The sequence below is a fragment of the Perognathus longimembris genome, chromosome 13 (genome assembly GCF_023159225.1).
Source record: "Perognathus longimembris pacificus isolate PPM17 chromosome 13, ASM2315922v1, whole genome shotgun sequence".
In the NCBI taxonomy this organism is placed as follows: domain Eukaryota; kingdom Metazoa; phylum Chordata; class Mammalia; order Rodentia; family Heteromyidae; genus Perognathus; species Perognathus longimembris.
Genome location: NC_063173.1, coordinates 50,949,792 through 51,021,880, shown reverse-complemented (window position 1 = coordinate 51,021,880; position 72,089 = coordinate 50,949,792). Strand labels below are relative to the sequence as shown.

At 36.0% G+C, this 72,089-nt stretch overlaps 3 protein-coding genes and 2 pseudogenes across 4 annotated transcripts; all 5 read left to right on the top strand.

Annotated features, from left to right (window-relative positions):
- The first annotated feature begins 10,981 nt into the window (after positions 1-10,981).
- Positions 10,982-14,086, top strand: LOC125361925 (olfactory receptor 10AG1-like). 2 transcript variants are annotated; one of them, XM_048360549.1, is made up of 2 exons: positions 10,982-10,990; positions 13,145-14,086. In XM_048360549.1, the coding sequence occupies exons 1-2, from the start codon at positions 10,982-10,984 to the stop codon at positions 14,084-14,086; spliced, it is 951 nt and encodes a 316-aa protein (XP_048216506.1). The 2 variants fall into 2 exon arrangements, with proteins under 2 accessions (XP_048216506.1, XP_048216505.1); XM_048360548.1 differs by lacking the exon at positions 10,982-10,990 and adding an exon at positions 11,364-11,379 and having other exon boundaries at positions 13,137-14,086.
- Positions 14,087-19,133: 5,047 nt separating this feature from the next.
- LOC125362178 lies at positions 19,134-22,583 on the top strand (annotated as a pseudogene).
- Positions 22,584-32,519: 9,936 nt separating this feature from the next.
- Positions 32,520-33,458, top strand: LOC125362372 (olfactory receptor 5AS1-like). The gene has a single exon (XM_048361215.1). The coding sequence runs from the start codon at positions 32,520-32,522 to the stop codon at positions 33,456-33,458; it is 939 nt and encodes a 312-aa protein (XP_048217172.1).
- Positions 33,459-39,105: 5,647 nt separating this feature from the next.
- On the top strand, positions 39,106-49,507 carry LOC125361594 (zinc finger protein 14-like). Its single transcript, XM_048360150.1, has 4 exons — positions 39,106-39,123; positions 45,700-45,826; positions 46,034-46,094; positions 46,932-49,507. The coding sequence occupies exons 1-4, from the start codon at positions 39,121-39,123 to the stop codon at positions 48,970-48,972; spliced, it is 2,232 nt and encodes a 743-aa protein (XP_048216107.1). The 5' UTR covers positions 39,106-39,120; the 3' UTR covers positions 48,973-49,507.
- A 5,607-nt stretch (positions 49,508-55,114) lies between these two features.
- On the top strand, positions 55,115-56,039 carry LOC125362536 (annotated as a pseudogene).
- The last annotated feature ends 16,050 nt before the right edge of the window (positions 56,040-72,089 follow it).

The window sequence follows — 72,089 nt, the reverse complement described above, 5'->3', positions numbered from 1 at the left end:
GGGACTTGAGCTCAAGGTCTGTGCACTCTTCCTTACCCTTATCCAGTAAGATTAGTATGGGAACACTTGAGTCATACCATCATTCTTGCCTGGGCTGTCTTGGAACTATGATCCTCAGACCTCAGCCTGCTGAGGAGCTAAGATTACAGGTGTGAGTCCTTTGTTCCCAGCAATTCAGCACATTTTCTATAGATAATTAGGGATTATTATAAAGGGAAAATTAGGGATTATTATTATTATAAAGATAATTCTTAGGGATTGAGTATGCTGCATGGAAAGAATGACTTTACCTTGTGGGAAGTCAAATGGACACAAAAGGTTTTTTTCATATGAGAAAATATGATTTATTTATTTTTTTCTTAGTATTGTTGAGATTTAGGGGCTTTAATTATTGGTATCAGTATTGTGAAGGTAATGTGCAGAGGGGTTACATTTATGTAAGCTAGGTAATAAATATATTTCTATTTGAATAATGTCACCCCTCTCTTTGCTCTTGCTCAGATTTTTCCTCCCATCCATACCCCCAAAAAGTATAGTTCATTTTTAACATAGTGTCTAGTGAATATTACTTTTACATTTCTTTTTTTTTTTTAATTTTTTTTGGTCAGTCCTGGGGCTTGGACTCAGGGCCTGAGCACTGTACCTGCCTTTTTGCTCAAGGCTAGCACTCTGCCACTTGAGCCACAGCGCTACTTCTGGCCATTTTCTGTATATGTGGTGCTGGGGAATCGAACCCAGGGCCTCATGTATATGAGGCCGGCACTCTTGCCACTAGGCCATATCCCCAGCCCCTACATTTCTTAATTTTTTGTTCCACCATTTCTTTGGCCACATTACCTCTTAAAGACAGATATATGAATAAACAAAAGGATAAGAATGAAGAAAAAGCAAAAAAGAAATTAAAAACCTCTTTCTTCCATTTCTTGGAGCTCATTTTGGTACATATTATTTTAATGATCATATTCACATAGCTATTGAGCCTTTTCTATCCTCTCACAAGAATATTTTCCTTTAGTCTCACTATGTGGGAATGCCTAGAGATGTCTATAATATCATTCCACAACATAATTTTTCCCCACCATCCACTGTACTTGCTTGTAGATTTACTGGCACATTCTAGTTACCACAAATGAGGGAAAGCATGCAACCTATATTTCTTTGGGTTTGACTTACTTCCTTTAATACAATTTTTTTCCAAGCCTTTCCATTTCTTTATGAATGGTACAATTTGTGATTGATTAGTAGAATTCCCTTGTGTATATATAGCATGTTTCATGATCATTGGTCCATTGAGTAGCATCTGGTTTTATTACATACCTTGGATATGGTAAACAATGCTGCAATGTACATGGTATTGCTCGTAGACTAATGGTCCTGGCAACATTGGCTATCCACAGGCAGAAAACTGAACCAAGATACATCCTTATGTATCACCCTCCACCAGAATCAATTCAAGAATGAATCAAAGTCCTCGGTGTAAGGCCTGACATTATGAAAGTACTAAGACATAGAAGCACAGCAAATCAAATGAAGACTAGATAAATGAGATTGCATGAGACTGAAGTGTTTCAGCATGGCAAAGAACATATCTAGCAAGGTAAACAATACCAAGGCAATGGGTAAAGATTTTATTCAGACAAGGGCCTCATACCTAAAATATACCTAAAACACACAAAAAAATTACCACTGCCAAATAAACTCTCAAAGAAATAACAAGCCAATTTTAATAAATGCGCTAAAGACTTAAAGAGAAACTTCTCAGCAGAAGAATGGCCAGTATACATATGAAGAAATGGCCATTACAAATGCAAATCAAAGCAACATTGAGATTTCACCTCATCTCAGTAAGACTGGCCACCATCAAAAAAACTAACAATAATGGATGCTGGATGTGATATGGCCAAAAGGGAATACCACAACCCTGTTCTTGGGAATGTAAACTTGTTCAACCACTCTGGAAAACAGTATAGATGATCCTCAAAAGACTAAATAAGGAGCTTCCCTGTGACACAGCAATTCTACTCTTGGGCATTTATCCAACACTCCACAAACAAAGATGTTATCTATAGGGCAAGCCTAAATAAAAAGCATTTATTGAGAATTTAACCAACTAGAAATAAGTAAAAGTTCAGAATTTAAAAAGTTGAAAAGGGCTTTTTGGTGGTTAATTGAAGAAAAGAGTCTCATAGACCTCCTTGCCTACTCTGGCTTTGAACCCAGCTCCTCAGAGCTCAGCCTCCAGAGTAGTCAGGATTGCAGGTATGAGCCACTGGGACCCTGTTTGAACTGTCTCCTAACATATATTACTAGAATTAAATAAAAATACATTTGGGTGAAAAAATAAGTTGGAAAGATAAACAACACACACATACACACACACACACTTCAGGACGTCCTGTCACTAACTTCAAGAGATTATATTCAATGGGATGACACGATTAGTACAAGCCTTTTGATTTTGAAAATAACAATGCACTCTGAACCTTCAGACTTGTCTGCTTTGAAGATGTTATGCTTTTGTTACAAACATAATTTCATAGATCTGGAAAAATTTAATTAAATGTCTAAAAACATAGTTTTAACTTCTAATTCATATTGTAATGTTTTGTGTTCATACCAGTATTTCTTTATGAATACAATGGTGTCTGCTCTATTAAGTTTTACCTTGGTTATGATACAGAATTCTTGTATAAGGTAACTGTGATACAGTATTCACAGACTCTCTATAATGTCTAAGAGAGCTTTCATGATTCTTTAAGGATTATTCCTAGAAACTGTTAATATATGATATGTTTATGGCACATACTTGGCAACCTATTTTAATGAGTCTTTTCTAAATTCCTCATTTGTAGTATCAAAGCCAATTCTTTCTCCTAACAGTCCACATAAAAAGTATAAATTGTTAAGTTTATTTCTGCATTTGACTGTTGAAAAAAAGACTACTTGTCTCAGGGTAACTTCATTGTAGAATTTAGCCCATACTGAGATCTAAGATCAGTGAAATCAACTCAAGTGAATGAAGGCTAATATGTTCTCATGGAAATGTTACTTGAAAAATAACTTCTTCTGAATGAGTTCTTAGTTACCATTTTCGTGGAAGAACATACATGCTTACACAAGTTTTAGAATTAACACTTGTTGTACTGCAGAGAATCAAAGGAATGTATGCAATTGACATAGTAATATTCATCATGATGAATGTATTAGTAAAGCTCACAGAATCTGGATTTAGACAAATTTATGTTCAAATCTAGACTCGATGCTAAGCCTTGTAGAAGCCACAGAACTTTTCTATGCGTACATTTCTTTGTTTAATTAACACAGAATGAAGTTTGTTGCAAGATATTATACCATCTTTCAATAATGTTATTATGTTGTAGATGCATATAGAGATAAAGTTTTTGCTCACAGAAATAAGTTGAAAAAATTGTCAATGATTTGTTTTGTAATTGTCATAAACAAGTCAAGTTTATTACAATACCCTTTTCAGTCCATGTGTTGTTGCCCATCCCACAGACATACACAAACTGAGAAAAATCAAGCGGCTTCATCTAAGACAGAGTATATGCAAAGTCAGTCCATCATCCTATAACATTCACAAATAGATATTACTTTTCATTCTTCAAAGAATTCCTCACTTACCTTAAGACCATCTAAAATTTGATTTACAGGTCTTATTTTGCACAATAGATTACCAACATTTCTCTCTGGGCTTTAGAAATGAGTTTTACAAGGGAGAAGTATTTATCTTCCAGTTCGTGACAAGTGGGACAATATCCCAAGACAATGCCCAACCCCAGTAGAACATTGTGTGTCAATTACTCTCTTTCCATTGGGGTGAGTTAGCTGATTTCTTTTAAATGAGAAAGATGAAGGATGATACCACAATTGACTTTAGAATGGAGAATAATAACCTAACATATAAAATCATCATTGGCAGGTATTTTACTGAGCAAATGAAATAACAGAAACATTTATCATCTCATGGAAGGAGGAAATAAACTCATATATTCTTGGATATTGTATAGTTTCCATACATTTCTTTTATGAAGAAAAGTAATTCAAGTGTTTTTGAACTACAGCATCACATGGGGGAGTTTCTAAAGCATAAGTCCAATCAATATTATTAAGAAGACTCCCTAGCAATCTCCTTTATGTTTATTTATCAAGTAAGTGACTAGACAGGAATATATCTTGAAAACTATATTGCAAAAGTCAGAGAAAAAGGTTCAAGCAATGTTACATGTCATAAGATTGGTTCGTAATCTATGTAAACTAACTTCTTTCAATGGTCAAATTGTGAATAACAGTGAAATACCACATCAGATTCTTGTGAATAGGATGATGTTTGTTTCATAATTCTTATAATTCTTTAACAATTACAGTGATATTTCTGAATGCCAAAAATGCAAATCACCTTTTAAATACTGTACATCATACTCTATGTACGTTAATATGTTTAAGGTGGACAAATAGAAGAATGTTCAATGAAGCAAACAATTAATTTCTGTTAAAGAACAATAAAATCAGTGTATTTAGAGACAAGAGTAACATAGCCTTACATGTAAAAATATTGTGTATGAGTAGGAATTAAAAGCTGCCCCAAAATAAAAATGGGTATAATTGTCCAATTCTCATTCTCGTGAATTTAATAAACCTGCAAATCCAGGAAAGGATAGCAGAGTAATTTGCAGCCGGCATTTGCAGATAACACAACTGTTTCAAAATAAGTCATGCTCTATTTTGAGTGTATGTTTTTGCCTCTAAGGCTTATGTTTAATTTTAAAGGTAATATGGTGTCTTATAAAGTTTAATGTTAAAAAGGAAAGCAGTAAACTTGCTCCACTGACCTAAGTAGAAATTGAGTATCCTGGTATAATTTAAGGCAGGAAGAAACAGTAGGCAAGAAAGAAGGAAATTAGATTATGAACTGGCAGGAACCAAAGGGAAGACATTGAAGTAGAATGTCTCACCAGTTTCCTTCACAAACAACAATACTGTTCTGAATAATCTCCTACTTTGTTTCCTTTCCTGAAGACTCAAAAGTCAAGAGTATTTGGTTAGGCATGATGTTCTTCACATGCTCTCCTCTGATTCAGGTGGCTCACAGAAAGATGTCAGAGAAGGTGGGGAGATCACACTCATGTAAAGCTCTATCTAGCCAAAGACTTCTCATTGGGAGTAACAGCAGCAGCAGCAGCAGCAGCACAATGCATCATAGCACACTGTCCAGCAGTGCTAGTACCTCATTTCTTTTCTTTTCTTTTCATCCCTAACTATGCCCCCTTTAAAGGGTGGTGTCTGGTCAAGGATGCCCTCACAGAGCTGTGTATGTGAACCCAGTCTCCAGGCAACACGCAGAGTTATCTAAGACAGTGCATGCGTTACTGGCTCAAGGTCACAAGGACATGCTGAACCAGCTGAACCTCAGTCCAAAGCCTTCCAGAAGGTTAGAACAAACAAAAACCCAAACAAACAAAACAAAACACCATCAACCACCGACCCTAATCGCTCATATTCAAGTCTTGTTTATCCAGACAGATGAAGGAATTGTTTAGTGTCTTGTTTCTAAATTTGTCACTTAGCCTACAGAGGAAAAATCACACTTTTTTTTAATATTAGGATCCACAGTAGGAAGCATAGTACTGAACCTGAAAACCTGGAAATACCCTAAGTGTAGATTCCTTGTGTCCATGACGAAGTCATGTTGAGGGATGCATGCTGGGCTACCCTTAACATCCAAGCACTTTTTTCTGTACCTTCATTTCCCTGCTACAGAGGAGATGAGGCTTCTTGGTGAGCTGAGTTTCATTTTTGAAAATATATTCATCTTCTATATGTAAACGTTTTAGCCATTTAGTATAGAAGCAATGAAGCATTCCATATATTTATAGACAATCTCCATGCTTCAGTCATACTGGTCCTGCTAGGATCCTGTATCCTTTATGGTGTAGTTGGATTATTAGAGGTACATTTTTTTTAACCCCCAAATTTAAAAGTGCTTGAACCTATAATGTAAGCGTTCATTTCTATTTTGCATAAAGTACAAGAAAATGATAGTTAATGTTTGCCTATATATTCACAAACAATTCTCATATGCTTCGGAAATATTCATTTCACTCTAGTTATTATTTCTACTACATTGATGACTGTAAATTTTGATATGTATTGTAGAATATGCCTGTTGATAATCAGTTATTGTTTTATTTCATTAAATATCCCCATAATTTGTTTGACCATTTGACAGCTTTTGAATACTTTTGTTAATGAATAATAGAAGCATAAGTGACACGTTTATAATTTGATATGTCACTCACTATAAATGTAATCTATACATACATACACACAAATATATACATACCAAGCTATATTAGGCGAATCAATAAAATCTTTATCAAAGGCTTGGTGGTGAAGCTGGCTACCCCAGCAAGAGACTGCCTCATATTCCCATCCTGAAAACATATTTGTCCCACCAAAAATTTAATATTACCTTTACTCCAGTCATGTGATATATTTTATATAATAGTAAAACATTTCTAATACTAATATTTGGTCTACATTAATGAATAATTCCCTCAAGTAATAGTAACAGTCCTTTTATTAAACCATAGAAATTAAAATGATCCTGCGTTTTCAGGTATGTGTACTTTTACTTTTAATAAAGTTATGCTTCCTTGGTTTTGTGTTATTTGAAAATCTAAGCAACTACTACCTGAGATCAATATTTGTGAAAAAAATAAATAAATACATATAAGTTCCCCAGACAAATTAGTGAAAAAAACCTTTGAATGTTAACAACTAAAAATCCTTTATAATTATTCACAATTATCTGCATAATTATTCACAATTTTGAGAGTAATTTTCCTTATCTTTATTTAAATTAAAAAAATAAAATATTCATAATTAAGTTTATTGTTCTTTGCTTAAATGTCTGCTCTGTTCATTTGCTCATAATTATTGAATTATTTGTCCTTTGGTGTTTAATTTTTGTTTCTTAGTTCTTTACATTTCTATATGCTTATTTCTTGTCAAATAAGTACCCTGCCTGACTTTCTCCCCCTCTACAGGCTATCCTTACACTGTAGTACTTGTTTCCTCTCCACAAGTTTTGCAATTTGTTGCAATTCCATTCATGAATCATTGCCCTTGTTTACTGACCTACTGTCTACAGGATTATTCAGAGTGATTTTCTATGCCTATACTGTGAAAATATTCCCCTAGAAATTCCATTAGTACTTTCAAAGTTTTATATCATGCATTGAGGACTTTGACACATTTTAAAAGTATTATTTATAAATATTGGTACAAAACAGTTTGTTTTACTTGATTTTTAATATCTTATTTTATTATAAAAGTGTTACAGTTACATAAATAACGACACAAGTACATTTATTTTTGAAGTGTTATTCCTCCCTCATTTCCTCCCATTTTCCTGTGATTCCAGCCCAAGTTGTAAATTCCATTTCCATCTTGGTGTCTAGTGAGTAGGTGACTGCTTACAAATTCTTGACTAGTTAGAGCACTGCCACTTCACTTTTCTTATATGAAAATTTCCAGTGTTAATTGTTGCCATGTTTTAAGACACATTAACCAAAATAAATACCCAGTGGGTCTCATTAACAATAATATTTGCTGCATTTTTAGGCTGAATTGAAAGAATGTTAGGGGCAATTACTAAGAAAAAGCATCACAAGCAATGATGATCCAGAGGGAGAAGACCAGTGAATACATGCCAAAGAAGCAGACACCTGCAGAAGTTTTGGTACTTATGGTAATTAATCCCTTTGAAAATTGTACTTACTATGTTTTGCATTGAGGGGAAGTGTTCAGTATGTGAATGTTTTCAACCTGTGTTATTTCATTTTGAGTCTATAGAGTAGTGAATTCCATGGTGGATATTTAATGAATCAAAACTTTTTCTTATTATTTTATGTAAAATAATCTTCACAAATGACCTTATAAATGAATTGTTTTAATTACATGCATTTGCCTTACTCATACACTAAAAGGCATCGTGGAGTGAATATTAACATACTTAATGTTAATTGCTACATAAGTAATGTGCACCAAAATAGTTGAAATAGTTGCAAAGAGATGAAGCAGGTCTAATCATTTCTAGAACTGACTTAAATATTTTAAAGCCTATTCTAAAGTTTAACCAAATGATTCCATTCATTTATTCATTTGATATTTACAAAAATTTCTTGAGTGCCTATAATCAATCAGGTCCATAATATCAAAGGTATGTACTTTAAAAAAAGTTCACTAGGAATATTTAATAAAACATGTAAACAAGAAAGTGAAAATGATTATTTTATATTGGATGCATTTTGTAAATATAATACATGTTTTAGTAACAATAAGCTTCCAATTATTTTTGAATTTCAAGTTTCTATTGATTTACCTAATTCATTTTGTGCAGAATGCAACAATTCCATGTAATGAATTTATGATCAACAAGACATGAATATCATCTGTAATGTGTAACAAATAATTCATTTTAATTAGTTTACACATATTTTTCTCTAGTCCCTCTATAGTAACTGAACAAATGACATAAAAATGTACATGTTATCTCCCACAGTGTGATTTCTCTTGCTTGGTACTCAGTGTTTTCCTATCAAGAGACTACAATGGTCAAAATAAGAGTCTCTGTGCCCACTCCATGAAAAGTAATGTGCATGTTTCTTCCTAATATGGATACACAGGAAAATCTGAACAAGGACATAAATAAACAATGAAAGTTTTCAAGGTCTTGTAAAGTTCTTTAGTGATATCTTTAAGCTAGAACAGTAAGATGTCTGTAATAAATTTGGCAGAAAGAAGGTCACAGACACTGATGCAGTTTTCAGTAAGGAAGGACATAAGGACCCACACAGCATAAACTACTGGGATCCCACCCTCCAGAGTGTAAACACCTGAATACATATTTCCCTCTTCTTTACTCTTAACTTTGAAATGATAAACATCTTAACTTTTGAAGTATTTATGTCCCTGTTAATACAATGGTGGCATTATAATAAAATAAGTTTCATCTATGTTCATAATTTCCTCAGTTTAGTAAGTGCTGTGGGCACTTTATCCTTATTGTAATAGATGATGTGTATTTCTACTGCCTGTATTGTCATTTGAACACACACTCATGGCATGACAGTAATATCAGTATTTTTGAATATTTTATTTTTCTTAAATAAGTGATTCCTAGCCAGATGCCAGTGGTTTATGCCTATAATTCTTCCTACTCAAGAGGCTGAGACCTAGTACATAGTAATTTGACACTATCCACAACAGAAATATTTTTGGGGATTCCATTTCCAATTAACCATCAAAGTGCTGGGCTGGGGGTGTGGTAGAACACCAGTGTAACCAAAATAGCTGAGCAAGAGAGTGAGACCCTGAGTTGAAGCACTAGTAATCCTCCCAAAAAGGAAAGAAGGAAGGAAGGAAGGAAGGAAGGAAGGAAGGAAGGAAGGAAGGAAGGAAGGAAGGAAGGAAGGAAGGAAGGAAGGAAGGCAAACAAAGCAGGAAAGAAAGAAGAAAGTTAAGAAATTTATTTCTTAAGGGTGAAGTGGCACACAATTATATGCCTAGCAATGAGGAGAAGAATACAAAAGAATTACAAAGTCCATGACAGCTAGGGCTACAGGGGAAGACAATATCTCAAAAATAAGGGCTGGGAATATGGCCTAGTGGCAAGATTGCTTGTCTTGAATACATGAAGCCCTGGGTTTGATTCCTCAGCACCACATATATATAGAAAACGGCCAGAAGTGGCGCTGTGGCTCAAGTGGTAGAGTGCTAGCCTTGAGCCAAAAGAAGCCAGGGACAATGCTCAGCCTTGAGTTCAAGGCCCAGGACTGGCCAAAAAATAAATAAATAAATAAATAAAAAATAGTAGTCAAAAGCAAGTATTTTAGGGCTGGGAATATGGCCTAGTGGGAAAGTTCTGGTCTCCTATACCTGAAGCCCTGGGTTTGATTCCTCAGCACCACATATATAGAAAAAGCCAGAAATGGTGCTGTGACTCAGGTGGTAGAGTGCTAGCCTTGAGCAAAAAGAAGCCAGAGACAGTGCTCAGGCCCTGAGTTCAAGCCCCAGGACTGGCAACAAAAACAAAAGCAAAAACATGGGCTGGGAATATGGCCTAGTGGTAAGAGTGCTCGCCTCATATACATGAAGTCCTGGGTTTGATTCCCCAGCACCACATATATAGAAAATGGCCAGAAGTGGCGCTGTGGCTCAAGTAGCAGAGTGCTAGCTTTGAGCAAAAAGAATCCAGGGACAGTGTTTAGGCCCTGAGTCCAAGGCCCAGGACTGGCAAAAATAAATAAATAAATAAATCTAGCACTTATTATAACTATCTAGGTTGAGCAAAAATACAGATGCCATAGATGTATAAAGCCAGAAAATTACAAAAATGTAGACACTTTCTCATCTCCTTATTTCCCCATGTTGATAAGGAAATGAAATTGAATATGTACTATGATATTATCTTCTTATTATGTTATATTATAGATTTGTAATTGTCATTATTGCTATTACTATTACTATAGACTTGTAGTCAAGAAAACAGACTTACTAGTGATTGTTAAATGGTAACTGAACCTTGCCATTGTTTCTATAGGATTAGGATTAGGATTCGATGACCAGGGTGAACTCAGATCTGGAATGGAGTCAAGGATTTTGTGGAGTCCTGGTAACTGCTACTATCCAGAATAGGAATCCTTAAAACCCCAGGGAAAACCAAAGATCTGTAGAGGAGACTGGTGTGGTTGGTGTTCACACACTGATGTCTTAGGCAGACTGGAAAGAATTCCTTGGACAGGTGCCTTTTAGATATTTCTAAGCGTTGAATGACCATTAGTATGTAAAATCAAATATAGATTTAATTCTATAAAGAGAGGCTGACGTACTTCTTGGAACTACTTGGGAAAAATTGAGATACTTTGTGAAATTGGGAAACGCGCTAAATTCAATGCATATGAGTCATGTATGAAAAGTTTATTAAAATTTTCAAGAAGAAATAGCAAAATTAACATAGGGCAGTGCAGACAACATACTGTATATAGGAATTGCAAAATGCATTGTACATAAGAAAAAAAGCCAGTAAAAATGACACATAATGATAGCAGAAATTTTGATTAATCTGTGTTTATCTTAGAAAAGTCATTAGAAGCATAAACATCCACTAAAAATTAAATTAGTACACAAGAGAAGATGTTCCCCAGGGTAGACAATAATATTCCTTCTTAAAGCAGTTGATGTATAAAAGGACCAAAACTTATAACAGATTTAATGGAACTACTTGAGAATAAAGAAAAGCCAATAGATATCTAAAAAACACACACTCTCATACTGTTTCAATGCAAATCAATAAAGGTAAGCTGTAAATGTGTTGTTCTACTATTTTTGAAGGATTGCCTTCATTTGGAAGATCGAGATTCAACCAATCAATCAGAAAAGCCTAAAATTAAGAGATATGTATCTGAAGGATACTTCTCAACTTAGTAAATCATAAAATTATAATTACTTAAAATGAATTATAAACTTAAATAAGATCAGGCACTTTTCAGATAATGGCAATGGCATTCCTGAAATTATTTCAGGTAGCATTGGAAATGAGTACAAAATAAATATGAGAATATCAAAGCATTTTAGGTTACTTTTCTTAATTTACTAATTCTAAAGCTCTGCCTTGTGGAACAAGATGAGGCTCATGTTAAACAATTTGAAAAGGTATGAAAATGCACAATTCTTTTGGGACGTGGGAGTACAGCATTAAAAGTGCTTGGTGAGACCTCTCAAGCCACATTGATTTCTTCAAAATAGATTATATTAAAATGAATAATTGATAAAGAGAACTTATTTTTACCTTGTGTTTAAATCATATTCATGTGTTCTAGTTATTGGCATGGGTATTTTAAGTCACAGCCCACTGGCTGTAGACAAAGGAGAACTTTAACAAAACATCATTATGAAATGGAAAACTGAGAAAAGGAATTAGGTTTCCTTGACAGAGAATTGTATGACAAAGGAGGAATTTCCATGGATAAGAGGAAAGATATGAGGAAAATAATGTAACTTAGTAGTATCAAAATATTACCTTGAATTAAATAGTATCCCAAGAGTAATATATTCAAATATTGCATAGTTAGTGCTACATATAAGTAAAGAAAAAATAATTTTCCTCACTAGGGAATTATTCTCAGAATTGACTCTCATCAGAGTATAAAACTGGGGGCAAAAATATATTTTGAATAAGAATTAAAAATGAAAATGCAGGGGAAATTTTTCTATTTGAAAATGTGGGAGAGAGATTCTAGTTGCTCAAGCCTATATTTCTAGGTAGCTAGCCAGCCTGAGATCCAAGGCTCATGATTTGCAACCAACTTGGGCAGGAAAACACATGACACTCATATTTTCAACTAGCCAGAAGAAAAACAAGGCCAGACTTATAGCTCAATTGTTAGAACACCATGTATGTTCAACAGTAATATGCACTAGACAATATGTTGGAAATGAACTTTACAACTTGGAGGGGAGGGGAGTGAGATGGGAAAAGTTGGAGAAAACGAGGGAGGGAGTAACACCATTCAAAAAGAAATGTACTCATTACCTTATGTACCCGTAACCCCTCTGTACATCACCTTTAAATAAAATTTAAACTTAAAACAAACCAAAAATATCCTGCTGAGAACATGAGTCTCATTGTTCAAGCTTCAGTATGAATGCAAAAAGTAAATTAATGAATCAATGTAAAGAAAGAATTATGAACATGCTTACCAAAACAGAGAGAAAAAAATAAGCTAGAACAAAACAATAGATAAGGTCTGTAACCAAATTCCACTACTAAGGATGACATAAGAAAACATGGTTTCTCCCTGATAGGTTTTCCCTTGAAGCTGGTAAATTTACAGCAAGTACAATAAAATTTTCTGAATTTTACTTCATGAATTCATTTTAATGGCCTATTTTTTTCACTTATGAAAGTTATCAAATTTCATCCTGTCAAAGTTAAATGAATGGAAGCTATTTAAAAATGGGTAGGATGCAGTAATATATCTAACACAGTTGGTATAAAAGTTCAATTTTAACACATGGACGAATTTACCACCTTAAATATATTACATTTGCAGATGGAGAGCAAACTAGAAGAGAAAAATCAAACATCACGACAGTCATGGAATTCATTCTCTTGGGGTTTTCCGATGTTCCTCAGCTCCAGTGGGTCCTTTTTGGGATATTCTCATTCATATATTTGACTATTCTAATGTGCAATGGCATTATAATACTAATAACCAGAATGGACCCTGTCCTTCAGACACCTATGTATTTTTTCCTTAGCCATTTTTCCTTTTTGGAAATTTGTTATGTCACAGTCACTATCCCAAGAATGCTCGTGGACCTTGGTACCCAAAAAGGAAACATTTCTTGCTTTGCCTGTGCTGCACAAATGTGCTTCGTCCTTATGCTGGGAGGCATGGAGTTCCTTCTGTTGACAGTAATGGCCTATGACCGGTACGTGGCCATCTGCAATCCTCTGAACTATGCTCTAGTCATGAACCACAAGGTCTGTGTGCAGTTGGTGGCCGCCTCCTGGGTCAGTGTCATTCCAGTCGTGATTGGACAAACCTATCAGATTTTTTCTTTGCCCTTTTGTGGGTCTAACAGGATCAACCATTTCTTCTGTGACATCCCACCAGTGCTCAAGCTTGTCTGTGGTGATGCGTTTGTGAATAAGATGGCAGTCCACATTGCTGTGGTGGTCTTTATCGTGGTTCCTTTCCTGTTGATCATTGTCTCCTATGGCAAAATCATCTCCAACATTCTGAGATTGACCTCAGCCAGAGGGAGATCGAAAGCTTTCTCCACGTGCTCCTCTCATCTGATAGTGGTTGTCTTATTCTATGGAACAGCCAGTATCACTTACTTAGAGCCCAAACCAAATCAATACGAAGGGATGGGGAAGCTGCTATCTCTTTTCTACACCATTTTGATCCCTACTTTGAATCCTGTCATCTATACGCTGAGGAACAAGGATATTACTGTAGCACTGAAGAAACTGTTGCATAAGTTATTGACATGAGGCCTTGCATGAAACCACATCTTGTATGTTTGTTAAGTAGCTCCAACACAAAAGAATATTTCATTGCTTCCTCTGTTCTTCAAAAGTGAAAATTAATACTGCCACAAGCCTCCTTATAACCAAGGGCCACTGATATTTTACAGGTAATTGAAGTGCCTCTGGTACAAATGAACTCAGTTGCAAATATCTTTCTGAAAAATCAATCTTCCCTTTCACTGCTAACTACAGAGTGAGGAAAAGATTCCCTGAGCAATATAAGAAAAATAAGAAATAATTTATAACCATGAATCTAGGTTATGTTCTGGGATGAGTTTACCAAATTTTTCACATGCCAGAGGTATTTGCTTTCTTTTTCTGATTCAGTGCTTTGATTTTATCTGTGGTAAATAACAGAGAAATCTAAACAGGTGGAAGCAGAGCAATGCAGTCTCTTTATTTTTTTGTTTCCTTATATGTTTCCTTTTTGTTTCCTTATATGTTATATATTTGCTTTTTTCAGTTTCAAATTATAATACTTCTCTCTATCCATATTCTTTTCAAAAAACCTGTACTACATTTATTTTGTTTTCCAATACCTATTTTAATGTTCTCAGGTAGTGTCAATCTTTACTTGTGTATCAACTCATCTTACTCGGGTAATATCTATTTAGTATTGAATGCTTTTAGAATTTTCACCACAAAATACCCCTATTCATGTATGGTGAGTTGAATGCTGTTTCCTCACAAATGTCACCATCCAAAAATTGCAGAAGGGATCTTCCTTTGAATAAAGGAAGGGCCTTTTCATATATAATGGGGCAAAAAATTTGAAATGAGATCACCATGGTATAAGATGGGAATGCATAGTAAGAGCTTTAGGAAATGGCCACAGAAAAAGATGAACATCGTGTAAAGAAGAAGGAAGATATTGGAGTAATTAGTCACAAATTAAGGAAAGTGTAAAGATCCCCAAAGCTAGAGAACTGAAGGAACAATTTTTCTTTAAAACCTTCAGAAGGTCAGGTGCTGGCAGCTCACACCTGTAATCCTAGCTACTCAAGAGACTGAGATCTGAGACTCTCAGTTTAAAGCCAACTCAGGCAGAAAGGTCCATGTGACTCTTATCTTCAATTGACCACCAAAATTTGGGAAGCGGTATTGTGGTTCAAGTGGAAGAATGATAGCCTTGAGTAAAAAAAGCTAAGGGATAGAGCCCAGGGTCTGAATTGAAACCCTAGTAATGGACCACCCCCGCACTCCCGGCTCAAAGGAAAAAAAAGTTTTTAAAAAACACCCAAAACAAGGAAACTATTTCGAGGAAGCACAAACTTATCAGTATTCGTTCTGAATATGGACATCAAGAATTATGACAGACTAATTTTATGTTTATTTAGGCACCCAATTTGAGATAACTATTCAACATACAATTAGAAAAATAACATGCTATGAAATTAATAATCTCCACAAAGTTTGGATCTCTTAAATATCTGAAATTAACTCTGTCTCCTGTCTTATCATAGCTAATAGCATTCCTTCTACATGTATTTTGATTGTTGCATCAATTTAGAATGTTTTTAAATTTTATGCAGTGAATTCTTGCTTTTATTTATTTGCTTAATGTATTATTTTACAACCATCAGTTTTCAGGCACATGTGCTCTTTCTAGTTTGGCATATCTCTTGTAGAGAACCAATACTTGAATCTTGTTTTTGATAGACAGATGGTTTTATTTAGAAAGTAAGACCATTTATAATTAACATAACTATTGAGAAATCTTTTCTGATTCTTGTGATTTTGTTTATTTCCTCTCTTGTTGACTCTATTACTGTTTATTCTTTCATCTTTTTCTCATTCTCATTTATTTGTAGAGATTATTGGTTGTTGAAATTTAAATATAATTTATTCTTTCATAGTTGTCATATGTATATCTATTTCTCCTATGACATTTATTCTGTACTAATCTCTTGTGTGTGACCGCCTTTCTTGTGGGAATGATTTCTTTGTGTATTTTCTGAAATACAGTCTTTATGGTCAGAAATTGCTTTCATTTGTTTATATTACAAAGTCATTATTTCATATTCAGCTTTAAAGGATATGTTAGCCAGGTTATTATTTTTGATTTTCAGTTGTTGTTTTTTTTCTCAAAGTTTAAACTATAGCATTATGTGTTTCCCTATCAGGGTTCAACTGAGTAATGTGAACTAATTAATTGGGCTGTTTTCCTCTCACCCCTCAGTATCCTTTAACTTGATATTTCATGTAGGATACGGTGTTTTCTGATCCACATTCTCTGTCCCTTGTACTTAGAGGCGTATATGTTTCCCAATATTTGGCTAATGTTTTGCTCCCAATTTATTCAATACCCTTTTTATGCCTCAAACTTGAATTCATTTTCAATGAATTCATCAGGTCCCAGAGTTCTTCAAAGTTGTTCTCATGCTTATTTATTTTTTTTCTTAATTGCAGTTAAAATATAATGTTTCCTTTTGGGAAGATAGGAACTGTTTTTCTTTATACATTTTCCCTGTGAATAAAGAAAAAAAGTAAATTGGTGGAGTTTGTTACGGTATTGAGATCTTTCCTGCCTTTCTGTAGGTTCAGCCCAGGACACTGTTGACATGAAAGTTGACCTAGACAGGTAGGAGCTACCTTCCACTTGCTCCTGGTTTGCCATAAAAAAATGCAATCCAAAGTAGTGGCATGTTCTTCTAGCTTGTTATGTTAAACTCAATTCCAGAGATATGTAGTGTCTGGGGCATGGTAATTGCCCTTCTGTGCTGGGCTTTCACTGGCAGAGCATGGAGGGGATATCCAACAGATGTCCTCAGGCTCAGAGTATACGGAGAATCATAGAGTGACTACTGTACTCCCCACCTTGCTAAGGATAGATATGGGAAAGCAGAAGTAGCAATTCAACATTCAGCACAGCAATCATCAGGGCATAATTGGCCAGTATCATCATGTTCCTAACAAAGTCAGGGTAGGGAGCAGCCCAAAGACAATAATTTCTGGTGCAATCTCTTAGGGCTTCAGAAAGAAATTGAATATGTACTTCAATTACTCACACTTAACATAAATTCAACCCAGATGCCCCTGAGTAGACAAATGGATCAGGAAAATGTGGTACATATACACAATGGAATTTTATGCCTCTATCAGAAAGAATGACATTGCCCCATTTGTAAGGAAATGGAAGGACTTGGAAAAAGTTATACTAAGTGAAGTGAGACAGACCCAAAGAAACATGGACTCTATGGTTTCCCTCATAGGGAATAATTAGCACAGGTTTAGGCTAGTCACAGCAGAAGATCACAAGAGCCCAATAGCTATACCCTTATGAACACATAAGATGATGCTAAGTGAAATGAACTCCATGTTATGGAAGGACTGTTATAGCACTGCTGTAATTACTTTCAACATGCCATGTAAACCCTAGCTTCTATTGTTGATGTTCCTCTTGTATCCCCTTCCTGTGGTTGTACCTGCACTATCACTGTATCTTATCTGAGTATATTGGAAACTGTATATAGTGGTATCAGAACTAGGAAACTGAAAGGGAATACCAAAATCGAGAGACACAGGGTAAAAAGACAAACGACTACAAAAGCAATACTTGCAAAACTGGTGTAAACCAACTGAACAACTCATGGGGGGAGAGGGGAAGGGGGAGGGGTAGGGGGGAATGAGGGAGGAGGCAACAAACAGTACAAGAAATGTATCCAATGCCTAACGTATGGAACTGTAACCTCTCTGTACATCACTTTGACAATAAATAAGAAAAACAATAAAAAAACAGAAATATAAACATCTTTATTCCATTTTATTTCAGAAAAATAATATATTAACTGTCTACCACTCTTTTGTTTATCTCACACATTTATTTTATTGGGTAGCATATCACTATTATTTTTATTTTGGGGGGAAAAGTGGAGTTCAAAGTTAGAGTTTTAAGCTTTACTAGGCCAATACACTACTTTGAGCCATGCCTCCAGCCTTGATTTTTGCTAGTATTTTTAGAGATGGAATTTAACAATAATTTCTACCTAGGCTGGCCTACCAAACTCTGCATCCTAAATAGCAAGATATAAGCATCAGCTAGCCTCACACACAACCATCCTTACTATTTCTTTATAACTTTATCAGATACATTTTCTTCTTAAAATCTGCTTCTCTTTTCCTTTTTCTGCATGCGTCACTTTATTTTTAATAATTTGAGTAATTTCTATTTTCTCTAGTTTTTTTTCCTACAAAAGTGTCCAGATTTTTAATTTTAGTATTTTACTACATTGAAATATGTGGTTTATTTTGAAATATTACTGTCTTTCTACCATTGGCTTTCTCTTTCTGGGCAATATTAGAGATTTTGACTAAGACAAGAAGGCTCTTGAGTAAATGACGCACATAAAAATAAAAAGTGGTAGCTATCCCAACAAAATAGAAACATAAAAGTTGCTTAAAAGCAAAACAATCATGACTTCTCCAAATATTTACAGCCCTGTATTAACACAATCCTAATTATAGAAAATGATTCAAATGTTAAATGAAGAACTTAGAATTCTTGTTTTACAATTGAGTAATGAATTCACAGGAATGCAAACAAAAATTGAAAGAGTTATGTCACATCTAGAAGTAGAGAGCTGGGAGCTGTTGGATCACAGCTATAATCCTAACTGCTTGGGAGGCTGAGAACTGAAAACTGCAGTTCAAAAATTATCCCAGGAATGAAACAGTGGGGAAGTCCAATCTTCAATTAACCAAAAAGTGCCCAGAAGTAGAGGTATGATTTATGCCAGCAATGTTGGGAAAGTGGAAAAAGAGTATGGGGCTCTGAATTCAAGCTCAAATATGCACACACACACGCTCGCGCACACACACACACACACACAGAGTTAGATGAGAAACTGAGAAATTTACGAGTTTGAATAAGGACATAGGAAACTTGGATGAGAAATTCAGGAAGGAATTTTGAGATCCTATTATTTTATAAAAAAAAAGAACTAAACACACACTTCTCAAAGAAAAAATGTCCAAATATTCAAATAAGTACCAGAATCTTTTAGACCTCATCATGCAAATTTATCAAGGTAAGCCTTAACAGGACTGATTGACTCGTGTACTTAAGGATTGTTCTGAATTAATAAAGGATAAAAGCATGGGAGTTTGTGTTCTTTATCTGAAAAAAAAGAGTGGTTAAATTATATAATGGGTGTGCATCATAACTTTCATCACAGGACATATGTCAAATACTAGTCGGGACATTAGTAATAATATATTTAACATAAACTAAAGGACAAGCTTGACTGGAACATGTATAGTTTTATTGTAATATAAAAGTGAATATATATATATGTATCTGTATATGTAAATGCATAATAGCAAACATATGATCTGATTAGTTTAGTTACTCTAGATGGATAGTAGATAGGACCAAAGAAGAAAATACCTTTTAGTTTTAAAAGTTGGAGATCTAGCATTAAGAAAATATAATGGGAATGATGAAGTAGTACTGACTGTTTTGTATTGGATGATAATCTCCAAAAGTAGTTAAAATTGTATACTGATTTAATTTGGGATGTCAGTTTAAAGAATCTCGATTTACACTTGACTAGAGTAAATAATAATTGAATTTACTCAAAACTGTGCTTTTAGAATTGATATTATCAAAGGGAAAAAAAGAAAAGGAGTTTTAGTAGATCCTAAGGAAATTACTAGAAATTAAAAAAATTATTAGGTGCTAAGGTAATTATCAGAAAATTATAGCTCTCAAGATAAACAGAAAGCCCACAGACTGGGAGAAGATCTTTACCGGACATTCAACAGACAAAGGCCTCATCTCTAAAATATATGCAGAACTAAAAAAATTACCTTCTTCCAAAACAAAACCGCAAAGAACCAATAGCCCCCTCATCAAGTGGGCTAAAGACTTACAAAGAAACTTCTCTGATGAGGAAATGAGAATGGCCAATAGGCATATGAAAAAATGCTCTACATCACTGGCCATAAAAGAAATGCAAATCAAAACAACATTGAGATTCCATCTCACCCCAGCAAGAATGTCATATATCAAGAAAACTAATAATAACAATTGTTGGAGGGGATGTGGCCAAAAGGGAACCCTACTTCATTGTTGGTGGGAATGTAAACTGGTTCAGCCACTCTGGCAAGCAGTATGGAGATTCCTCAGAAGGCTCAATATAGAACTCCCCTATGACCCAGCAGCCCCACTGTTGGGTATCTATCCAAAAGCCCACAAACAAAATCACAGTAATGCCACCAGCACAACAATGTTCATCGCAGCACAATTTGTCATAGCGAGAAGCTGGAACCAACCAAGATGCCCCTCCATAGATGAATGGATCAGGAAAATGTGGTACATATACACAATGGAATTTTATGCATCTATCAGAAAGAATGACATTGCCCCATTTGTACGGAAATGGAAGGACTTGGAAAAAGTTATACTAAGTGAAGTGAGCCAGACCAGAGCCAGAAACATGGACTCTATGGCCTCCCTTATTGGGAATAATTAGTACAGGTTTAGGCAAGCCATAGCAGAGCATCACAAGGCCCAATAGCTATACCCTTATGAACACATAAGATGATGCTAAGTGAAATGAACTCCATGTTATGGAAACAATTGATATATCACAGTTGTAACTACTTTCAACGTCCTATGTGTATTTGTAGTTTCTATTATTGATGATGTTCTTGTATCACCTTCCTATGGTTGTACCTACACTATCTCTGTAATCTTATCTGAGTATATTGGAAATCATGTTTACTGGTATTGGAAATAGGAAATTCAAAGGGAATACCAAATTTGAGAGACACAGGGTAAAAAAAGAGAAATAACTACAAAAGCAATACTTGCAAAACTGTTTGGTGTAAGTGAACTGAACACCTGAGGGGGGGAGAGGGAAAGGGGGGGAGGGAGGGGGGCATGAGGGACAAGGTAACAAACAGTACAAGAAATGTATCCAATGCCTAACGTATGAAACTGTAACCTCTCTGTACATCAGTTTGATAATAAAAATTTGAGAAAAAAAATAAAATAAAATATTGAAAAGTATTATTAAAGAGTGGAAAGGTATATAATGTAACTCAGTAAAAATGAATGTATTTTCTCAGTAAGAGCATTTTGATAAGGAAATTTGGTTCTCTGACATAGTATAATAGAAAGGACCTATCTCATTTAGAATAAAAAAAAAAGAAATGCAAAAGTCACATGAGTATAAATAAAGAGAAAAATACCCAGAAGAGCCTAAAGAGAACACATGTAACATGATTTCAATAATAAGAACACCATAATGAGATATTATTTATCTTTAACTGCTTGCAGCAATAACTTTCAATAACCTGGCCACATTAAACCAAGTCTAATAAAAGGTGTATTTTCCTTGAATTGAACTTATTTTAAAAGCATGGCATGCTGTTTAAACTGAAACTTCAAATCTCATCTTGTGGAAACTATGCCAAAAAAACATGGAAATCATTTAAGAGTGTGTACACATATGTCCATGCAATCACATGAAGTAATAGGTACAAGTGTAATAACAATGAGGTGTCTTTAACCATCTTGAATTTACCACATCTGCAGATGGAAAGAAAATCAGAAAAGAAAACTCAAATACCTCTACCATGATGGAATTTGTTCTCGTGGGGTTTTCTGATAATCCTCATCTCCAATGGATTCTTTTTGGGATATTTTTATTGAAGTACCTGACTTTTTTCATGAGCAGTAGCACTATCATACTACTAACAAATCTTGACTCTAATCTTCAGACGCCCATGTACTTTTTTCTTAGCCATTTTTCCCTTTTTGAGATCTATTATGTGACAGTCATCATCCCCAGAATGCTCATGGACTTTTGTGCCCAGAAAGGAAATATTTCTCTGTTTTCTTGTGCCATCCTGATGTGTTTAATCCTTATTCTTGGGGTTACAGAATGCCCCGTGCTGACAGCGATGGCTATGACCGCTACATGGTCATCTGCCACCCGCTGAACTATGCTGTAATCATGAACCACAAGGTGTGCGTGCAGCTGGTGGCTGCATCCTGGGCCATGGTCATTCCAGTCTTGATTGGACAAACCTACCAGATTTTCTCATTACCTTTTGTGGGTCTAACAGGATCAACCACTTTATCTGTGACATCCCTCCAGTGCTCCAGCTTGCTTGTGGTGACACATTTGTCAATGAGATAGAAGCCAATGTGGTGGCAGTGGTTATTGTCACAGTTCCCTTTCTGTTGATCCTTGTGTCCTTTGGCAAAATCATCTCCAATATTCTGAAACTGTCCTCAGCCAGAGGGAGGGAGAAAGCTTTCTTCACTTGCTCAACTCACTTGATATTGGTGGTCTTATTCCATGGGACAGCCAGTATCAATTACTTACAACCCAAAACAAATCAGACTGAAGGAGTGGGGAAACTGTTGTCTCTTTTCTATACTGTCTTTATCCCGACATTGAATCCCATCATCTATACCATGAGGAACAAGGACATCCTAATGGCACTATAAAAGTGAAGAACCAAGGGATGAAAATAAGAGGAGCACTTGAAAACTCAGAAATAGTATTTTAAAGTTACATCAATTACTTAAAAGAAGGTTCTGTCCCAATATTCTTTTAAAATAATAATTCTTTATAGATTAACAGTCAATATTGTTCCCAGGAGCTTTCTTTAAGAATTTCTATATTATTATATGGTCAATCAAATCAATTGTAAAGATATAGGTTTACACCAATGTTTCCTTTCATTTTTAATTTTGTTGAGACTTTGCCTGAGTAGCACAAGGAAAGTTTATTGGGGCGTATGTTTGCTTGTACTACCAAACAGTGTTTGTGGCCAATTGAGAAGGTATAGATTCCCAATCAACATCCTTTCCCTCCTTCTGTCTTTATTTGTTCATTGTGGTCATACTTCTCTTATCTCAGCATGTAAGGGAAGCATAATTTATTCTTGGGGATTGACTTTATTTATAGTAAGAGAAATTATTACATAAATTAATAAGTATTATTTATGATAACCAAATTATTCTTTTAAAATGAATATTGAGTATACTTATACATGTTTTGCCTCTATTCTCTAAATAAAAAAAATTAAAATCTTCAAAATTTTCAGCCACCTAATGACCTCAAAGAGCAATCCTTTGACACTCAGCTTCTGTGTGACTATGCTTACATGTGTGTAACACCATGTTTTTGATAAAAGGTCTCACTAACTACCTGATCTGGCCTTGAACCATATCCTTCTCTGTCTACCTCCTCAGTAGCTGAAAAATTACAGGCATATGCCACCAGGCCTGGCCTTTTGCTCCCCTCTCCCTGACATCTTCTTTTTTTTCTTGTTGTTACTGGGATTTGAGGTCAGAGCTTCACACTTGTTCTGCTGGCTTTCCTGACTGGTGCTCTGCTACTTGAGCTGAAACTCCAGACCAGCTTTTTGCTGGTTAGTTGGGACAATGAATCTCATGGACTTTTCTGCCTGAGTTTGTTTTGAACCACATTCCTTAGGCTTTCAGCCTTCTGAGTAGCTAAAATGGTCCTAAGTGTGAGCCATTGTTACCTAATCTTACCCAGATCTTAAACTATGTTTTTAAAATTAAATGTCTAATCTCTTGCATACATTATTTATTGAATGCATGATCTCTTTTAGACACAGTTCTGTTAACCTGTTCAACAATTATAAAGGTTTATTAACCTGTTTATTCATTATAAAGGTGTATGTTTTATAATAGTTTACTAAAAAAAGTAAAAACAAAGACCCAAAGAAGTAACTACATGTAAATATAAATTAATTTGTAGAATAAATTATTTTATTAGTATATATTGTGACTATAATTTGAAAGGTTGGTATTTATCAGTCCATGTCTGATGTTAAGGCTTTTTTTTTAAAGAAATCTCTTTCTAGCAATAAAGAATATGACAATATGATACAATATAAAATAATACATGTTCATATTTGAAGCAATGAAAATGGGGTACCTTTTTCATGTAGCTTAAAGAACAAAAGATACTTCATTGACTTGAAAATTATTCTTTGAAACTTCTTTTAACATTTAAATTTTATTTTTCTATTTTTATATATGTAATTTTATATGTAATGTTTTATATGTAACACAGCTATAAAACTGTAATGCCTCATATTTTGGTTAAAAATTGTCAGAATGCAAGTTGATTCATTCTGTGAACATCAATATCTATATGACATTCCAAAGAAAAAACATAAATAGAAATAAAAATGCATGGAAAGAAACTGTAAACATGAGGAAAGTTGTTTGGAAACAATAATTTAGAACAATAAAATGTTCATTGGCTTTTTCACAGACAAACTCATTGAATAAAATGTAATTCAATAAACACACAACAGGGAATAAAGAATTTTCAAACTTTGAGGTATATCTGTCGTAAGGATATAGTTTGAAATTTTTCCTGGTTGGAAACTATTCAATATAAGATCAATTTTAAGCCTTTAAAATATTTCAAGAAATATTAAAAACTATGATTTACTACTGTGTTAATTTTCTCAACTAGTCTACACATTGTAAAATTTGCTACCATTCTAGTAGTCAATGCTGAGGAAATGAAACAGAGTAATGACAGGACAGTAATGCTGGTATTTATATACATTTTACTTTGTTAAGAACATGGTCCCTTTAAATATTTCCACTAGTCTGCCAAAGTCAGAGAAGTCACAATTACTTTAGCTGGTTGTCAGCTGTGGGGAAGAAGTTATGGGTAGAAGCCATAAAGGATAAGGATTAGAATTTAGGGGAATTATTAGGGTTTAAACGAATATCACTTACTAACCACACCAAACATATGGCATTATATTTAAGTTGTTCTTATTCCGTGGTGACATGAGAAAACCTCTGGATTTCTGGCGGGTTTTCCTTTAACAGGACAACCCCACTCCTAAAACTTTCTCTCTTGACAGGGTTGGTAGGTGTATGAGGCTTCACTGATTGACAAATAGCAAGTGCTTCGCTACCATGGGGTAGACATGCGGTAGATGCTCAGGAATGTGTCAGTAAATGTTGGAACAGCAGAATCTGAATGCTAGCTCAAGAAGAAAACAAAAACTTCTGTTGAGAGCTGAGAATATGGTGTAGTGGTAAAGTTGCTAGAAACCCTGGGTTCGATCCCTCAGCACCACATATATAGAAAAACCCAGAAGTGGCACTGTGGCTTAAGTGGTAGAGTGCTGGCCTAGAGCAAAAAGAAGCCTGGGACAGTGCTCAGGTCCTGAGTTCAGTCCGTAGGACTGGCAAAAAGCAAAACAAATACTTCTTTTGGAGAAAGGGAATAACAAGCCAATTTTTTCCTGAATTGACTACAGGATTAATTTTTATTTTTAAATCTTGCTTACTTAAAGAGGACCATTCATGCTATCATACTAATTCTACTCAAACTGTTCAAAATATTTTATAGTGAGAAGGAAAGAGTGCTTCTGTTAGGGCTGACCTGAAAACTGGAGTAATTAATATAAGTTTGTTTTTTTTTGTTTGTTTTTTGGCCAGTCCTGGGCCTTGGACTCAGGGCCTGAGCACTGTGCCTGGCTTCTTCCCGCTCAAGGCTAGCACTCTGCCACTTGAGCCACAGCACCGCTGGCCGTTTTCTGTATATGTGGTGCTGGGGAATCGAACCTAGGGCCTCGTGTAACCGAGGCAGGCACTCTTGCCACTAGGCTATATCCCCAGCCCTAAATATAAGTTTTAGTGTTAAAATTATAACAGCTTCTAAACCCTGGTGATGACTCCATGCTAGAGGACTGCACCCCCACCCGTGAGACTAGTTTTTTATAGTTTGACATTTAAAAATGTAGGGAGCACTTGTTCCTTCTGTACCTGGGTAACAACCATGGTAACAGACAGTAAAAAAATGATCATAGTCATAGACTATAGAAATAACCATAATAGTAGTAGAAATGCCATGGTAACTGTTAGGTTGGTTTACTTATGATTGAGTACTGAATTGTTTTAGCATGCTCAAGCTTGCTTAGTGGTAATGGGGAAACATGGTCGCAATTGTTCAAATAAAGTTGGTACAAAGTCAGCCTGACCGCAGTATTCTGCTTCTGTAAACGGCTTGCTTAACCCATTTGTGACTTGCTCTACCCCCTGCACTAATCCCCTGCATCAGTGCTACATGACCACCTGTTGTCAATTCCTGGTATCGAGGCCAGTTCCCAATATCAAAGCCAAAATAGATAACTGAAAGGGTAGATAGCCAATGGAAATAGGACAAGACTTGCTTGCTAAATGCCATCCAATCAAGTATCTGCCAAATTGGAAATACTTTGCCCCTGTTGTAATCACAATAAAATCCCTGCCTATCTGAGGGTGGGGACTCTCAATCCAGATCCGCTGTGCTGGTGAAGGTTGGGAGTCCAGGCTCGAGCTTGCAATAAAGACTCTCATGGGTTTGCGTTGGTATCGGCTCCTTGGTGGTCTTTGGGACCCGAAATCTAGGCATAACACTTCCAGATTTATTCTGTGAGGCCAACATGTCCTGATCCCTAAACTAAACCAAGGTAATACCTCAAAGAAATAAGAAAAATAAATCAGATATAGGCCAACGTCAGTCAGATGGCACAAAGTCTTTAGCCACACTTAACAGCACATTATGAAGTCCATTCGCCGAGATTAAGGGAGATTACCACGGGCCAACCGCAGGGGGAACAAGGGTTCTGCTGGGCAAGGGGATTGATTGATGATGAAGGAGACCGAGAGAAGGCTGATGGCACAACTCTGTTTATTTTAGCAAAAGCCTTTAGTTATATACACCTTCTATATTTGTCACAAGTTTGCATAACGCTGTCCTAGGACCCTCTGCTGGAAAAAGTGCAGACAGTAGGCATCCTTCCTCATTCTATTTCAATCAATCCTTGTCTACCATGCCTCCCCAGATAAGACCCCAGGCCCAGAAGCTGAAAGAAGCACTTCCCCAAAACAAAAGGGCAAACATATGCAGCCCTGAGGGTTGGAGTCAATGGAGGTGGAGCCTTTGCTCATACCTTGCCAGCTCCTGGCACCTCAGGGTCTGCAACAAGAGATGCAGTTCAAGGACACAAGCATCGCTCTGCACCTGTACATTCAAAGTCAAGATGTATCACATTACTATAAATACCAAGTACATTATCATGTGAATAGATGCAGAAAAACATTTAACAAAGCATTTATCATCTCCTCATGGTAAAACTCAAGGTTCAGTCTTGAGGATAGAAGCCAGGTGCCACTGAAGCCTTTGAAGAGGAGTCTGAGCGACAGTGAGAGCAGCCACAGCTGGAGGAAAACTTTGATCCTTCTATGAGTTTGAGTGCAGAGAACTAGTGATGGGAAGAGAGGACTATTTCACTGCCAGGCTGGGTTTTTGGGTCTGGCAGAACTGGTGTGAGAATAATCAAAGGGTTTTAGATACTGTGTGTGTGTGTTTGTGTGTGTGTGTGACAATACTGAGGTGTGAACTCAGGGCCTGGGCCTTGTCCCTCAGCTTTTTTGTTCACTCTACCATTTGAGTAACAGCTCCATTTTTTGCCTTTTTTTTGGAGGTAGGGTTGGTTATTGGAGGTAAGAGTCACACACACTTTTCTATTCAGGATGTCTTTGAACTCCAATCTCTGATCTCAGCCTTCTAAGTAACTAGGATTTAAAGGCATGAGCCACCCATGCCTGTTTTAGATACACTTTTGTGCACACCATGACATTAAGGAATCAGAGGAAAAGCCACACTGTGATGTTGAATCAGATAAATCAGGAACTTGGGGCATGGCCTGTAACCCTTGAGCATAGTATTCTGCTCCCTGAAATCTAAGACTACAGCTACAAAAATTAAATATGTAAGTATGTGCTATAAATATGAACTCTAAGTATCACATTTGTCCTATTATTCTAAGATCATAATTCTCTTCTATTTTAACTATTCCTAAATTTTTTTCTACTTTATTTAATTTTATTGTAAAATATACAGAGTGGTTACAGCTACATAAGTAAGATAATGAGTACATTTCTTGTGGAACACTGTTAACCCTTCTCTTGCTTTTCTCCCACTTTCTCTAACCCCCACTTCTCTCTTCTCCAAGCTGTAAAGTTCGTTTCCAACATAGTATCTCCTGAGTATAGCTGTTGCATTGATTCACCCTTTGCCCTTTGTCTCACTCTAAATTTCGTTCATCTCCCTGCTTCTCAATCTGTATTAGAATCCTAAATGATTCCCTAGTACCAGAGACTGTGTGGACTCATGAAACAGAAAAGTGTATGTTGTCATCCAACAGGTATAGCAAGGAACTCAATTGCTTGCTGGATTGAACATTCTTCTATTCATCCACCTTAAACTACTAAAGTATATACTGTACTGTACTGTACACAATCATTAAAAGGTGATTTCATTTTTAAGTATTAAGAAATAACATGGCAATTGTTAAAGAAAGATAAGAATTACAAAATAAATATCACCCTTTGAACATTCTTCCATACACTTGCATTACCCGATGCCCCACACAATTCTGATGAGGTCATTAATTATTATTCAAAATTTAACAACTGAAAGAAGTTAGATTATAAGTATAAGGCTCAGGCTTATGACATGTGACATTAACATTCAAATTCTAGTTGCTTGAATGGTTCGCTCTGACTACTGCGGCACAGTAGTCAAGATATATTTCTGTCTACTCACTCACTTGATAAACTTAAAGGAGATTGCCAGAGAGTCTTTTCAATTGGCTGGATTTATGTTTTAGAAACTCCCTCATGTGATGATATAGTTCAACGAGACTTCAGTTACCTTCCTTCATAATGGAAATTGATGAAAACTATAGAATATTCAAGAATATGAATTTATTCCCCCCTTAATGAGATGATAAATGTTTGTTGTTATTTTTATTGCTCAATAAAATACCTGATGATGATATATGTTAGATTATCATCCTCCACTCTAAAGTCAATTGTGGTATTATCCTTTGTCTTGCTCATTTGAAAGAAATCAGCTTATCCACCCCACTGGAAGAAGAATAATTGCCACATAATGTTCTTCTGGGGTTGGACATTGTCTTGGGATATTGCCCCACTTGTGACAAACCGGAAGATAAATACTCCTCCCTCATAAAACTCATTTCTAAAGCCTGGAGAGAAATGTTGGTAATCTATTATGCAACGTAAGACCTATGAATCAACATTGCAGATTGTCTTAAAGGTAAATGAGTAATTCCTTGAATTATCCACAAAAATATCTATTTGTAAATGTTACAAGATGATGAATTGATTTTAGATACACTCTGACTTTGCTGATCCCCTAGAATTTTCTCAGTTTTTATATGAATGTGGGTCGGGAAACAAGACAGGCTGAAAAGGATGTAGCAATAAGCTTTATTTTTTATGACAATTACAGCAACAACCATTGACTATATAGTTTTCAACTTACTCCTATGGAAAAGAACTTGGTTTTTCTCTGTTTAGAATGTTTGACAAAATCAGTAGTTTGACTTCTTGTATCACAAAGTTCAGCCATAAATTCTATGAGCATGTACACATATTATATTTTTTGTTGGTTTATGATTGACCTTCTGAACATCAACTGGGAAAATCCAGCATTTCAAAGCCAGATATTGAGTTATTTAATCATTACACTGACATTAATAGTAAAAAGTATAATGAATAAAATGCATTTTTATGCATCTCCCATATAATAACCTCCTTGAAAGATGTTATATTATCTTGGAACAACCTTCATTTGCCCTATGATATAGTCTGTGTTAATTAAACAAATAAATGTAGGCATAGAAAAGTTCAGTGGCTTTCTAGAAGATTAGATATGAAGTCTAGAGTTAAACACAGTTTGCCTAAATTCAAATTCTGTGATCTTTAAGAATACTTCCATCATTACAAATGTTACTATGTTAATTATTTTCATTCATAGGATTCACTGTCATATTTTTACATGATATACATATTATATTGATTGTGCCCTTTGCTTTTTTTCTATGTGTTTAAATACCTTAGCACAAGAAAGAGCATTTACAAAAGAAAATGGATTGCATGAGTTAATTCTAAATTTTTGTAAGCATGTATGTCTTTCCATGAGGATGGGAAATATAATTTCAGTTAGAATCAGTTATTTTTGGGGTAAAATTTCCTTGAGTACAAATGAGCCACAGTTCAATAGAGTTTATTTCACTAATTTCAGATTTCATCATGTCTGGGCTGAATTCTGCAATGAAGTTACTCTGAGATAAGTAGTCTCTTTCAAAAATCAAATGAAGAAATCAACTAAAGGCATTTCAAAGATTTTATGTGGACTCTTAGGAGAAAGAATTGGCTTTGATACTGCAAACTAGGAATTTAGAAAATACATTCATTAAAATAACAAGGAAAAATATTACATGTTGAGTGATTATTACTTCCTTGGAGTTATAATGTTGTCTTAAATTCTACTACTTCCACCACAACTTCCCTTTTTTTTTTTTGCTGTACTTATGTTTCAGATAATATCTTTTGCTCTTTTGTTGACCTGGTGGGTCTCCTGCCTCCTCCCTACACATGACTTCTGAAATTGTCTGTTCACTTGTTTGTTACTTCTATTGAGGAAGTACAATAGCTTTCATAAGCATGCCTTATATTAATAATCTTTCTAGTAATAATACTCATAAAAACATAAAATCTTACTTAGCCAGAGTGGAGCTTCTGCATTAACTTACATAGCAACTCTATATAATGTACAACTGTATGAGTTAATAGAGTTGGAAATACCTTATTTCAAGGAAATGATATATGGATACTATACTACAATATGCAATCAGAATTTGAACCTAGGTAATTAGACATTTAATTACATTTTTCTAGATCCATCAAATCATGCTTTCCTTTGTTTAACAATAGCAAAGAGCTCCAAAACAGACAAGCCTGGTGTCTCAGTGTTATTTTCAAAATCAAAGGCCAGTAATGGCATCTTGTTGAAAGTAATCTCTTGGAGACAATGACCGAGTATCTCTTGCATTGGGTATACTTTGGGTATATTTTTCTAATTTGTTAGTATTAAATTTGTAATGAGGTTGACAAAAATGCTCCACAAAGGCTTTTTATTTAGGCTTTTCATTGAAATTGCCCTATAGAAACCATCATTTCATTCTGAAAAACCATTCTGTGTCCAATTGACTTCCCACTGGCAAAGTCACCTCTTCCTGGTTGCATAGTCATTCTCCCAAAATTCCCTTTAGAAAATATGTTGCACTGCTGGTGAGCTGGTGGCTACTGCCTGTAATCTTAGCTACTCAGGAGGCTTAGATATGAGAATCACATTTCAAAGTGAGCCTAGGCATGTTTGTCCATGAGACTCTTGAGTCTTATCCCCAATTAACTACTTAGGGGGGAGGGGGACAAGAATTGAAGCTATGGTTTAAGTGTTACAAGTCCAGCCTTAGCCTTACGTGAATAAAGATGAATGGCAGCACTTAGGCCCTGAATTCACACACACACACATACACACACACACACTTACCACCCGCACAACCAAAAGGAAAGGTACTATACTATATTGAGTCTATACTGATTTCCTTTTAATGTTGATATTGTTGAATGTGTGCCTTCAGAAGACAAAATTAAAATAGAAGAGCAAGATTAGTCCTCAGGTCTATAAAAAATAAATATATATTTAAAATAAAGAAGCATTAATCAATCTCTGCCTCCAGCTTTTGTAACAGCTGATTTTTCATAAACCCAATCATCTCTTACATAATTACTGTGATCTTAAGTAATCTATTAAGTTGTCCTCTTCACAAAAACTAATATTCTTTTGTGATAAAGAGTATGTAGTTTAGGGCTGGGGATATAGCCTAGTGGCAAGAGTGCCTGCCTCGGATACACGAGGCCCTAGGTTCGATTCCCCAGCACCACATATACAGAAAACGGCCAGAAGTGGCGCTGTGGCTCAAGCGGCAGAGTGCTAGCCTTGAGCAAAAAGAAGCCAGGGACAGTGCTCAGGCCCAGAGTCCAAGCCCCAGGACTGGCCAAAAAAAAAAAAAAAAAAAGTATGTAGTTTAACTGTATAACTGTGAGCATATTATCCACATTTTCCCTTAACAATCATTTAGAAAGAGAAATATGACTTTAGGTGTGCAACATCGAATTTCACCACTAAAGTAATTGCCAACTTGTCTTACCCCCTCAGATTTCACCTTCTGAGCCAAATTCTTCACCTGTCATATCAGATGCATCACTATAATGAAAACCAATATTCTAAGTAACATTTTTTTCTGAAACAAATGATAATTCTAATTCTTTTCCTTTTAAATATAAAAGCCCAACAAAATTGCATCGTACAAAATGCCACATCTGTGGAGTTTTTAACCTTGTATTTTCTTTCTCAAAAGGCAGAATAAAGATTGTGTTCCAGTCATCACTTGAGTCGATTCACATTGTCTGATTCCATTTACCTCCACTGAGAAAGAGAAGAAAACAACGAAGATGTCAGGGCAAAACTACTCCAGGCCTACCGAGTTCCTGTTTGTTGGCTTCACAGATTCTCTCCCTCTCAGAGTCACGCTGTTCTTCATATTCCTCACCGTCTACTCTTTAACTGTGGTGGGAAACATGGGCTTAATCATTCTAGTGAATACAGTTTCAAGCCTACAAACCCCTATGTATTACTTCCTTGGCAACTTGTCTTTCCTAGACATCAGTTACTCCACAGCAATCGCCCCCAAAATGCTGGCCAACTTCTTGGCTTCCAGAAGGAGCATCTCTTTCTATGGCTGCGTGGTGCAGATGCTTTTCTTCGCTTGCTTTGCAGACGCCGAGTGCCTCATCCTGGCCGCGATGGCCTATGACCGGTACGCGGCCATCTGCAGCCCCCTGCTCTACTCCAAGCTGGTGTCTCGCCGCGTCTGCCTGGGCCTCATTGTGCTGGCCTATTTCTGTGGCAGTGTCACTTCGCTGGTGCACGTCTCGCTCACCTTTCGGCTTCCCTTCTGTGCTTCCAACGTGGTCAATCATTTTTTCTGTGACATCCCTCCCCTCCTGGCTCTGGCCTGCTCAGACACCCACCTCAATGAGCTGCTGCTCTTTGCGTTATGCGGCACCATCCAGATCAGCACTTTCGTAGTCATATTCATCTCCTATGTCCGCATCTTTCTAACCGTGCTGAGCATCAAGTCCTCAGGAGGCAGGAGCAAAACCTTCTCCACCTGCGCATCCCACCTGACAGCCGTCACTTTGTTCTATGGGACCCTGCTGTTCACGTACTTGCGCCCCACCACCAGCTATGGCCCGGACAGTGATAAGGTCGTGGCAGTGTTTTACACTGTTGTCTTTCCTATGTTTAACCCAATGATTTATAGCTTCAGGAACAAGGACGTGAAGAATGCCCTTAAAAAGCTTTTTGAAAGAAAATGGATTTTCAAATGAGTAAGAAGTTAACCTCTTCAATTTCTTTTACACACATGTTATGGGTTCCAGCTTGAAAAATTCAGTGAAATATTACCCTCCATTCCTGCTCTGTAGCTATTGTAAATGACATTTTTACTTACTGTTTCTTTTTTTAAACTTAATATAGAGAAACACTGCTTTTTTTTTTTGCATATTAACCTGGTTCCTGCAACTTTACTAAATTTATTCACTCAGTTTTCATGAGATATTTAGTTTTCTCTATGAATAAGATCATGTTATCTCAGATAAGGACAATTTAAACATTGACTTTTATAAGTCTTATTTCTTTCTCTTAAATATTCGTTCTAGCTAGGATTTCTGTACTACGAGGACTAGTAGTGGTGCAAGCAGTCATCCTCCATTTGCTACAGGTCTTAGAGGCCAATGCCTGCAACACTGTTCCACTCAGTAGGACATTAGCTGCTGAGTTTTCCTATGTAGCTTTATTGTGTGAAGACAATTTCTTTTTGTATCTAAAAGAAATAACTTTTATTCACTTAGGGTAAGTCATCTACAAAAATAGTCTATTGCATTTATATTCTCATTAAGGAAAATGGGTGAACCATTGCATATATTTCAGTGGCTGCTCAATATTCCACACGTTATAACACAGACCAGTAACAACTCCTACACCAAAACAATGCTTCATGTGTATATCCAACTTATTGTTACTCTTATAGTTATTTTTCACCCACATATACCTTTTAGTAATATACTGTTTGTGGATGGAAATGAATTTCCTGAACTTTATATATACATTTCAAAATGGCTTGGTAGAAAGGTCATTTATTAATCTCAGACTACTGGTATGATGGGTGGCCTATGAAAGCTTCCCTATTCACAGAGCTTATTAATTCTTCATTAATCATATTACACAGTTTCTCATCCATATTCACATTTTACCTAAACATAGCAGAATAGTACCTCATCTGAAATTTATCATTTTGATGTCAAAGAATGAAGCACATTCCAACAATATATACGAAAAAGTAGCCATGCACATACAATAGATTTTCCCCATAGTGATTCGGACAGCTGCCTCCTTGGTCCCTGTAATTTAGTTGAAGAAAGATAAATCAATTACTATTAGGTTATTACTTAATCACTCAGCCATTGGCAACTTGCATCATTTATTCAGTGCTGTGTAAAACATTTTATTGGATGATAGATTCACTGATGGCTCCAAATTTCCTAACAATTTAAATTACCATTGTAAACATGTTTGAGATTCTACTTCAAATGTAAAAGGTATGTAACTTTCTTCCATTCTTTGCAAAATTGACATGTCCTCCCATTATGCAATTTAAGGTGTTAGAAATTAAATACAACGTATTCTGCTCCAACTGATTTGGATAACTAGAGTATAAAACCACAGATCTCTTCCAGAAAAAGGCTTGGACACCAATGTAGGTTTCTAGAATAATGCTGTTTCCATGACGTGACAACAAAACATTTATCTTCTCTTCTTTTAATGATTTCTTGAGCATCTTAGACCAGAAGGGATAGTGTCAATCCTATAATGCACTGTGAAGACCATGGCTGTACAATGTTTATCTTGCACTGTTTTTCAATAATAGAGCAATTGTTATTTTTTCATTGCTCCAAGTTTTACAGTTTCTAAGAAAAAAAATTATTGTCCTGAATTAGAAGAAATTAGCTCTTCTCAGATGAATGTTTAAATGCATACAACAATACAATTAAAAACAAAGAGGAGGGCTGGGGATATAGCCTAGTGGCAAGAGTGCCTGCCTCGGATACACGAGGCCCTAGGTTCGATTCCCCAGCACCACATATACAGAAAACGGCCAGAAGCGGCGCTGTGGCTCAAGTGGCACAGTGCTAGCCTTGAGCAGGAAGAAGCCAGGGATGGTGCTCGGGCCCTGAGTCCAAGGCCCAGGACTGGCCAAAAAAACAAAGAGGAATCATCAGATGAATAATAATATTCTTAAGTATTTCTAGCTGAAACACAGGTCAGTCTGACTTTGAAGTAATATCTCACTGCATAATTCTAGGTTCATGCCAGTTAGGTGACATGTATAGTTCTGTAAAGAAAGTTGATGGAATGTATTGAGTCAAGTTGTCTTTGATAATAAAGCCATTTTCACAGTATTATTTCTGATGACATCTGTGGAATATCTTTTTTGTTTTATAGTGTCTTTTTTATTCTTCTGTGATGATGTGATTTTTATTGTGAAGGCCTTTACTTTCATGATTTGGTTGACTGAGAAACATTTTGTTGATTATTTTTGAGGATTAGCCAATCTAACAATACCCTTTATTTCTCAGGTTGGTTCTTGCCAGTCCTCCTCATTTCTTTGTGTAGACCCTACGCCTTCTGGCATGACATTCCTCCTAACTGAAGGGCATCCTTTATCATTTCATGTATTGCAGGTCTACTGGTGATGAATTCTTTCAGCTTTTATGTGTCCGATGTATTTTATTTTGTTTTTACTTTTAAAAGACTTAAAATTTTTTTTTTTTGCTGGGCTCAGTAATTGCACAAAAGAAAAAAAAACGTACAAATTAAATATCTGTTCGACTCTTTAAAACCATGGTGTCATAATTTGTTTACCTTAATAATTTTTTAATGGTTTTTAAACCTTAGAAAAGTTGGAAGCACTTTTTGTTGGATGCATTTATAAGGACCTTGTTTATTTTAAAGTGTTATCTTTTAAAAAATAATTGTAAATAAGTTCTATATCAAGAGATACCACTGCTAACTTTCACATATTGCTGCTTTATTCAGAAACTCATTCTTAGCTGTCATAATTTCCTTTTGTATAGTATACATTCTCCCATTATATATTATGTGGCCATACACACACACATACACACACACACACACACACACACACACACAGAGAGAGAGAGAGAGAGAGAGAGTTTGGTTTGCCATTGTTAGTTACACCTCTGAATGATTTAATGATTTTGTTACTATGCTTTCTAGAATTTTAAGCAATGTTGATTTTTATATTATTTTAAAGTGAATACCTCTGAGTTCTTGTTTCCTCAACCTTGATGATAAGAGTATATTCATTTTTAAGTCCTATTGGAAACTGTGGTTGATCTTGTGAATGCAATTCATTCAGGTTGGTCAGAGCTTTCATTTAAATCAAGGAAGACTGACAATATCAGCTTTCCATTATAAACCTGGAAACTCAAGACCATCAAATCAACTATTGTAGGTGACTGTCTACAGAATTTTTTTCAAGCATTGTGGCTTAATTTTTCTACTTGTGAATTTCCATTGTTACTACTGCCTTGAGACATATTAACCAAAGTGAATACACAGTGGGTCTCATTAGCAATAATATGTGGGGCAGTTTTTAGGTTGAATGTAAAGAGTAATTACTACTGAAGTAAAAGCATCACAAGTAATGATTATCCTGAGAGAGAGGACCAATGAACACATGCCATGGAAGTTGGACACTGGTAATTAATCCCTTTGAAATTGTACTTACTGTTTTTTGACAGTGGGGAAAAATGTTCAGTAGTTGAATGTTTTCTACTTCTTACTGAATCTCTCTCTAGAGCAGTGAAGTGCATTGTGGATAATTATGAGTTGAAATATTTTTTTCATTCTTTTATGTAAAATAATCTTCAGAAGTGACCTTACAAAGGAGTTGTTTAATTACATATATCTTGCCTACTAGCACACAAAAAGTGATCCTGAAGTGAATATTAGCATACTTAATGTTAACTGTTATGTAAGTAATATTCACAGCAGTATTTGAAATCTACAGAGAGGAAATATGTATAATCATGCAAGAAACTGAGTTTAGCATTTTAAAATACATTTAAAATTTAGCCAAATCATTTCATTCATTTATTTATTCAGTATTTATAAATATTTACTTAGTGTGCATAGGTAACCAGGTCCATAATTTCAAAAGTAAATATTTTAAAAGCATTTACTAGAAAAATAAAAAAGAAATACAGAGTGAAAAATGACAAATTCTTTTATATTAGTACATTCTGTAAATATAATGAAGATTTTTCTAAAAATATACTTCAAAACATTTTTGAATTTCCAGGTTTTATGTATGCATTTTCTTAATTAGCTAGCTAGTTTGTTTTTAGCTAGTGGACAATGCAACAATTCCATGTGCTAAAATCATGATCAGCAGCTCACTTATGGACAAAATTTGCTCAAACATCTTTTTACAAGTGTTTTTCTCTCTAGTGCCTTGATAACAAGTGAATAAGTGACATGAAAATGTACACATTGCCACCTTACCTCAGATGGTTTCATGTCTCTTGAAAAGTACTCGGAGACTACAATCTGGAGTCTCCAATGGACAAAAGAAGAACCTAAATCTTGGTGCCCACTCCATGATAATCAATATGGGTGTTTCTTCATAAGATGGTTAGATGGGAAAATCTGATCAAGTACAGAAATATAAAGAAGAAATTTTGTGGGTTATATGAAATTCTTTAGAGATGTCTTAAAAGCTAAAACAATGAAACACCTGCAAAACCTTTGAATGGAAAGGTGGGATGTCTCCTAAGGTGGAAGCAGCTTACAGATGTTGAAAATACTGGGGAACCTGAAGAAAATTTAGACTCTCCAGAATTAACTGAGGCACATCTTAATTCACACACACACACACACACACACACACACACACACACACACACACGAAAAGAATGGTACATAAAGAAAATATATGACAGTAACCCGAATTGATTTTATAAAGACTGACATGTCATTCTAGTATAGAAGATGCTCACCAATTGTTTGCATTATTTATACACATACATACATATATGTATGTGTGTGTCACACACATACACAAAATGCAAGTCTTTCTTTTTTTATATCCATGGCTTCAAACAGTAACTACAATCTAATGGAATCAGCTTTGATATGTTGGTTTTGAAAGTAGTATTGGGTGAGCTGTTGAGATTTTTCACTTTCTGTTTCAACAGCACTGGCAACTTTTAACAAATATAATAACGGCTTTCTGTGGTTTGTTAAGAAAGATAACGGTGAAGCACAATCTATCATTCAAGCTTTCTCTGGACTGGCAAGCCTTCAGTGCACTGGCCCCCTTATGTAATGCTTCTCGGGAACAAATGTAGGATTTTCACTTTATTTAACTAAGCACATTGCACACACCCTTTCAGGCTGGAGGCATTCACATTAAATTTGACCTTTTGGGAGACATGTACTGTATGGGAGGCATATTTTCACAAAATTCAGGGCAAGGTAAAGACAAGGTCCCACAATGATTTGGGAAAAAATGAGGCTCCCACAAGCCAGCCTAACTGACAGCTCATTTAGCATCTGCTGCCTTGTTTCACCAGTTCAGCTAGCCAGAACTAGAGGAATGTGGCTGGAATGTGTTAATTTGCGTTTACCCCTGGAGTGGGCGTTGACCCTGCTGTCAGTGATCAGAGAGTGAGTCTTACTCGGGTCTTTATCCAATCAGGTGGCTGTAGGAGGGGGAAAACTGTCAATTCTGTCCAATCAGGGGCTGGCGATTGTTGACCCGCTCCTGGACCCGGAAGCGTTCTTTAGGTCCGGGCTGTAATGTGGAACTCCCACGTGCTCCAGGCAGGGCTGCGGGAGTCTGTTTGCACTTCTATTTTCCTGAGCTCTGGCAGTGAGAAAGGACTGGGGGACGCGAGGAAGCTGGACATGGTGAGTTTGGGGATCATGTGGGGACCCCCTCTCTGGGAGGGTGAAGGGGTGTCAGGGCCCCGAAGGGGCTGCGATCGATGGGCCTGGATCTCCCCTTCAGCCCAGCTCTATGGTCTGCGGTGGGGGTCGGACCTGTGCTCCCGGCCCGTGGTCCTCGCTGTGCTTCCTGGTGAGACCTGGCCTCCTGTCCTGCGGCTGGACAGTGACAGGGGCCCATCCCAGAACCCAGCTCCCCAGGTTCTCCGCTCCCCAGATGGAGCTGCTGGGGGTGGGGGTAGGAGGGGATTGAGATTAACCAGAGGCGGGAGTGGGAAGTATGCAGACCTCTGGTCGTCCTCTCCTTCTTGTTTCCTCAGAGCGGACCTTATTACCCTGAATTTTCTTTTCCTTTCTTCCTTTTTGTGTCCTGGGGCTTGAACTCAGGGCTGAGTGCTATCCCTAATTTGTCGAGCTTAGGGCTAGCAGTCTTATCACTTGAGCCACAGCTCCATGTTATATGGCCAGCGCCATCATTGGCTGTTGAGGGGTGTCAGATTGACTCCATCTCAGTTAAAGAGAGCAGAAGCTGACTCCATCTTCACTAAGCTTTCCCCTGACCTTGAGCCTCAGGGTTGGGAGTGTGCCCTGTCTGCTCAGAAGCCAGGGAAGTTCCCCTTCACAATGATAAGATTGTCTAAACTGCTTGACCACCTGAGTTGTGGAAGGTTCAAGGAACATTCAAGGTTAAACCTGTGCCCTCTCATGAGTAGTCATGTCCACCTGTATCATGTGAGCCCCACCAAATCCATGCGCCAATTCTAACTAGAATGATAAGTTGGTTCAAACAGTTACTATGAGACAGACTGTAACTAGGCCACCTGCGTGTGACCTAGCATGCTCTGTAAGTGTTGTAACCTCATTGGCCACCTGCTTGTGGCAGGTTTGACTTTGTGATGTTTGCCTTTATAACCCCACCTGGAAGGTCCCTCATGGTCCCAGTTTCAGCTTCCGAGTATGGGCTGCGACCCTGGCCGGTTGGTTCGCTTTTTACTTCCCCAATAAATCTATCCTTTTATCATCTTTTCGCTGAAGACTGAGTGGTGGACTCTTGGAGGAACCAGGAATCCCCTCCCTTGGGGGAGGAAGGGACTCCCTTACACTCCAGTTCTGTCTTTTCAAAGAGATGCTTTATTGGAGATTAGAGTCTCACAGACATTCCTTTCCCAGGGCTAGCTTTGAACCGTGATCCAGGAATCTCAGCCTCTTGAGTAGCTACGATTTACAGGCATATGCCACCGGCTCCAGGCTTGTGAATTTTCTCAATAGTTGGAAGTAATGTCTCACATCTGTGACTAGCTGCCTCCCCCTCCCCTTCCCGGTCCTAGGTTTTCTAGGGCTGGCTGGAAATAAATCCCCAAATGTGTAGACATTACCCTCATTTACAATCATTCCAATGGTGACACCCGTGGCTTGGGGAGTGGGGATTCGGGAGATGTGTGTGGGATTCATGGTATTGCCTCTCTGACAGAATTGGTATCCTTGGTCTGTTTCTGGACAGTGTTTCCCAAAGTGACTTGTGGCTGGAGATAGGATAGTGTGGTTATTTTGAAAGGAGCACTGTGTTGATGGGACCGCCCAAACTGGCAAGTGAAGGCATCTCAAGGCAGAGGTAGAAAGGTGCTATTCTTTCAGGGAGGAGCAAAGGGGAGTTGGAAGATGAGGCAGAAGAGGAGTACTGGAGGGACAGCATCAGCTCCTAGATGAGGGGTCAGCCTGATCTCAGGGTGATGGTATAGGAAGGATTGTGAGCTTGTTCAGCTGGCCAGCGGGTCAGAGATCACAGGCCCAAAGGAAAGAAACTCGTCTTTGTCAGAGCTGTGTTTCTGCTAACCAATGGAATGAATGAATGTTTTTCTGAGACAGAAATGGGAATTTGGAGCATGTATGTCCTACATTATTGTGCATTTAAAAGGAAGACTAAGTGTAATGAGAAAGGCGTCTGCTTTTCACTGGGTGTTTTCTAGGTTTGCCAAACACATCCTCTAAAGCTCAGTCATTAACTTTGGCTTACAAATAATGCTGGCTTTTCTCATATGTATTTCACTTTATGCTTTTACTTGGTCATAATTTGTCCTTCATTCATCATACCAACAGCCTTGTCATTCAGGTGTGACTGTTTTGGCGAGTAAGATCTAACTGATGTGGTACATCTGTAAGAGCATTCTTCCTTGAATTTCTGATAGGACTAGTGTTTTCTCTGGGAAAATCAGCTGCTCTGATTCTCCAGGACAGAATAGACTGTGTAGTTTGTATTCTTTGGTCAGCACTCCTTATTAATCTTCACTGAGTCCAAAAACTTGGATAAACATAAAGCGTGCCATTGGAGAGAAACTGGGAACTGGAAGAATGAATCAAATAGAAAAATATGCTTAGCAAGCATAAGCCCCTGTGATTAAATCTCAGTGCTGAAAAAACAAAACGTAACTACTAATTAGATAAATAAATAATCCCCACAACAAAAATAACTGATGGGAAAAGCCCTTTGAATGTGGTCAATAGGAGAAAGCATTCCTCATTTCTAGTTCTAGTCAGTAGCACAAGAGGTCAGTTGCTGGTTAGGAAGTTGAGATTTCAGTATGAATAATAGTCTGAGGTTCTAAGTTCAAAGACTTACTGGCAGAAAGAGAATGGGGAGAAAGAGGGGAGAGGAGAGGCGGAGAGAAGAGAATTGAGGTGAAGGACTACTGGAGAGATTTTCTTTTTTTTTATCTGAAAATAATATTTATTGACTGCCTACTAGCCCCAGACACTAGAGATCCAACAGCAGAATAACAAGCTTTTGAAAACTTCCTGTAAGCTGAGAAAATTCCAAGGAGGATTTTTACAGGTACTAGTTGAAGAAAATCCATCAAAGAAATATATTGAGCAATACTGAACCAATGATATTCCTCTTTTGCACAACATAGGCATTTAATACTGGTGTTCTGTGTACATCTTTTCTGTATGACATGAATGGAGGCATGAGTTGCCAATGGATCTCTAGCAAAATAACTACCAATTCCAAAAAAGGAGAAAAATGTCCCCAAAGAAGCCAAGACCAGATGTTTCAACCCATACTCTTGAACACTACACAGACAGCTAATGTGATTTCCTCACCTTTCTTCCCCAAGTTGAGAATTTCCTATAGTACTTCTGAGCTATAGGAGAAGTTACCCCAATATGGTATAGAACATTTTCAGTCTATCTTGATGTCCAAAGATGGAAATATAAACACAATGTCAAAAACCTAGTTGAGTGGGTGGTACCTTGAGAATAGAGTGTCTTTTTTGAGAGCCATTTTACTTAGGAAATGACTGAGATGACATCACATATTGTTCTTAGATGAATTTTGTAGCAGTAAGTGGGAAGGAAGAAACCACAGAACTGTAGGAAAGTTGCTGTCATTCAATATTTCTCAGATTGAACTCCGGGGCTGGGTACTGTGCCAGACGGTTTTTTTGTTTGTTTGTTTGTTTGTTTACATATATATTCACATTTTTATTATCAAACATGTACAGAGAGGTTATAGTTTCATACGTTAGCCATTGGATACATTACTTGTACTGTTTGTTTTCTCATCCCTCGTACTCCCCCACCTGCCTCCTCCCCCTTTCCCTTTCCCCCCATGAGGTGTTCAGTTCACTTACACCAAACAGTTTTGCAAGTATTGCTTTTGTAGTTGTTTTTCTTTTTTTACCCTGTGTCTATCAATTTTGGTATTCCCTTTCAATTTCCTAGTTCTAATACCAGTATACATGGTTTCCAATATACTCAGATAAGATTACAGAGATAGTGTAGGTACAACCACGGGAAGGTGATACAAGAACATCGTCAATAATAGTAGCTACAGATACACATGGGACGTTGAAAGTAGTTAAAACTGTGATATAACAATCGTTTCCATAACATGGAGTTCATTTCACTTAGCATCATCTTATGTGATCATAAGGGTATAGCTATTGGGCTCTTGTGATCCTCTGCTGTGACTTGCCTATACCTGTACTAATTATATCCAATAAGGGAAACCATAGAGTCCATGTTTCTTTGGGTCTGGCTCACTTCACTTAGTATAATTTTTTCTAAGTCCTTCCATTTCCTTACAAATGGGACAATGTCATTCTTCCTGATAGAGGCATAAAATTCCATTGTGTATATGTACCACATTTTCCTGATCCATTTGTCTACTGAGGGGCATCTGGGTTGGTTCCAGATGAGATTTTCTTTTTCATATGCAATGTGGGGAATATTACCAAAAGACATTTCTATTGAAAGGCAATGCCACTGAAGTGCCTGGGTTGAGTGGCATAAGAGAATGTATTATGGTATAAAACCCTCCACACAAGGGTGTGTAAGAGCCTTTGATTTGTTCGAGGTTATTTTTGAGGCAATACTTAATTTTCCAGCCAGGAATATGGCTGGGTATAGGCTTCTCATCATGGCTAGGATGATAGTTGTTTGCCTCTAACTCTAGCTTTTCTCACTGAGATGGTGTGTCCTGATTAAACAAGACCAAGTTTTGTGTGTTTGAGAGATGTAGTCTGCGAGTAGAATGATTTTTAAGGATTGTTAATGGGTCAGTTTCTACCACAGAGATCCTAAAACCTTGGGGCATCCAGAACAACTGGAATCTCTGGTTGTTCTAATGTCTCTTTCTGGCATATAAGAAACATGAGACTTTTTCAAGATAACTACTTTGAGCAGTTAAAAAAGACCTCAGGAAAAAATCCACAATAAACTTTCTGAATAAATGGATTGCAGATCTCCACAGGGTTCAAGGTGCAGGAATATCAGTGGAGTTTGTGTTATTGATCCTCCATTCTTGCCTAACTCTTTGCTTATTACCCGTGACTTTTAACCTATGTCACTTGGATGTTTTATGGATCAGAGACATGAATCATTATTTCTACATAGTTTTCATCTTGAGTAGATGTATCTTGGCAATTTTTCTATCATACACTTGCTTATTAACACACTTTGTACACTGATACTTTATACTGAGGCCATTGAAAAGTTTTTGCTTTATTGATTATCTTTTGACTCCAGTAAGAGGAAAATCTATCTTGAGATCTAAAGATGAATTGATTGTGACTTTCTAAATTTTGTACTCTTTGGTTATTGCGAGACAAGGCTTTGGTATGTGCCTTAGAATTGGCTATATAGCCCACTGTTATTATTACAAACATTCAACACCGTATATGAGAAAGTGACCTGGTTTCATATTTCTATTTGAACAGTAAAGAAGGGAATATTGCTCATGTTTCCAAGTAGATATGAATTTGTTGTTTCCTTGTGTATTAGGAAGGTATGATTCTGACCACCATTGCATGATGCTTGATCTGTCACAAATCAGTTTTATGTTTTTACTTGTAGGAATGTAACTAAGTACTATTTGAACATTATCTGTTTCAAGGTGGAATTTGATTATCTAAAGGATCATATAATCCATATGAGACAAAAGACCTCTTTTCATTTTGTTGTTTTGTTTCTCATTTATTTTGGGGGAAGCTCTCTGATATGTAGCCCAAGGCAGCCTTGAATCATTATACTCCTACCTCAACCCTATAGAGCTCTAGTTACAGGATTTTGCTTCTTGAAAGGCTTCAGGTTAGCATTTCTTGTTACAATAATGTTGGCTGTTGCCATCCATACTACATTTTGTAAACTTACATGATTGTTTTAACATATATTGTAGGAAATACAAAAATGTGGACATCCGTGTAAGTGTTAACACTTGGTAGAAACAAACCTTTTCTAAAAAGATACATCACTCTTCTCTTGGTTTATTTCCCTTTGATGTTCTAAGAAAACAAACTCTGTAGTTATTTGTGCATTGTTCTGCATTAATCTTTTGCTTTTAAATAAAGTTGTTTTATAAGACACCAGAGACAAATTCTAATGTATATCTGGTGTAATAGTAACAGAGCTGCACAATACCTCTTCCACATAAATTCTGGCAGGAGGTGTTAAATATTATCTCCTCCACTGGGTCATTAGAGGTCAATGAAAGTGCATTTTGCTGTCTGAGCAGGGAAGCTCCCTCTGACAAACAGTGCAGAACTAGGAAAACAACAGAGATTGTGAGAATGAACAGCTTATTTACAATATCATAATGTTGGGATGCAGTTTTTCAAAACAGTCTTCTTTGTAAAGTTAGTCTGGTGAGTTCCACACCAATAGCAGTTTCAAATACAGATGGGCCTGAAACTTTATTCTTATGTATATCCAATAATCAATTTAATGATTTCTAGTGTTACTGGTCATGGGTACTTGTTTATATGTGAATTTGTTTATGGGATGAGTTAGAATTTTTGTGTGCAAATTGTAATCGTTTGGAACAGCTACATTAACAGATACTCATGATCTTCTCCCAGTTTAACAAATGTTTCCAAAGTACTTTCAGAATTGGTATGGTAGATTCTCAATATTTTTCTCAAGAGCAGGAGTGTAGTGGTCATGAGTATCTGGATAATTCATCGTCATGTACATTTGCATGAAATCTGTCTATCTGATGCCACGTTGTTCACCATTCTCTTTGGAAATGTATGTGGGATGTTTAAGGAGCCTGTGACCTTTGAGGATGTGGCCATAAACTTCACCGTGGAAGAATGGGCTTTGCTGGATTATTCCGAAAAGAAACTTTACAGAAATGTGATGTTGGAAACTTTCAGGAACCTGATTTTTATAGGTAAACATGGTTTGCGTTATTGCTTTTGTTACTTTTGAACTACTGGTTCTTCATCATCTGTACTATTGCACTATTTGGATGATGACAATGGAATTTTTATGAGTTGAAAATTCTATTCATAATCACATAATACCATGAATGCAACTCGATCTAAGTTTTAAAAATAATACCATCTAAGCCAATGGTTTCCCTGTGTCTCTATTATAGGGATAGCAAAGGAAGGAATGGATGTTAAAGATGACTACACAAATCTCAAGAGAAAAGTTCGGTAAGGTAGCCACTGTTGACTCACACCTGTAATCCTAGCTACTTAGAGGCTTAGATTCAGACGATCAAAGAAAAGTTTGTGACATTCCTTTTCCCAAATCAGTACAAAACGTAGCTAGAAGTGTGGCTCAGGTGCTAGAGCACCAGCCAAGTAAGCAGGTGACCCTGATTTCAAAACCTGGTACTAAAAGAAAAAAAAGGTCATCTTATTTGCACCAAGAAGGTAACACACTTCACTTAGGTACTATGAAGTCATAGCACATTTAAAAACCAACAAATGATATAAGCATAGCTGGAAATTGATTTAGCCTTAGAACTTTTTTTCTCTAAATCTGCATATATGTTGAGCATCCAGAATTAGACAATTCAAAATCTGAAACATGCCAATACTGTGAATAGAAGGGCACTAGGAAGGTACAAGAAATATTTTCCAATGGCTCAATATATAATAAAACTCCTCTATGCATAAATATATGTTATCAAGTGTCTTCAGATGTTGTGTGCCAAGCATATATGAAGTGCAAAATAATTTTTATGTACCTCACACATTGCAATATGTCTCATAGATATATTCAAGGATTATAAATCCAGCATGCCTTTGGTCCTTAGCTTCTCATTCTGTAAGTTGATCTAACAGTTGCACAGCATGATTAGAGATAGTTAACATGGAAATAATGTTGATCAGACACATATAAATACCTCTGTTTAGGTAATCTCAAGCCCTGATGCAGAAACTAGTCCATAACTAAAGGCCCATATATTATTATAAGATTTAAAACTACCATTAATAAATCATTTATGGGTCAAACAGTAATAATTCCCTCTTCCTGTTTTACAGCACTGAAAGACTAAAGAAACTCTGTGAACCTAAACAGGATATTTACTATTCAGAATCTGTCCATCAACCTCCATACCCTACTGTGAATACTAAACCACTTTTTGGAGAAACAGCATGCAAAAATTGTATGGAAGTCCCCATCAATGAAGACCTCAAAGGTCACACAGGTCACAAAACATGTATGGATCAGGAATATCGAGAAAACCCACATACTCATCAGCAATGTGATCAGCCTTGCCTTTATTCTTTTCGCTTTGAGAGACAGGAAGAGAGAGAAACTGGAGAGGCTCAACCATGTGCTGACACATTCAAGTGCATCACCAAAGCCATGTTGGCGGGTTCTGATGAGAATCATGAGAGCACTGAAGTTAAACACCATGAGTACAATTGGTGTGGGAAAGCTTCCAGGACACATGATGACATTCAAGTACGTGAAAGTCTTCACAGTGAAGGAAGCAAACAATTACGGTGTAAACAATATGAAGAAACTTTTAGATATTCCTTTCCCACACATAAACGAAATTGCACTGAAGGCAGACACCATGAATGTGAGCATTGTGAGGAGGCCTTCACTACGAGTGGTCGAGTTCAGGCTCATGCCAAACATGACATGGGAAGGAAACCCGACAGATGTAAGCAATTTGGCAAATCCTTCACCCCTTGCAAGCCTCAGGGTCATGAGAGGAGTCAAAAGGACCAGAAATCCTATGAATGTAAGCAATGTGGGATAGCTTTTAGTTGTTCTTGTAGCATTCAGAGACATGAAAGGATTCATGCTGGAGGGAATCCCCAAGAATCTAAGCAATGTTCTCAACCTGGTACTTCTCATGACCTCAAAGGACATGAAAAAACTCACCCTGGCGAGAAACTTTATGTATGCCAGCATTGTGACAAAGCCTTCACCTTGTACAAAACCCTGCAGATACATGAACGAATTCACACTGGATGGAAACTCAGTGATTGTAAGCATTGTGGGAAAGCCTTCACTTCTTCTAGTAAACTTAAGATCCATGAAAGAACTCACACTGGGGAGAAACCTTATGGATGTAAGCAATGTGGGAAGGCTTTCACATCATCTAGGTCCCTTCAGGTACATGAAAGAAACCACACAGGAGAGAGGCCCTTCAAATGTAAGCAATGTAAGCGAGACTTCACTTCTGTCAGGTACCTTCATATACATGAAAGAACTCACACTGGAGAGAACCCTTATGAATGTAAACAGTGCGGCAAAGCTTTTACATCTACCTGTCACCTTAAAATACATGAAAGAACTCACACTGGAGAGAAACCCTTTGGGTGTAAGGAGTGCGGGAAATCCTTTGCTTCTTCCACTTACCTCAAAAAACATGAAAGGAATCACACTGGAAACAAACCCTTTGGATGTAAGCAATGTGGGAAATCCTTCAATAGTTCCAGTTACCTTCAAATACATGAAAGAATTCACACTGGAGAGAAACCTTATAGATGCAATCAATGTGGGAAATCCTTCAATACTTCCAGTTACCTTCAGATGCACGAAAGAACTCACACAGGGGAGAAACCCTACATCTGTAAGCTATGCGGCAGAGCCTTCACATTTTGCAATTACCTCCAAAGACATGAGAGAACTCACAGTGGTGTGAAGCCCTACATATGTAAGCTGTGTGGCAAAGCCTTCAACAATTCAGGTGACCTTCAAAGGCATGAGAGAACTCACACTGGAGAGAAACCCTACACGTGTAAGCAATGTGACAAAGCTTTCATTTCTTCCAGTCGGCTTCAAGCACATATAAGAACTCACACTGGGGAGAAACGCTATGGATGTAAACAATGTGGGAAAGCGTACAAGTCTTCCAGTCACCTTAAAATACACAAAAGGAGTCACACTGGGGAGAAACCTTATGGGTGTAAGCAGTGCATGAAAGCCTTCACTTGTTCAAATGAACTTAAGAGGCACGAAAGGACCCATACTGGAGAGAAACCCTATGGATGTTGGCAGTGTGAGAAAGCCTTCACTTGCTTAAGTCACCTTAAGAGACATGAAACAAAACACACTGGTTAAAAAAATTATGAATACAATTTGTGAATTCCTTTATTTCTTGTGGTAACCTTCAGTTGCAGGAAAGAATATGACACCAGTGGACATAAACAATGTGAAATGCCTTCCCTCATGGTAATTGCCTTCAAATATAAGAAATAAAAAACCCATGATGATGTAAAACCTTATGGAGGTAAGCCATGTGATTTAATTCTGGCGTTCAGAGACATGGAAGAACCCATGAAAATAAGGAAGTAAAACTTCTGACCAAAGAAGGAAAGTTTTACCTTATCCTTGTCAGTTGAGAAAATTTTATACTGGATTATTACAGGAAATATGTAACATTAGAAGGCTTGAATATCACAAGACATTTCTAGCAATTATGAGACCAGTGTATTACAAACATATAGTGATGATACTTCTACTTAGTAGTGCTCAATTTGAACTATAGATATGAAAGAAGATGGTATGAAGAAATATCTTTTTTTTTAATTGAAAAAGTATATAGCTGGGCCCCAGTGGCTTATATGTCTCTTAGTCCAGCTACACAGGAAGCTGAGGGTCACAGTTCAAAGCCAGTCTAGGCAAGAAAGTCAATGAGATTCTTATGTCAAAAAGTTGGAAGTAGAGCTGTGGCTCAAGTGGTAGAGTTCTAGTCTTGAGCAAGCAACTCAGAGACAGTGCCCAGTCAGGGAGTTTCATGCTCCAAGATCAACACACACACACACACACACACACACACACACACACACACACACATTATTATTTAGTAGTTGTATGAAAGAGTTTCAATGCCAAAAGTCAGGTTATGAGTACAGTGTATCCTGGCCAATATCACCCCTTCCATTGTTCTCTTCTCTTCCTCCCCCATTTCATCCCCAATCTCAAGTTAAATGGTTCAGTGGTTATGTAGTGTACATTTAATTTAATGGCTATATTTGCTTTCTCCTTCCATTTGTGTACCACCTCTTTCATCTGCTCTCCCCTGAATATGTTTTAACTTCCTAATGTTTGTTTTGTTACACTGTTGTTCCAAGAAGCTGCACCTTTGCATTTCTCCCTTAAGTGTATCATCCATCCTTTAGTCAGTTTGTTTTTTGTGTGTATATATACATGTAACCCTTTATGTGTTATCATGCATGTTTATTTATTAAATCTAGTGAAGATAAATCCTGAAGAAATATGCAGTCATTTTACCATGGGCTATAAGCAAAAATTCACAATGGATGAAAATCTAATCACTGCAAGAAAAAGAACTAGGTAAGTACACTTGAGAGTGCCACACTGCAAGAGTCACCGAATGGGAGTTTGCTGACAGAGATTCATGTCTGTTATTCCATCTCCTCTAGAGGCTGAGATCTGGAAGATCACAGTCTGATGACCACCTGGGTAGAAGCATCACTAATATTCCATCTCTAATTAGCTAGCAAAAATACCCAACTATTGACATAGCTGAAGTGTTAGGGGGCAAGAGTTAGCACATAGGTCAAAGTTCAAGCTCCCTTAGTGGCACAATAAAATAAAAGAAGAAAATATATACTGATGGGAAAGCAAGAACTTTGCATTTTATATTTCTAATTTTTATTCTTGGAAGTAGATTTAAGTGTTAATAATGACCACATGTAGTCTAAGCTTGCACAGATCTCATTTAAAAAAACAACAACGATATTTCCAGGAAATTGCTCATCTTAAAATAGGCCTACTGTAAATCTAGAACATGACACACGTCAAGCTGTATTCAATGCAGCTGACCTTTACTAAAAGAAACAGATGTCTGGTCCTGGTTTGGGTTTTGTTGTTGTTGTTGTTGTTTGTTTGGTCTTAGGCAGCACACAGACTATATAACTTTTATAAAATTTCCCACTATGTTGGGTTTTGTGGTGGATATGTGAATCACTGAGAAAGATGCTAAAGAATGTTGCTGGTGGCTCACTCGTAGCTACATTGCTTTCAATTTTTTAAATTAATTTGCTTATTGTTGTTTTAGAGATGCTACAGAGATTGCAATTTGTTGAGTCAGGTAATGAGTACCTTTCTTTTCATACAGTGTCTTCTGTTCCCTCATTTTCTCTCAGTCCCTCCCCTACTCTCCACCCATGAGTTATACAGTTTACTTTCATCAGTGTCCAGCGAACTCCACTGCTGCGCTTTTTCATCCTTTTTCCCAATCCTTCCAAAGAGGTACCTTTGAATACACCATGCATAAGGAAAAGCCCACCAAATCATCAAAAATTAAAGTGATAAAGATATAGAAAAAAATAAAAGAAAGATCTGTTATCTTACCTTGGGTTTTTAATTTTATGTAAAGATAAAAAGGCACTTAGGCATTGTACTGTTTTTCTCTTTCCTAAGAGTATCTTCCTTTGGTCTCACTGTGTATGAACTCTTAACAGGACCCACAGCCCTGGTGTTTGGGGTTTTCTACAAGAGGTGCTCTCCTTTTGTTTGATGCAAGCTAAAACTGGAAAGTGGTTACAGCATTCAGATGTCCTAAGGAATGTGATTCACCTGCACAGCCAGCATAGTCAATAAGATGGCCCTCTTCTGCCCATGGCTCTCACCTATTTGGAAAAATCTCTAAGGGGAAGGCATTTTGGGTGTGTTCAAGAAAGCAGGAGGAGGTAACAAACAGTATAAGAAATGTATCCAATGCCTAATGTATGAAACTGTAACTTCTCTGTACATCACTTTGACAATTAAAAAATATATATATATCTGTCTTAAAAAAAAAAAAACAGGTTTTGTTTGGAATTTGTTTCGGGGTTTGTGGTTATTGTGGGAAAGCTTTGTGATGGTATCATATAGAGAAAATTGTTCACTTCCGGTCAAAAAGAAGCACAGAGAAAGATTGGGGACAAAGTATTCCATCCCAGGACAATCTTTCCTCCTCTCTCCAATTGTGAGCCACTTTCTCCTTGTCTCTGGTGTACTTTATAACACTATTAAATTATATATCCATCAATGGCTGTATCCATTAATGACATTAGAACACTTTTTTTTGGCCAGTCCTGGGCCTTGGACTCAGGGCTGAGCACCTTCCCTGGCTCATCTTCCCGCTCAAGGCTAGCACTCCGCCACCTGAGCCACAGCGCCCCTACTGGCCGTTTTCCATATATGTGGTGCTGGGGAATCGAACCCAGGGCTTCATGTATGCCAGGCAAGCACTCTTGCCACTAGGCCATATTCCCAGCCGACATTAGAACACTTGATCTAATGTGAAATAAAGAAAGCTAATCATAAAGCCTTTCAGACATGTACATTTAGAGGCCTTTTGTTTTGAAGCCATAATGATTCCTTATGATCACTTTGATTTGGAAAGATATATATGTAGAATCAAACTACTTCCAGTATATAATTAGCAGATTTGGGCACTTTTTTTTATTTGACTTAGTAAAACCATGTGTATTTATACTTCAGGCATTTACTGTTATGAATTTCAATTTCTGTGTATATTTGTTATAAATTAAGATGTTCTTTAATGTCAGAAATAATACATATTTTCTAATATACTTATTAATAGTGGCTTCCTCTAAGAACTTTTTAATCCATATTTCCTTCATTCTCTGTATTTGAATAAAATATTAAAGAAATATCTAAGTTGTTATTTAATTTTGATAGCTTAAATAAGAATATCCTACTTTCTTTTAGTAGTTAATATATAACTATTTTGATATTTCAAAATGATGTAATTTCTATATACTTTTTTTGTGTGTTTATGTCATGCCTGCGTCTTGAATTCAGGGTCTAGGTACTGTCCCTAAGCTTTGCTCAAGGGTAGCACTTTACACCTGAGCCAAAGGGTCACTTCTGGCTTTATTTTGAGTAGTTTTTTTTTGGAGATGAAAGTCTCACAGACTTTCCAGCAAGTCTGGCTTTGAAACTCAATCCTCAGATCTCAGCACTCTGGAGTAGCTAGGATTATAGACAAGAGTCACCTGTATCCAGCTGTTGTAGAAAAAATTAATATTTGACCATTGTTTTCATACTATATAAATACAGATTTGACAATGTAATCAATTTTAACTTAGCTTCCCTTGTCACTCTCAGTGCTCTCTGGAGTGGAGCATAAATTGAGTTTTGAATAATGCTCATAAAATAATTGAACTAATTTTACTACATTGAATGTCAAAGAAACCAAGTATGCAATTCATTTATACATCAACATGTGTATGATTTTTTCAGATGATCTAGATCATCTAGATTTATACATATTAAAAAATAAGCTAGCATGAGAAATCCACATCGATTTAAGGGACTTAAATATAGTGACTAGAAACAACAGATAATTCAGTAATATTACATTGTCAAGGGTACTTTTCAATAGTGGGAGCTGTGTGCAAATGAGGGCCTGAAAACTAGATTTTAGAATCTGGTTGCCAACATTATCCTTAAGAAATTAATTTTTCACACAAAAGAAAATGATCCGCAGGGTCAGTGTAATGAAGTCTACTTCTGAGCAATTGTTGCTTGAAGCAACCACATAAAGTGAAATTGGTGTGACTTCCTGATATAAAGGGATTAAAATTTTATATGCTTAACATTATTTATAGCTACTTAGACTTCACCAAAGTGCTAGTGGAATAGTGTTAGGATCATTTTGAATTAACATAAGACAAACTCAAGGACCTTGATGTTCTTTACCTGAAAATGAGTGCTTTATATATTATATAGTTCATAACCTGTAACTTAGGTTTCATAATGATAAAGTTACACAGTAGTAGATACATGTCAGATAATAATGACATTAACAGCAAAATATTTTAACAAATTTGAAAAGCAATACTAATGAAAAATATGAAAATAGGAAATCATGTTTGAGTTTTACTAATATAAGAAGTCAAATTCATGAAGTGATTGGGCTAGTAGTTCTAGAAGGACAATAGACAATAACAGGTTATGCTATGAAAGCTAGGGAACAAACTTAAGAATCTAGCAAGAAGCAATGTTAATTGTTTTGAATTGCATGATACTAACGTTTAAGTCTGTCCAATTGAATTGCTGAAATAAATCAGAGTTGGCTCTTGTCACAGTGGGACTTTAAAAGGTGACAACTAGAATGGAAGTCAGAAATTAATCACATTTGGAATGAAAGGAACTGTATGGTGAATTTTACATGGCAACCAAAGGGAATATTGAAAAGCAACCGTGAGGCATTGAACATGTTTACTTTTTTTTTTTAAAATAATTTGCATTATTGTTCTTATAAAGGTGATATACAGAGGGATTACAGTTACATGACTTAGGTAATGAGTACATTTCCTTTCGGGCAGTATCTTCTGTTCTCTCAGTCTCTTGGAGTATTTTAAAGCTTTGTTAACATTTTTCAAATATTGGATAATATGTATTAAAAGGGAAGATTAAGATACAGCATTCTGAGATTAAATGTTTTTCATATTTCATCTAAGTGGCTGGAAAGGCAGTGAAATTAAAGCAATATTAATAAAGTACTAATTTTCTCAGCAATAAAAATTTGATTTAGGAAAATCAGTTCTTTAGATTGTGAAAATAATGATTGATTTTTGGATAAGAGAGAAAAAAACTAAGGGAAATCTGTGGATTCAAGGAATATGTAACATGATTTTTTTATTTTATTTTATTATTATTATTATTATTATTTTTTTTTTTTGCCAGTCCTGGGGCTTGGACTAAGGGCCTGAGCACTGTCCTTGGCTTCTTTTTGCTCTAGGCTAGCATCTGCCACTTGAGCCACAGCGCCTCTTCTGGCCTTTTCTATATATGTGGTGCTGAGGAATCGAACCCAAAGCTTCATGTATATGAGGCAAGCACTAGGGCCATATTCCTAGCCCCTGTAATGTGATTTTGAATGCAGAGAAAAATAACCCAGAGAAAGCAAACTGAAATTTATGTAACCCAATTCTAGGAATGATGGACAAATCAATCACTATCTTCTTGCAAAAATAACTTTTATTTCTCAAAATTCTTGGTTTTATTTTATCCAAGATTAAGAAAATATTTCTTGAATTTAAGATTTTAATCTCATTAATATCTATTTCAGAAGTTTTTAAGTATCAGCAACAGTATAAGTTAAAATGTGATTAATTTATGGTACTATGTAGATACCTTCATGTACCTATACCAGGAATATATGATATAACACAATTCTAAAGTCAGTTAATTAACTGCCTTGAATTCCCCATATCTACAGATGGATAAAAAATTAGAACAGAAAAAGTCAAATAGCACTACAATGCTGGCATTTGTTCTCGTGGGGTTTTCTGATAGTCCTCATTTTCAGTGGTTTCTTTTTGGAATATTTTTATTTGTATATGTGGGAATCCTATGTGCAACAGCATTATAATAGTCATAACGAAACTTGACCCTAATCCTCAAACCCCTATGTACTTTTTCCTTAATAATTTTTCCTTTCTGTAAATCTGCTATGTGACAGTCACTATCCCAAGAATGCTCATGGACCTTTGTACCAAGAAAGGAAATATTTCTTTGTTTGCTTGTGCAGCTCAGATGTGCTTTATCCTTATTTTTGGAGGCACAGAGTGTCTCCTGCTGACAGTGATGGCTTATGACCACTCCGTGGCCATCTGCCACCCTCTGAACTATGCCCTGATCATGAACCCCAGGGTCTGCCTACAGCTGATGGCCGCCTCCTGGATCAGTACAATTCCATTTGTGATTGGAGAAACCTACCATGTTTTCTCTTTACCCTTTTGTGGGTCCAACAGGATCAGTCACTTCATCTGTGACTTCCCTCAAGTACTGAAGCTTGCTTGCAATGACACATTTTTGAATGAAATAGAAGACTATGTAGCCACTATTGTGTTTATCATGGTTCCTTTCCTGTTGATCATTTTTTCTATGTCAAAGTCATCTCCAACATTTTAAAATTGTCTTCAGCCCGAGGGAGGTCCAAAGCCTTCTCGACTTGCTCATCTCATTTGACAGTTGTAGTCCTGTTCTATGGATCAGCCAGTATCACATATTTACAACCCAAAACAAACCAGTCTAAAGGTATGGGGAAGTTATTGTCTCTTTCCTACACTGTTTTTATCCCTACCTTGAATCCCATCATATAGACTATGTGGAACAAGGATATCATAATGGCCCTCAAATAAAAGAACCAACATGATGCAAATACTTGAAAATTCATAAATAATATCCTATTAAGTTGATCATGTACTCAAAATGAATATATATATATATACATATATATGTTCCCTTATTCTTTAAAATGCTATAGTATTAGGCTAACAATTCACATTGTGGCAGGTGCTCTTCTTCAGAGTTTAAAGATTTCTGTGTTATCAGATTATTAACTCAATTATAAAGATATACGTAGGTAAATTGGTTGGTAGGTAGATAGATAGATAGATAGATAGATAGATAGATAGATAGATAGACAGACAGATCAAACTTCTTTTCATTGTTAACTGCTGGAACACCTCCTGAGTTTACCAGTGAAAAATTACAGTGCCTATTGTAGGTACATTAAAAGCTGAACTTCTTCAACCTTCTCATTTTTCCATGTCTGGTCTGTGTGATCCCGAGGTATAATTTATACTATAGAAAAATTTTTCATTCTTTAATATTTTTGTTTATATGTATTGTTTTGCTTATACTTCTTGTTCCCACCTATCTTCCTCTCCCTGTCCTTTTAAAATTGCAAATCCTAAATGTATTCACTCCTATATTCTCCTTCAACTCATTCTGTAGTCATTTCTACCCAATCATTCTAGTTTGTTCTTGATTAGATTGTATTCCTTGAATATTAAAATTATCTTGATTTTTAAACATAAACTATAATCAATCAATATTTTTTTTTACTGGTTTCAACTTCAGCCGCTCAGAAGATATCTGATTTTAAACTGAAAATATTTTCTCCTTTGAAAACAGGAAAAAAAAAGAGATAGGAGGAAAGGGAGAAAGGGAGGAAAGAAAGAAAGAGAAAGAGGGAGGGAGGGAAGGACGGAGCGGGAAGGAAGGAAAGAAGGAAGGATATTTCACATACATCTAGCTAAGGACTTTTAACAGATACAGATGGCCTGGTGTGGATACTTAATCTCATAAGAGGCAGAAAACATAAGTTTAGAGAAGTACTGAAAACTGAAAGAACATAGTGCAGTGGTATAAACATTTCAATGATTCAACCACAGACTGAAGAAATGCAACCAATAGCAGGGAATGACTAGGAGTAATGTTGCACTAAAGCCTTCAGTGAGAGTAAGTCCTATATATATTTTGACTCTGGTCTACAGAAATGCCAATAACAGTTTTTGTATTATTTTACTCCATTCAAAGGTAGACCTGGGAAAATAATGGCAATATTAACAGTTGCCAAGTAAAGATAATTTACTAAACTAACCCAAGATAACTTCATATGATGTACCCCACTTTTCTTCTTTACTTGCATCCATTAGGACCATAAGTTTCTGAATTGATGAAAAGTAAAATATTTATTCTCTTCATTTAAAGTGAAACAATCAAGTTTTCTTAAATATACTCAGTAATGAACTTATGTCAGGATTGAGGGTGTGGTTCAGGTGGTAGAGCACCAGCCAGTGAAAGGAAGCATCATAAGGAGTTGGAGTCCGGTTGTAGGTCTAAATGGGAAAGAATGTGACTGTGTATATTTTTTATCTCAGAGCTTTTTCACAATTTGATTTTCTTAATAATGCAAGACAAAATACGAAGTGACACAAACAAAGCATTATTTAGAATATATGAAGATATTGTGATATGCCTGCAGTTTACTCCCCCGAGCCCGAACTGCTTAGCTTCTAGGATCTAAGACTGGCTCCAGTGGATATCCATTCAGGAAATGCTTCCAGCAATTAAATATTCTTCCCCCACTGCTTGCAAGGAAGAACTTGTCCCATTTGATACCTTGATTTCAGCTTTAGATACCCTAAATAAAGAAACCAGCATCGTTTGCAAGATTTATGTCCTAAAGAGACGAGGAGATAATGAAATTTTTAAGTTAGTAGGTTTGACTTGTTAAACTGTTTTAAAATGATCATCGCATAATTTCAGTACCTTTAAAATTATGTATTCCCCATTTTGAGAGGTTGTGGAAAGGCTCTGTCATTATCCCCTGCAGTAGAGGACCAGTTTATGACTTGTGAGGACCAGTCACTAATCTTTGGCTTTCTGTGTGGAGCATAAAGAACTCTAGCAATGTTAGTAACTCATGGGTTTGGTAGATCACTTCAGTAGGAGTTACTCTCTGAGCAATCCAGAATGATTTAAATATGCAAACTATGCAGAAACTTAATTTCCTAGAAGTGAGTCTCTTCGTCTTAATTGTAAATTTAAAATAATCATTAACAAACATATCCTGGTAATTTCTGTTTTATACCCTCAGGCAGTGTTTCTTTGTGGTGTGTGTGTGTGTGTGTGTGTGTGTGATACTAAAGATTAAGTGTCCTATAAATTCAACAATGAAAACACCCCTTTTGTTTTTCAGTTTGTGTTTAAGATACAGCTGGGTGACTGCCAGAGTTAAGCTCAGATTTATGATCCTCTTTTCCACTCTTTCAAGTCACTGGAATTTCAGACAATGTACCACCTAGCTCAGGTAGAAATTCATTTCATTTTTCCCAATGCAGTCAACATTTCAATTTTGATAATAGGTTTGATAAATTACTTAATTTGAGACAAAAATACAACATGGAGAGAAAGTTTAACTTCATCTTTTCCTATTTGGATCCCCTTTATATTTTCTTCTTGCCTAATTTCTCTGGCTAGGAATTCTAGTACTATGTTGAAGTTAAACTTTCTCTCTTCACAGATGACATGATCCTATACCTAAAGAACCCCATAGACTCTACCCCCAAGCTACTAGAGCTGATCCAAAACTTTGGCAAAGTTGCAGGATATAAAATAAACCCTCAAAAATCAACGGCCTTTCTCTATGCTAACGACCCGAAGACCGAGGCTGAAATCAGGAAAGCAACTCCTTTTGCAATAGCCCCCCAAAACATAAAATACCTAGGAATAACCTTAACCAAAGAAGTGAAAGACCTCTTTGATGAGAACTTCAAAAGCTTGAAAAATGAAATTAAGTCAGAACTAAGGAAATGGAAAAACCTCCCATGCTCCTAGATTGGGAGGATTAATATAATCAAAATGGCAATATTGCCAAAGGCTATCTACAAATTCAATGCAATACCCATTAATATCCCAACACCATTTTTTAATGAAATAGAGGAAGCAATCCAGAAATTCATATGCAACAATAAAAGACCTAGAATAGCAAAAACAATACTAAGCAGAAAGAACAGTGCTGGAGGAATTACAATACCCAACTTCAAGCTGTATTATAAAGCTATAGTAATAAAAACAGCTTGGTATTGGCACCGGAACAGGCCTGAAGACCAATGGAACAGAATTGAAGACCCAAAAAGGAACCCACAGAACTATGCCTACTTAATCTTTGATAAAGGAGCTAAAACAATAGTTTGGAAGAAAGATAGCCTCGTTAACAAATTGTGCTGGCAAAACTGGCTCAACACATGCAACAAACTAAAACTAGATCCTTATATATCACCCTGCACCAAAATCAATTCCAAGTGTATTAAAGACCTCGAAATCAAAACAGACACCCTGAAAACACTAAAGGAGGGAGTAGGAGAAACACTTGGGCTCCTTGGCACAGGACGGAACTTCCTTAACAAAGACCCAGAAAGGCTACAAATCAAAGAAAGGTTGGACAAATGGGACTGCATCAAACTGCAGAGCTTCTGCACGGCAAAGGACATAGCTCGCAAGATAAACAGAAAGCCTAGAGACTGGGGGAAGATCTTTACCGGCCATTCAACAAAGGCCTCATACTTAAAATACATGCAGAACTAAAAACATTACCTTCCTCCAAAACAAAACCGCAAAGAACCAATAGCCCCCTCAACGAGTAGGCTAAAGACTTACAAAGAGACTTCTCTAAGGAGGAAATGAGAATGGCCAAGAGACATATGAAAAAGTGCTCTAAATCACTGGCCATAAAAGAAATGCAAATCAAAACAACATTGAGATTCCATGTTACCCCAGTAAGAATGTCATATATCAAGAAAACTAACAATAACAATTGTTGGAGGGGATGTGGCCAAAAGGGAACCCTACTTCATTGTTGGTGGGAATGTAAACTGGTTCAGCCACTCTGGCAAGGCAGTATGGAGATTCCTCAGAAGGCTAAATATAGAACTCCCCTATGACCCAGCAGCCCCACTTTTGGGTATCTATCCAAAAGACCACAAACAAAATCACAGTAAAGCCACCAGCACAACAATGTTCATCGCAGTGCAATTTGTCATAGCTAGAATCTGGAACCAACCCAGATGCCCCTCAGTAGACAAATGGATCAGGAAAATGTGGTACATATACACAATGGAATTTTATGCCTCTATCAGAAAGAATGACATTGCCCCATTTGCAAGGAAAAGGAAGGACTTGGAAAAAATTATGCTAAGTGAAGTGAGCCAGACCCAAAGAAACATGGACTCTATGGTCTCCCTTATTGGGAATAATTAGTACAGGTTTAGGCAAGTCATAGCAGAGGATCACAGAGCCCAATAGCTATACCCTTAGGAACACATAAGATGATCCTAAGTGAAATGAACTCCATGTTATGGAAACAATTGTTATCTCACAGTTGTAACTACTTTCAACGTCCCATGTGTATGGGTAGCTTCTATTATTGATGATGTTCTTGTATCACCTTCCAGTGGTTGTACCTACACTATCTCTGTAATCTTATCTGAGTATATTGGAAACCGTGTATACTGGTATTAGAACTAGGAAATTGAAAGGGAATACCAAAATCGAGAGACACAGGGTAAAAAAAGACAAACAACTACAAAAGCAATACTTGCAAAACTGTTTGGTGTAAGTGAACTGAACACCTCATGGGGGGAAAGGAAAAGGGGGAGGAGGGAGGAGGGTATGAGGGACAAGGTAACAAACAGTACAAGAAATATATCCAATGCCTCACGTATGAAACTGTAACCTCTCTGTGCATCAGTTTGATAATAAAAATTTGAAAAAAAATAAATTAAAAAATACAACATGGAAAGATACATGGGCAATATATTCTTCCCATTAGACAGTATAAAATAGCTAGGCACTGATGACTCGTGCCTGTGATACTTCTCAGGAGGCTGAGATCTATAGGCATCTGGGTTTAAAGCCAGTGGGGCAGGCAGGTCTGTGAAAGTCCTATAACCAATTAACTAGCAAAAAGCCAATAGAGAAGGTGTGGCTCAAGTGATAGTGCACCAGCGTTGAGTAGGAAAGGCAAAAGAGCAAAGCCTTGAGTTCAGATCAAGTACTTGCACAAACAAATTCATGAATAAATAAATAGACACATCAAATATAAAATCAACTTGGTATCCTATACATAATGGGAAATAATCATAGAAGTAGTTGCTTATTGTTGTCTATATCTTTTTTTCTACATCAATAAATCACAGAAGCTATTTTATTTCTTTATGTTGTAGTGCATTTGCTTGGGTTTTATATGACGGGTTTTATAGTCTAGTTAATTGAAGGTAGATTATTTTCAACTTTTATGTTTGGGCTGCTTTCAACTATAATTCTTAAGGTCTTAGCCTCCTGAATAGCTGCTATTACAAAGAGGAGCCCCCAACATCTAGCTCGATTAGTTTTTCTTTTTTTTTAATACTATAATAAATATATCTATTTGGGAATTTTAATAGAAAGTTCATTAAGTTTAAACAATCGATGAAGCAAATATAAGAGTATCAAACAATATAAGGAATGCTTATTTTAATAAAAATAAAGATGAGAGTAAAAAGCAGCTATAAGTTCAAAATTGTTTTAAAGCTTAACCGTTTATGTTAATATTTAGTGAATACGCAAGAAAAACTGAAGCCATTTTGGCAGCTGATTATGATTATATTATTACATATTTGCTTAACCTTTTGAATTTTCTTGCAGGAACTAGAGACTTGAACTTACTTCTTGATTTTCCTACTTAATATATGTGCCACCCAAGAGAGCTTATCTAACTTCTCTGCTACAGTTAGAGATATATTTTATGAGTATGCATGTGAATCATGCACATGAGTAGCTACAACATATGAAAACTTAAAAAAAATTAACTATTAGTCTACTATAACATATAAAGTGGCTTCTTTCATTTGTATTCTGTTGTTGGACACATTCTTTAAAGATTTCTCATGTTCATCATCATGGATGCATGTCCTGTGCTCTCTTGTAAAAATAATTTTGATGTGACAACGTGCACCCGTATTCAAAAACATTTTTCCAAGCACCAGGCATACCAAATAAAAAATGTTTTCTTTCATCAAAGTTTTAATATTTTTCTCCCTTTTTTGTGTGTATCTATTTCTCACAAAAGAAACATTTCTTTAAAATTTTGTATTATCAGACTGGGAATATGGCCTACTGGCAAGAGCGCTTGCCTCCTATACATGAAGCCATGGGTTTGATTCCTCAGCACCACATGTATAGAAAATGGCCAGAAGTGGTGCTGTGGCTCAAGTGGCAGAGTGCTAGCCTTGAGCACAAAGAAGACAGGCCCTGAGTTCAAGGCCCAGAACTGGCAAAAAAAAAAATAATAATATTAAATTTTGTATTATCTTTTTCTTGTGCAAAGGAGATGCCATTTACCAAGCAATTTATGAACACAATGCAGCTTGATCAGTGTCACCCCCTTCAAAGTTCTCACACACACCCCCTTCAGCCCTATCTTTCCCTTTCCTTAATTTTATGGTGCATATAATAAATTCTCGACTGAATGTTCACTTCTTTCCCCCTTCCTTCTTCTAACCCTCTGCCCATGTCTGAAATCTGCCTCTTGCAACTACCCATTTCTTGGTGCTCATATTGTTGGGCTTTGACCTGGTCTTTCTAAAAATTTATACTACTTGAGATCCCCATCTATTATACTTCAATTAATTCATTTGTAAGCACTTGCATACCACCAAAGTTTGCATCTAGATTTATAGGCACATTCTATCTACTACAATGAGGGAAAGCAGGGTAACTGTGTTTCTCTGGGTCTGGCTTACCTCATTTAACATAATCCTTCCCAAGTCTTTTGATCTCCTTAGGAAAGGTTCAATGTCATTCTTTCTGATGGATGAATAGAATTCCATTACGTGTGTGCATAAGTGTATGTGTGTGAATCTTATTTTCTTGACTTATTTATCCATTGATGGGCATCTGGACTCTGTGTGTGTGTGTGTGTGTGTGTGTGTGTGTGTGTGTGTGTGTGTACAGTTGCTTGATCCATTCATCCATTGATGGGCATCTAGGCTGATTCCATATCTTAGCTGTGGTGACCCATGCTGCAATGAGCATGGTTGTGCTTTTGAGGTCATCTTCCAATGTGTTCCACAGAGGTTTACATCTGTGGTAGTGCTGGGCATACAAGAGTCCTCTGGGGAGGGCAGAATGGACCTCTGGGCATGATGTGGTGCACACTTTTTCTGGAGGAGCAGATCACTGAATGCAGCTGCTGTGCTCTGCCCAGATATTTCTGTATCGATGATCCCGAGTCCACATAACTATTTTGCTGGGTACACAGTGAATTTTGTTTTTAGTTGGATGCTCACTTAGCCAATGGAAAACAGGAAAATTTTTATATTGGATGCATGAAAAATGAAGTCTTTTGTTCTCGCTGGTTGAAATATTTATCTTTCAGACCTGCACTAAGAAGACTCCCCTCCCCAGGAACAAGAAATGAGTCAGGCATTGCAGAAGTCTTCTCTGGCACCTGTCCTTAACACACACACACACACACACACACACACACACACACACACACACACACACACACACCTGTTACTTTGCAGAAACCTAGTTTGTGTGCCTGTGGAGTTGCCTGTGAAGCTTTCCTTAAAAAAAAAAATCTCCCCCTTCTCTACACTTTGTTTACTAATTTATCTTAGGATCTCCTTTCTTTTACAAATCTAAAATTCAATGTTTCTGAACTCCATTGTTCTCTCTATGATCAGTTCTTTGAAGGGATCTTTCTATAATGAAATTGATTGCTACCACAAAGCAGCTTACTTTCCATTTTATATCCATGTTCCATGATACACTGAACCAAACTCAAAGATATGCCTGTCTCTAGAGATGAGTAACAGAGAACCCTTGTTATTCACTCCAGCTAGATATTTTCTTGTGTTAATATCTCTCATTCAGAACACAGCTCTTTCATTATTCACAATACAGTTGTTTTTGAAAATTATGAATGAGAAAGCAGTAGGAAGGAGAGAGTAATCAAGGTCACCTGAAGAAATGTCCTGAAATTGGTAATTGTGCTGAACCATAGACATAAGAAAACAAATTACTTATTTTAGAACTATTTGACTTTTTGATTAATCTTTGAAATTGTCATCTTGGGGTGTTCTGACACAAAATGTTTTTTTAATTGTCATTTTATCTTTTAATAAATTAAAATTTAAAACTATTCCATTTATATTGTGTAAAATATCAAGGAAATTTTAATACAGAAGTAACATAAATTTAGAATTGATACCAATGAATGCATACACACTTGCATTCAAATTTAAAAATGAAGAACTTTGAATATTGTCAAAATGAGAATCTCATGTGATTGTTTTGTTTCTTAAGAAATTGGGGCTGGGGATATGGCCTAGTGGCAAGAGTGCTTGCCTCATATACATGAGGCCCTGGGTTCAATTCTCCAGCACCACATATACAGAAAATGGCCAGAAGTGGCGCTGTGGCTCAAGTGGCAGAGTGCTAGCCTTGAGCAAAAAGAAGCCAGGGACAGTCCAAGGCCCAAGACTGGCAAAAAAAAAAAGAAAAAAGAAAAAAAGAAATTATTCTTCTGTATTTTTATTATTATATAGGTTTCATTTTGAGTTTGTATATGTGTTGATAGGGATGTGTGGATATTGATAGGAGTGTGTGTGTGTGTGTGTGTGTGTGTGTGTGTGTGTTTGTTGATACAGAGGCTTGAACTCAAGGCCCTGTGGTTGCTCTGCTTTCTTGCTCATACTAGTGCTTTACCACTTGAGTCAGAACTCTAGTATGGCATTTTGCCAGCTAAATGGGGAGAGAGTCTTTCAGAGTTTCCTTTTCAGGTTGTCTTTGAACCATGATTCTCTAATTCTCAGACTCTTAAGTAGATAGGAAAACAGGCCTGAGCTACTGGCCCCAGGTTGAAATTAAATTTTAAAAGATAAATTCTCTCCCAATAATTCTGTTTAAACACTTTTGTGTCTTATAAATATAGTAATTTTCTTCTCTATTGCTTGGGCTTTTCTTACCAGTTCTATTTTAATATATTCCCATATGTATAGATTTTTTTTGAATTCTTATTTCAGGTTGTGTTAATAAACAAATGACTTAATACATTTCTTTGTGACCATTGCCTTTATAAATGCTTCTTTCGTCGACACAAGTGAACATTTGCAAGACTGTCTAAGCACACTCACAGAAGTCGTATTTATTGTGTATAATGTACATGTACTTCAAACTTAAAATATGACAAACTCTTTTCTAAGTTTATTTCTGCATAACCACATTAGACAGTATTATATGAAGTATATTTTACATATTTTCCAATGTAGTGGGGAAACACATTTTTCATCTTTACAAGAAGTTTGGGGGTTTTACACAAAGGAGGGATTACTTAATTTTTTCTGTGATTTTCCCCACAGCTTTTGCTTCTTTTGCCCCCTATATGTTTTCCATTTGTCTTCAATTACATTCTCTTACACGTTATTATTTTATTTATGTATGATATCATCAAGGTGAAAAAGTATATATGATTATTGGAACTACGGAAGGGAAGAGGAACACCAAAATGGAAAGACAAAGGATAAAAGGCAAACCAATGCAACAGCAATACTTACAAAGCTATATGCTGCACATCTCATGGGGAGGGGAGAGGAAAATGGGGAAGCAGAAGGTAGGAGAAAAATGAGGGAGAAGGTAACAAGTTAGATAAGAAATATACTCACTGCCTTACAAATGGAACTGTAACTCCTCTCTGTACATCACTTTGACATTAAATAAATTAATAAAAAAGAAAAAAGTATAATTTGTATCCATATTAAAATAGTAAAAGTGACCATACTGACCAAAGTCACCAATTCAAGAAAAGCAACTAAAGCTAAACCTGAAAGGTCAGAGGTAAAACAAATCATGTAAATATGCACACACATAATTTTTCATATAATATATAACATGTATTAGTAACTTCACACATTTTACTTATAGTTAATATAGTATATATGCATTTTAAAATATATATACAAAATATAATTATTATATTTATTTTATATATAGTATATGTTCCTATACTTATTTTTGTTTCAAAGATATATACATATGTAATCTTTATTTTGTTATATGTAGTTTTGGTTTCACTACATTGAGTTGTTATTTTTGCTATGACTTAAAATTTTTTAATTTAAATACAGGTTTAAACACATACAAAATCCTATTTAGCTATATTTACAGCATATATTATTAAAACAGAAATTTAAATTTCTGACTATGTGTTTACATATTTTTCAGCTTTCTTGTAAACTATTTTAAAATAAGTATTGTTTATATTTAGCATGTTTGCATATATGATATTAATATATATGTATAAATATAATTTCATGACATACATCTTTGAAATCATTTTAGTATATATTTTGATATTATTTTAAGTGGTTGCATTCTCTGTGGTTAAAGATTTAAATTCAAATAGAAGTTTCAACTCTGTTCCTTGGATATTTTGAAAGTTTTGTTTTTTATCTTTATTAGCTATATCCTCTAGTGTATTATTGCCATTTTTTTTAGAATTGGTGACCTTGAAAACATTTTTTCTTTTACACAACTTTAAATTGACTCTCATCAAACTGTTCTGTTTTAAAACCAACATGATCATAAGATTTAAATGCATTTCAAGTCCTGACTGAACCTGTGATTCAGCCTTTAAATGCAATTTATGTAACTTGTTCTACAACATAAAGTGAGACCAGACTTAACTGCTTGTCATCCTAAGGCTTCTAGGACAAACATTTTAGCAATGAAATGGTAAACTTTTGAGCATACTGTACAAGAAATATAAAAAATGACTGCCCACTGTTTTGGAAATTAATGTCATTTCAACTTTTTTTTTTCTTTATTTGCAAACAGCCAGTGTTAATGCTGCCACCTTGTGAGACAGATGAACCAACGTGAATACTCAGTGGGTCTCATTAACAATAATAATTTCTTCATTTTCTTAGACTCAACTGAGAGTGTAGAGAGCAATTATTACTGGAGAAAAGGCATCACAAGCAAGGATTTTCCTGAGGGAGAGAAGCAGTGAACGCAGGAAGTCAGACTCCTCCAGAACTTTTCATACTTAAGGGTAATTAATCCCTTTGAAAATTATGATTACTGCTTTTTGCATTGGGGAAAAGTCTGTGTTTAGCATCTGAATGTTCTCTGTGTTATTTCTTATTAATTCTCAGGAGAAACTGAGAGCCATTTGGGGTATTTAATGAATCAAAACTTTTATTATTATGTGTAAGGCACATCCCACAAAGGTATTTCAGCAATAGAAATGACAACAAAAAATTTCTCTTAAATTCTCAATATATAATGGTTTACGTTCACTTACCTTATACTAACTTGCTTACTAGAGTGAAATGTTATCATCTTTAAGTTAATCTACATACAAAAGATATTCAATGTAATTTCCAAACTACATAAGCTTAATTTAAGAATGTGAGTTAAAGATTTTCAGGCACATACCAAATATAGTTGAATAATTTCACTCATTAATTTTATAGTGGCAAAATTTATTGACCACAAATGACTGGATAAATACTTCAATCAGCATGGTTCACAATATGTTTTTAAATTGTTTGCTTGAAAAGTGAAAAACTATGCTAAGAATTATCCAGGAATTATTATAAATATGTAATTTTATTAATAGATCCCAGAAATACAGGTTTGTCATTGTTTAAACTGATCACTGATTCTAAAGATTTATTAAAAATTAACTATAGAAAGTTCAACAATTCAATATAGTAAAAATATGAAATTCTGTGTTGAAGAACACATCTAGATATGTATACACATACACATCATATATATATACACTACAGCTGCATATTATATATGGCATCTATGTATATGATTTATATGTTGTATATTATATGTCATGTATACATATACATCAGTGTATGTGCCATTAATATCGTTAATAATTTTATCAATTATAACATATTAATATTTAACACATTATTCAGTAACTCACACTCATTTAGTTCATTTAAGAAGTGCTCAGACTTCTCTTTATAAGCAGTTTGTTTCTCCCTTTCTTTTCTTTTTCTTGGTAAGGGTTGAATGAGCCGCATCAAATTTTCTACCCTAGCCCATATCACATACATTGATGAACATGCCTTTGAGCAATACTTCATTTTACCCACTCAAAAACTACAATGATGAATATGCAAACTTTTCACAGATAACCTTAAGATAAAGCAATGAAATATAGTTTCTTCAAAATATAAGGCCAATTGAGACCTGAAGAGGAAATTTTCTGACATGAGACCCAACACAGGAGGCAAGGATTTCAAATACTAGAGTGTCTCCATCCAAAAATGAATTTCCCTGTTTTTTTTCATTTTAGAAAAAAGTCATACTTCTAAATAATATAAACCTTAACACATTTATTTTTGCATAATACAAATGATTTCATTTACTAAAGTGCAATAGTAATTCTAATGGTAATATTACCAGTAGATCAAATGCTGAGTATTTTAAAATAACTTTTTCTAGACTGTATTATTTCTGAGTTTTGTATTATCATCTAAAGAGGAATTGGTGGCAAGACTGTTTTAATGAGTGTTATATGGTGTTTATGACAACGATTGCTTATATTTTTCTTTTTTTTGTTTTTTTGGGTTTTTTTGGCCAGTCCTGTGCCTTGGACTCAGGGCCTGAGCACCATTCCTGGCTTCTTCCCGCTCAAGGCTAGCACTCTGCCACCTGAGCCACAGCGCCGCTTCTGGCCATTTTCCATATATGTGGTGCTGGGGAATCGAACCCAGAGCCTCATGTGTAGGAGGCAAGCACTCTTGCCACTAGGCCATATTCCCAGCCCTATATTTTTCTTAATATTTCTTTATCTTTAATATCCCTTAATATTTCTCTTAGTGTGACAAAATAAAAAAGTCTTAGATGTAACATTTAGTTATTGTGGTGATAAAAATAAAGCCAGGTACATCTTGTGGATAAGCACTAAATTTTGGAAAAACATGCAAGCCAGATTAATTTCTTTTTAAAGTCATGTCTCATCCTCTTCTCCTTGCTGACATGGGGTAAATATTAGGCTTAGTTTTTGGGTTTTTTTGGTTTTGTTTTTTTTACAGGACTACTAATACTTATGCTGGTGTCACTGTGTTTGTGTATGGTCTTAACACTAAATAACAAATATAAACTCAGACCTAGATGGGAATCTGCTGTTTAGGGGAATGTTGGTAAATGTTTGCCATTCACAATCTGAATTCCAAAGATTTCTTAGGACCCAAGAAACAACTCCTGGGGTATATGTGATATATATAATATAATATAATATATATATATATGGTTTTCTTATAGTTATTTAGGCATCTGTAAGAGTTGAAGTGATCCTGAGAATAATGTAACAATGATTTCCACTTCCTTTCAGTTTCCTGCAATTGCCATATTTCTGATTTCCTCCCTCTACCACTCCCTCTCCCTCTCTTTCACCTCCTTCCCCTCCCCCTTCTCCTTTCTTTACTCACCCTCTTCTATTACCCTTCCCCCTCTACTTTCCTTTCCCCTCCCCTTTCCCTCCCCCTTCTCCCCTCTTCACCTTCCTTCTGTCTTTTTTTTAATTTGTGGTCCAATAGGCAGTTGCTTTGGCCTGATGCCTACCTTTTGGGATTTTCACAAAGATGTTCTGTGAATCTCTAAATAGCTGCCACTTGGACATTCAGAGTTGATGACTAAGGCCAGGATCACCTGCCATTTTGCTGACATCACAATAGGGGTTAATTCTAAACATGAGAAGTGGGAACATTCCAAGTCAAGATTTTTGTTTTTTAGACATGGGTTTCATTTGTTTTCCAAACTGGCCTTGAACTGTTGGGCTCAGGATATTTCTTCACTTTCCTCTGTTAAGTGGCTGAATGAGAGTTGTTCACCAAAGAACCAATTTTAAGTCTTTTTTTTTTTTTCTTTTTTGGTGGTATTGGGATTTGAACTCAAGGCTTCACAAGCTTGTTTGGCTTTTTTGCTCAAAAAAGTTGATGGACTACTTCATGCATCTTGTTCAGCTTTGTTTTGTTTGGCTCTTACTGACTTATTTGATAAGCAAGAGTCTACTGGATTTGTCTGCATCAAGGCTTGTTTCTTCATATATACTTTTTAGGAAGGCTTGCTGTGATCTTCAGCCTCCTTAGTAGCTAGGATTATACACATGAGCCTCCAGCACTTGGAAATACCTTGTGTGGTTATAGGCCTCCTCAAGATATAAACACAGTTGAACTATACCAACTTTGATGATCATAAGGTTAAATTCACTAGAAATTTCAGCACACAACACATGACTATACACTTATATAGTGACGGAGTATTTTAAAAGAATAAAACTAAATTGGAACAATAGGAATTGGGTACCTATATGTTATTACATTGATGATTCTGTCAAAGTTGGTAATTCCATTTCTTCCATTATTTAACATTTTGTCTACTGGGAAGTCAATGAATGATCTTAAGCCTTGACTTTTCAATATGTGTAAATGGAAGGAAATTAATAGTATCACTCTCAAAGATGGATGTAAAGACAAACTAATAATTCAAATGTCTAATATATTGTTTAGTGAATTATGAGACCCCACTGTAAATAGTTTTTCCTTGAAGTTATGTATTTAACTTACTTATAAATTTAGATTTAGAAAACTCAGAAAATTCCCTGTAGACAATTTTAGTCACAAATATGAGCTTGAAGAAGGCAACACAACTGTAAAATCACCTTAAAAAGAAATTAGATTTTCTTATCCACTATGATACTGAGACTATATTATCTATTTAAACATTGCAAAAACAGGTACTAGATACTTTCTCTTTTCATTAATATCCACCAGGAATGAATATTAAATGATCAGGACTAGAAATTAAACTTTTGGAATACATGACAAAGGGAATGTTAAACAAATTTATATAAAAAAATTTTTTTCTCCATAAAGAAGACCATATGGATTTCTGTAGCTAGGTGCTAGATAGCCAAACTGAAAATCAAAGCAGACTTATTGCCCAAATAAAAGATATATTTTATTCAACCTAAGTTTAATATGGAAGTCATCTTTGTTGTATCCCCCCCCACCCCAGGTAATTTTGTAATGATCAATGTGGTTTTAGATCTTTATTTCTCTGTTCTTCAGTCCTTGTCTTTTCACAAAGGCAAATCAAGTAATGTCACCAGAACTCATTCTATTCAACAAAATACTTACCTTTCGCCCACCAGAAAAATTCTGTACCAGGTCACTTCCAAGTGTTTATCTGATATTTAGTTCACAGCTCTCCCTAGGTTGGGGGAAAAATGGTGCTTCATTTTTGTATTCATGATACTTATATTGATTTTGTTTGCATAAAGATTCAGGAAAATGTAGGTTAAAAAGTCTTTATAGAAAGTAATACCAGACGGTTTTCCTTTATCTCTGTAATTTGACTAAAAGCTTAAACCGAATGAAATAGTTAACCTGAAATCTCAGTTCAAGCTTAAGACTTTTTTCATTAGAATATTTTAATAAATACACGGGTTAAAATACAAAAAAAAAGTGTCCAATTAGGGTTAAGGTGAAAATTTGTTTAATTTACTTCAGTTGACATTCTCTCCAAAGAGTATACAAATTGTCTCTTGACTATATTAAAGTCTGTTTCTTTCTGATATTTAAACATTATTTTAGGTCTGTAAATTTTGAATACTTTGTTAAAATTCAGAGGAAAATTGTAATGAATAGTTATAGTTTGGCTGTTTTGTTCAGTACTTTCATGGGTTATTAGGTAAAAGTAAGCAGAGACAAGTTTATTTGTCCTTTAAGTGTCACAAAATGTACAAATGAAAGAAAACAATTGGTAAAGGATGAAATAATTTAATTCCATGGGACAAAGTACAACAAAAGGAAGATATTAGTTGA

What these genes read in the sequence shown, in the direction of transcription:
- LOC125361594 (XM_048360150.1), top strand. An exon ending in CAGGAACCTGATTTTTATAG is followed by an intron (nt 45,827 to 46,033) that starts GTAAACATGGTT and finishes TCTCTATTATAG; the next exon opens with GGATAGCAAAGGAAGGAATG. An exon ending in AATCTCAAGAGAAAAGTTCG is followed by an intron (nt 46,095 to 46,931) that starts GTAAGGTAGCCA and finishes CCTGTTTTACAG; the next exon opens with CACTGAAAGACTAAAGAAAC.
- LOC125362372 (XM_048361215.1), top strand. Translation starts at nt 32,520, where the DNA reads ATGTCAGGGCAAAACTACTCCAGGCCTACCGAGTTCCTGTTTGTTGGC.